General features: G+C 37.6%; 2 pseudogenes; both read left to right on the forward strand.

The window, feature by feature from the left end:
• Positions 1-11,919: 11,919 nt before the first annotated feature.
• On the forward strand, positions 11,920-12,413 carry LOC113000201 (uncharacterized; annotated as a pseudogene).
• Positions 12,414-47,276: 34,863 nt separating this feature from the next.
• Positions 47,277-48,990, forward strand: LOC121173949 (uncharacterized; annotated as a pseudogene).
• The last annotated feature ends 13,108 nt before the right edge of the window (positions 48,991-62,098 follow it).

The raw sequence follows: 62,098 nt of genomic DNA on the forward strand, positions 1-62,098 counted from the left end.
ACGAAGGAAAAACCTATTCTAACAAATCCCTAGGTCATAACACATCAACCATCCAATTTCAATTCCAAATAAAATCATGACTTTCCAGTCACAGTCTTTTCTCACATCATTCAAATGGTTGGACTGGGCACAAAATACATTAAGAGTAAAAAAGTACACAATAAAATAGGATAGAACTTATCAGTTGATGATGTTTTTTAGTCGACAATGGTCAAGGCTATTTTTGGTTGATGCCAAGGCCATTTTTTGGCTGACATATGCTAGGTTTTTTGGTCGACATCAAGCTAGGGTTTTTGCCAAAGCCATTTTATGGATATTTTTTTGTTCAAATAGGCTAGGTTTTCGGTCAATGTTAGTCATTGCTATTTTTATGCTGACATCAGCTAAGTTTTGTTTTCTGTTGATGACAGCTGAGGGTTTGTTCAACTGACGTAGGCCAAGCTTTTTCTCATCAACATTAGTAGGTGCTACTTTTTAACTGACGTCAAGCAAAAAAAATATCACAAGCCTATGTCGTCCAAAATAGTCCAAGCCGACGTTTGCCAAAAAATTGCCCCAACTGACATCCGATAAAAAATAGTCTCGATTGATGTCGATAAAAAAAATTAATTGAAAATGACTTTCGAATCGTTCAAAAGTAAGTAAAACTTGGAAATTCTGCAGCACGGGATTAACTTAGGTCGAACTCAGAAATATGATTCAATATCATTCCTATGTTCATTCGCTTATAAATAGAAATGGGGAAATTTTTTTGAATAGTTTGTATGCGACTATAAAGGAATGTGAAAGCACACAAAAAGAGGGATGAAGGAAAAAAATAGAGCAACAATACAAGTGATGTTTAATAGCATCAATCCAATTTACCAAGTCAAAAGATTGGCCTCCTAGAAGCCTTCTGACCATTAAAAGGCTTTATTCAGAGAGCTGCTCTTCCAAACAGACTTAAACACAGTTTCATTTTAATCAACATTTATGAGATTCACACTAGTTCTAATATGATAGGCTGAGGGTACAAAAAATACTTGACAATTATATATGCTACAGTAAACACTTGAGAAAGCACACTTTTCTCTGTCTAATTGAACTAGCAACAACCTTTGCCTCAACTGTTCTAATAGTGCATCTTCCAAAAGAAAAAGGCAACATTTTGTAAATATATATGTATACCATGTTATGAAAAATAAAAAATCCTTTTCCTGATGACCATATCATATCCAAAATGAGCATTTTGATGTTAAATTTTTATGTGATAAAAAATTGTACATTTAAAATAGTGGGAATTAAATTATAGAAAAAAGTGATGAATCGATGGAATTCACAAAATTTAAGGGTGTACATCAATTGGATTGGATTTATTTTGAAGAGAAAATTGTTTCAATCCTATGTTATGCTTATTGAGCCTTTTTTTTGTTTCTCAACTTGTCTTCCAACCATTTATTCAAGAGAAGAAAAAGAAAAAGAAAAGACGCCTTTTGCTTCAATTTTTCCGAGGTGATCGACAATTGAGACTATTAATTAGTAAAGTATATGTAAATGGTTAAAAGATCTTCATTGTTAATCATTGAATTACTAGTATGTGGAACACTCTTTTTCCTAGGAGTCTTTAATTGCTCAAACCTCTGCTATGTCAAGGTGAAAGCTACAAATTTTAGCCAAATAGGTACAAATTCAATAAAAGAGACATCACTTTATATTTTGTGCCTAAAGGATAACAAATATAATAATTAAGAAAAATCTCCTACTTTAATTTTTTTGAGTTTAAGGTAAACGATTGGAAGGAAAAAAAAGGAAGGAAATGTAATTTTCGATAACATAAGAAATAAATTTTTTAATTTGGTAGAAGAATAAAAAATCTTCTTATACTGTGTTCTTTACTTTTGGAAGATGAGTCAACTTGATAGCATGTTATACTTAAAGTATATTTGTCTTTTTTAACAAATACAGTTTTCCAATAAGACCCTAAACACAACCATAGGTTCCAAATAATGGCCTAAATTTGGTTAAAAATTACTAATCCATGTTTGAAACAATGTAATACATACTAAAAAAAACACTTATATATAGTATCTCACCCAAATTTCAATATAAATAATAAATAGTTAGTGAAAAAAGTGTTGCACACATTCCTTGAACCACCATAGGCACTACAAGAAAAATGCCTTATACCTACAAACACCTTTACCTACAAACATGAATTAGTGTAGGTAAACTTTAAAAATACTTTATTACCTACCCTTGTTTAATGTAGGTTAAATTCAAAGACTTATACTTACAGTTTTTAGTATAGGTAAATCTTGGAAAAATATAAAAAAAAAATTACCTATAACTATGTAGTGTAGGTAAAACCTTATAAAAACCTATTCCTACAGCTAAATTGTAGGTAAAATAAAAAAGATTTTTACTTACAAATGGATGGATAGTGTAGATAAATTAATGAAATTTTAAGATACTATTAGTATTTAATTTGAATTTCGTGTTTACTCTTATTTTAATTTCCATTGTCGGCTTCTGCACCCTCCTCTTCGCCTTCTGCTACACTGAGTTTGTCGTTGACATGCCCGTCGCCGGCGGCGCCTTTAGCTACCTCCGTGTCACCTTTGGTCCGTGCTTTCCAATGTCACCCTCGCCAGAGGCTTGACGGCGTACCTAGGCACCACAATCGGAATCTCCTCCACCAAATGGCACCTCCCTGTGCCGTCTCTTCCCAAAGGCTTCAACGAAATAGACTTCGTCGCTGTCGCCGTCATTTTGCTCATCACTCTCGTCATCTCCTACAGGTGCTTTCCACAGTTTTTACAATGAAGCTTCATTCTCTATCTTGAGACTCTTGTGTTATTAATTACAGTATAAACCTTAGGGTTTTCTCATTCCTATCTTCTACAAATTCTCCTACAAGGCTAGAAATATTTCTGAGCAAATATACCAGATTTTGATTTTGATTCTTTTAGCATGCAACTCTATATTAATGCTGCTGCATTGTAATGATCACATCTGCAACTTACTGAAATGCGGCGCAGCTTAGGCATTTGAATGCTTTTTGAATCACTGTATTTGGCGTATTTGGTTTGGCCGTTAGCTGTAACATCCCTATTTTTCGAAAATAAATTTAAAAAGCTTTTTAGTAAATAAATAAATAAATAAATAAATATAGAGCAAATAATAGGCTGAGTACCCTAGGTATAAATAGTTATGTTAAGTCAGCTGCCTCCTTTTGGCCTCATTTTCGTTTTTCCCCTTCTCCTCTCAAAACCCTTTCTTTTTCCCGCAGCCCACCAAACCAGTCTCAGAAAAACGACGATCTCGAACCCGTTCACCGTTGGATCGTCGTGAAATTTGAGTATCATGTTTGAAACAGAATTCCGAGCATTCTCACCGTTGGGAATTTTGATATCATGTCTGAACTGAGAGAAACACCCTTCGCATTGTAGCCTTTTTCTTTCCCGCAGAAACCCAGAGCTGTCTTGGTAAAACTACGATACCGGTTTCGTTAACCGTTGGATTATTGTGAAATTTGGATATGTTGTTCGAAATTCAATTCCGCACGCTTCCACCGTTGGGATTTGCGAGATAATATTCGTGGAGGGAGAAAAAGGAATCGCATGAAGACAGTATAAGTGGAGGTTTCAATCTCTTCTCCGTCTCTCTGACGTTTGGGAATTCTATCGGAGCAGTCGGAGGAATAACTGAAAGAATTTCAGGGAACCGCTAAAGATGTTGCTATCCCTGGCTGAAGACACGTGAGTCCGCTCAGAGGTAAGGGATGAGTTATTCACAGTTGGGGATTAGTGAGAACATGTGTAGGGATCCTTAGAGGATTAAATTGGGGTTTTATTTTGAGATGTTTATTAAATTGCAATTTTTCCTTTATGATTATAAATAAAATATTGATGTCCTAATGAAAATTGCTTGATAAATTGTGTTCTTGATATTTGTATATTTTGACCTATGATTTTGATATAATTGTGTAATATTAGTTAAGGGGTTTTAGTCCTAATGTTGTGATAGTGTTTTATATAAATTGTTATATTGAGGATATGAAATGATGATTCAAATTGTGAGTATGTGATGAATTGTAGAAGAATATGTTTCTTTGAGATTATAATATTGTTATTGAGATTGAGTATAAGTGTAAAGTTTAACATGTGTTAATTTGTGAGATACGTGTAAACATGTGATGGTGGATTGTCACACTATGAGAAGTGAAATTGTGAATGAGTTCTAGTTGTGGATAAGTGTCTAGTTAACACTTGATGTGAAATTACTTGTGTTGTAAGCTATGAATTGTACAATAACCCGACCAGTGTTATCTTGAGAAAAGCGTTGATGCGCAGTGTTAAAGAGAAAATGTAGGTTTCCTATTTAGGAGCCAGTGTTAAATCATAGTGCGATTGTGTTGAACGTGTTTAAAACACGAGTGTAAGGTCGTGGGTATTGTATAATTCATGAGCAGTGTCTGCATGCAAAAAATTATTTTAGGGGTTGGACCTGAATCAGGAGGGAGAGGCCCTGACGGACTCTTCGGAGTATAGGCCTTGGGGGTCACCGGGTTTGAGTGCTCCTTTAAGCCTAAGCTGATCTCATATGGTTGGAGCATTCTCGCAAAACATCGTGACCCTGACTGGTCTCCCTATGATCTTAGTGAGAGTGACCTGACAAACCCATTGTGTGGTGTGTCTTGTTATGTACTCCTAAGTGCCCCAGGGTGGTTTTTCACTGACATGGTACCACATTGCATATAGGATTGAGTCTTAGCATAACTATTGCATATGCTTGCTAATTGATGTGTTATTATATCTTGATCGAAGTGTGGGATTCTTGTGTAATGTGATTGATAATTGAAAAGTGAATTTTGAATGATGAAGTGGTGAAGTTACGTGAGCTATGTTTAAGCAAGTGGTATCTCATTTATATAATATGTATATTTAATTATCTTGTTTCTCTATTAGCTAGGAATGTGATAACTCACTCCCTGTGTGTTGTTGTGTTTGGATCCTGTGATGCTCTTGAACTTGTGTTCGGGGGAGCAGATGAATAGGTGGATGACTAAGAAGAACCTCATGCTAGAGGACACGGGAACATCACGCTCTGATAGGATGTGACATTAGGATATAGGTTCTATATTAATTGTATGAGACTTATATGATTTTCTTTGAGTCGAGATGACTTTATTATTTATTTGGACAAATTTGAATATGATGTAGAAGAAAGTGAATGTGAGCCTTTTATCCATTTGAAAAGCTTGTATTTAAAAATGTTTTAAAAATACTTTTAATTAATATTTGAATTTTTATTCCTTTATTAATATATATGTGAGGGGTAGAGGGTGTCACATTTAGTGGTATCAGAGCAGGTCGAACCTTTCGGCCAGTGTGTTATGTGCTTATCATATTCTGGTGTGCACTCTGTGTGGTTACTTATGAGTACTTTTGTTGAGCATGCTTGAATTTTTATTTGTATTTTCTCCTACATGATTAAATAAGACTTAATAATAATGCTTGTATGTGCCTTGCATCCTTAATGTTTGCTATACCATAAATTCATTGTTGAGTCATGAGTTATGAGACTGGCCATCTCTATAATTTGCGAAGTGCGGTTGGACATTATGGCAAGCCATTGGGTGATGCAAGTAGTCTTGATATTGATTGATAATGTGCTAACGAACCTCTATCATCCTGTGTGTATGTTGTTAGTTAGCTTATTTCTCCTTTGATGCGTGGATTAGTGTTGCAAGAACCTTTTGGACCATATATATATCTTGGATGAGTGTGTCTTTCTTGATGTGTAAACGCATGACTACTTAACTCCCTTATTTTGTGTGTAGTCGTGAATGTAGTTATTGAAGCTTGTGATTCCTCAATACATCCTTATTAATTGTTTAATTCTTACTTCTTAAATGTACGTTATATACTTGTTATAGGAACCTTATAATTCTAAGTATATATAGTTGTAGTATGGTGTTCTTCCTTAATTGCATAGGTAGTATGGTTGTTTGTGATTTCTTGTTTTTAGTGATGCTAATACTCTATAGTTGGATGACTCATATCAAGTTATATTTCATAAGGAATACTCTTTTGATCGTACCTTCTAATTCTAGTGCAACCTATTTTTTTTTTTGTGTTGCGTGCTTAAGTCAAATAAATTGATTTCACTTGAAAGCCTAAGTATAATTAATTCTTTGTGTTATGAGACTACATCAAACAATTGGATTCCTGATGTTTCTATCACAATCAAGTGATTGTTAATGTCTTCATATGAGTGTACATTGTGGTCATGTTTTTGTTGCTAGAATTCATTGAAATATTGTTGTTGATTCCGAATAAGTGATCATTTTTTTATTCAAAATTATTATCTCCTAATCAATCGAGTGTTCATCTTGTTATTAGTTGCTCATCTTCCAATCATGTCTAGTTAAACTATTTGATAATCTTTCTTGTTGTTACTTCTATTACGAATAAAGAGAGACTTCGTCCTTGACAATCACGTTAAGATGTTTGAGAGGAAACACTTGAGTATGCATTATCCTTGTTACCCATAGACGAAAGTCAAACTTAGTAAGTCATGTATTTGTGTTCCTTGAGGATATGCTTAGTTACCACCTAAGTGCAAGATTGAGAATCTTATAAGTGTAGTACCCATAGAAACTTGTAATCGTAGTTCGTGAGAAATATCTAGTATAGAGTTGTTTGAGAACATAGGGTAGTTGGAAAAGTTATGAAGTATAGCTAAGAGGTTTAATGTGGAACCTTAAGAAGAGTGTAAGGTAGTTAGTAAGACATTAATTGTTAAGCATAGAAGGATTCAAGAGTGAGTGTTCTTGCGTAAGGTAGGTGACCTAAAAGATTATTGATGATAGTTGTATGATTAGCGAGATAAATCTTAATTCTTTTTACCTTAATTTGGAAAAGTTTGTGGATGCTTCAAGGAATACCTTAGTACCTATTGTGGCCTCTATGTGTACCTGGTCATGACCACTATGTGTTCGTGGAATGTGTGACAGGATCTCCTACCCTGAGTGTTGTGGTTTCAATGAATAGTGTTTAGTATGTTTCCAGTTAAGTTGAATTATGGGGTATACCTTAAGGTTGTTATAGACCCTTGGGAATCATGTTCATACTAAGAATTTCGTATGCATTTTAGTTAGATGATGTTGACCCTTAGAGTATGTTATTTTTTAGGTGAGAGATAGCTTTAAATCCTTCTTGGGTAGAAGTTGTTTTGAGATTGAATGAAACCTAAGATTAAGATAAAATTTCCTTAACCAGTAGTCGAACCAAAAGTTATTTTAGCATTCCTTGAATTAACCTTAATTCTAGTTGGAGATGACTCAAGTAAGTTTAAGTTTTCGGATGAGATCCTTGTAAGGAGTAAGTCATAAGTCCATAGAAAAGTCGGTCACTGTAAACCGTTGAGTGATATCTTGGCCGCGTAGATCCTTATTGGAGTAGTAAAATAATTGAAATAATTTTAAGTTTAGAGGAGTGCTTGTAGAAGGACAAATAGTGATAAATGTTTCTTGACAACTTAAGACTTATGAAAAGATTTATCCTATATGTGATTTAGAATAGGTAACCATGGTGTTCACCATAATATTTTGGGAGACATTACCGTTAGTTTGATACATTGTGAGGATCTTTGGAGTTGAACCCGGAATAAAAGAGATGGATAAAATTCTCAAGAATCTTGTTGTGAGTTTATTTTTAAACGTTAGAACTAGATTAGTAGTTAGAGCTTGAATAGGAAACCGATGATATGACTAGTGTCCTAGTTATAGAGTTAGATATTGTAAACAACAATCAAAACCTCAAGTTCAAGTGCAAAGTTATAGGGTGACATGAGTATATATGTGTGAAGATTACCTCAAGGTGAACAAACTTACAGAAGTAGGGAGTAATCTGTATTACTTATCTAATTAGCACCCAGTTAGTATCAAGTAGACAACCTTAGAGTTGAATCGTTACAATTCTTGAACCTAAGTGAGAGTTATGAGTCAAGTATACGAAAGTAAGAAAGATCATGTTGAAGGAAGAGGCTTAGACTCAAGGGTAGGCAAATCATGTATTCTTGATAGTCAATGTGAACTAGGATTGGTAGAGTGTGAGAGTCTCGAAACTCATTATCTTTCTTGAACCGTCCGATGTTCGAAAAAGAGTCGACCATGTGATCAGTCACGTCTCCTTGTGTTTGTTTGTTCTTTTCAATTTGTCATTAGTGTCTCCTATGATATTATTCTACTCCAAATAGTATGTCATTCACATTCTATTATAGTTGAGATGTCACTCTCGTGAGAAGACTTACTTATGTAATACTATCATTGAGTAAACGAGGATCATCAGATTTAATAGTTAAGTGCAGAGGAGTCTTGTGATCGGAGTAACAGAAAAAGAGTTTCAACTAGACACACAACTTGATATTGAGAATCATATGCGTGATATCTTTTTCTCGATCTTTCGGCAAGTTTCGGGGACGAAACTTCTTTTAAGAGGGGTGGAATTGTAACATCCCTATTTTTCGTAAATAAATTTAAAAAGCCTTTTAGTAAAAAAATAAATAAATAAATAAATATAGAGCAAATAATAGGCTGAGTACCCTAGGTATAAATAGTTATGTTAAGTCAGCTGCCTCCTTTTGGCCTCATTTTCGTTTTTCCCCTTCTCCTCTCAAAACCCTTTCTTTTTCCCGCAGCCCACCAAACCAGTCTCAGAAAAACGACGATCTCGAACCCGTTCGCCGTTGGATCGTCGTGAAATTTGAGTATCATTTTTGAAACAGAATTCCGAGCGTTATCACCGTTGGGAATTTTGATATCATGTCTGAACTGAGAGAAACACCCTTCGCATTGTAGCCTTTTTCTTTCCCGCAGAAACCCAGAGCTGTCTTGGTAAAACTACGATCTCGGTTTCGTTAACCGTTGGATTATTGTGAAATTTGGATATGTTGTTCGAAATTCAATTCCGCACGCTTCCACCGTTGGGATTTGCGAGATAATATTCGTGGAGGGAGAAAAAGGAATCTCATGAAGACAGTATAAGTGGAGGTTTCAATCTCTTCTCCGTCTCTCTGACGTTTGGGAATTCTATCGGAGCAGTCGGAGGAATAACTGAAAGAATTTCAGGGAACCGCTAAAGATGTTGCTATCCCTGGCTGAAGACACGTGAGTCCGCTCAGAGGTAAGGGATGAGTTATTCACAGTTGGGGATTAGTGAGAACATGTGTAGGGATCCTTAGAGGATTAAATTGGGGTTTTATTTTGAGATGTTTATTAAATTGCAATTTTTCCTTTATGATTATAAATAAAATATTGATGTCCTAATGAAAATTGCTTGATAAATTGTGTTCTTGATATTTGTATATTTTGACCTATGATTTTGATATAATTGTGTAATATTAGTTAAGGGGTTTTAGTCCTAATGTTGTGATAGTGTTTTATATAAATTGTTATATTGAGGATATGAAATGATGATTCAAATTGTGAGTATGTGATGAATTGAAGAAGAATATGTTGCTTTGAGATTATAATATTGTTATTGAGATTGAGTATAAGTGTAAAGTTTAACATGTGTTAATTTGTGAGATACGTGTAAACATGTGATGGTGGATTGTCACACTATGAGAAGTGAAATTGTGAATGAGTTCTAGTTGTGGATAAGTGTCTAGTTAACACTTGATGTGAAATTACTTGTGTTGTAAGCTATGAATTGTACAATAACCCGACCAGTGTTATCTTGAGAAAAGCGTTGATGCGCAGTGTTAAAGAGAAAATGTAGGTTTCCTATTTAGGAGCCAGTGTTAAATCATAGTGCGATTGTGTTGAACGTGTTTAAAACACAAGTGTAAGGTCGTGGGTATTGTATAATTCATGAGCAGTGTCTGCATGCAAAAAATTATTTTAGGGGTTGGACCTGAATCAGGAGGGAGAGGCCCTGACGGACTCTTCGGAGTATAGGCCTTGGGGGTCACCGGGTTTGAGTGCTCCTTTAAGCCTATGCTGATCTCATATGGTTGGAGCATTCTCGCAAAACATCGTGACCCTGACTGGTCTCCCTATGATCTTACTTAGTGAGAGTGACCTGACAAACCCATTGTGTGGTGTGTCTTGTTATGTACTCCTAAGCGCCCCAGGGTGGTTTTTCACTGACCTGGTACCACATTGCATATAGGATTGAGTCTTAGCATAACTATTGCATATGCTTGCTAATTGATGTGTTATTATATCTTGATCGAAGTGTGGGATTCTTGTGTAATGTGATTGATAATTGAAAAGTGAATTTTGAATGATGAAGTGGTGAAGTTACGTGAGCTATGTTTAAGCAAGTGGTATCTCATTTATATAATATGTATATTTAATTATCTTGTTTCTCTATTAGCTAGGAATGTGATAACTCACTCCCTGTGTGTTGTTGTGTTTGGATCCTGTGATGATCTTGAACTTGTGTTCGGGGGAGCAGATGAATAGGTGGATGACTAAGAAGAACCTCATGCTAGAGGACACGGGAACATCACGCTCTGATAGGATGTGACATTAGGATATAGGTTCTATATTAATTGTATGAGACTTATATGATTTTCTTTGAGTCGAGATGACTTTATTATTTATTTGGACAAATTTGAATATGATGTAGAAGAAAGTGAATGTGAGCCTTTTATCCATTTGAAAAGCTTGTATTTAAAAATGTTTTAAAAATACTTTTAATTAATATTTGAATTTTTATTCCTTTATTAATATATATGTGAGGGGTAGAGGGTGTCACATTAGCCAATTCAATGCGTGGATATATATCGCACACCTACACAAACACACCTACACCGGAGATATATATCAGTTATGGCTTTGTGTTCTGTTTTTCTCAATCTTCATCTTCTGCTTTTTGTTTGTTTGACCATAGAAGCGTTAGGTGTGGCAAAGCCTTCAGTAGCTAGTTACCTTAGCCAGGAGATACTGGCAGAGCAAGAAGCTGATAGAGTGCATGGATTACTTGTACAGCCTCCGGTGAAGTTCAACAATATGGTGGTTATATCACTGTCAATGAAACTCAAGGAAGAGCACTGTTCTATTGGTTTTTCGAGGCCACTCACAAACCAGAACAAAAATCCGTTCTCTTATGGCTCAATGGAGGTACTTTTTTTTAATAACCCAGCTCTGCATGTATATATTTATATTGCAATCGTTTTTATTTAGTGTTCACTCTCATGACTAATACATGATAACTTAACGAAAGGTAAGGGTAATTTCTAGTGAATTTAGCTTTTAAATCTTATAGGCTGGTTTAGTCTTTATCTTTTGACTTTAACATGTGTTAAAAGGAATAGAGAGAGATGAATTTCATGATAATTTATGGAAATGAATGGAAGATAGTAGTTATTTCACACTTAAATTATAGGGATGCTGATTGTAATGAAGCATTTAATTTTTCTTGATGTCAAGAATCACAAACCAGAAGGTCAGGAAGTGAGTGCAGCAGGAGTAAACATTGATAATCACATGAATGAAGGCAGTGGCTGGATTAACTCAGCCTAACAATGCAAAGCCTATTGCTGATTCCAATTTTTCCAAGGCTAAACCAGAAGATTCTTTGGACTCACAATTCAAACCGCCAGAAGCTTCACAACTTGTTTTTGTCTTCACTATTTTATTCATGTTTGGTTGCTCAAATTAAATGTATTGATCTAATTTTTTAACATTGCTATTTTTCTTTGTAGGGGAAAACACACCCAACTCAACTTTTTTTGCTTTTGATGTCCACCCCAACCCAATTATGTGTGTTTAAGCTGTATTAGCAGTGTTATTTGTTATATTTTGTGAAAACTGGGAATTTCATTTTGTAATTGTTTGTTTGTGTACTGGGCTTGTTTTATTGCAGAAGCAAAGGAGACACTCTCTTGTTTTGTAACTGCCTTTTCTCTCACTTTGGTGTCTTAAAGATGAAAATGTATGTTTCTACCATTTTTGTTTGTTTTTAAAATTAATACACTAATTTCAATTGAACTTTCTCTTTTATATTGGGATATGATTGATGTTTAATAGCTTTGTCACAGCTTAGAGGGCAATGCTGGTGAACTCACAAATTTTGAGGTCCTTGATTTCTTACGAGCTAAAGGAGCTTCAAAGGATCCAACAAGAGTTATTGCCAAAGTAGCGCAGTCTGAATACAAGGTTAGATTTGATTTTTCTAATAAATGGGAATACTTGTAAGTTTTATTGGTAGATGAATGTTCTGTACATCTAGCAGGTTTATGATTATTTGGTTGACACTGCTGCCTCTGTTCAAACAAGAGAGAGCATCAATGAGTACTTGACAAGTGTTAAATAGTACGGCCTGGCAAAAGCTGAGGCTCTGAACATATTAAACATTGGGCCAGCTGCTGATTTTGAACTATACCCAGTAGTTATCAATATTTTGATTTTCCAACTTTAATAGATGTACATGTGTGATATTATAGAGTTGGAAAGCCTACACTACCCCTCTAAATCTACCCCAAAGTAACTTTTTAATAAAAATATTAATTTTTTATTTTAAAATTATTTCTTAATTAATAGTATTACAAATTGTTGCATTGATTCATTGAACTTGATTTACATCATGGAGGAGGATAAAAGCATTGCATATATAAATTTAACCTACACTTCTTTTTAAGTTGTCAATTAATTAAAAATCCCTTTTTATATAGCTTTTAAAATATTTATTATTTCCTATTAAAAATATTTATTATTAAAATTAAAAAATTAATATTTATCAAAATTTATCATTTAATAATAATAATAAAATATACTCCCAGTATATATACATATTATTTTCTATTACTTTTTTTAATGCAAAGCTATATAAAAAGGCATAGATATTGTATTAGTTGGTACTTAGTATTTATATTGCTGTCTCACTTGACCAAATTTTATATATTGTTCACCAAACAAGTAAAGTAAATTATATCTTCCACTGCTATTGTTGGTTTGTATTCAATGTTCTGTTTGTTCCAGCATATCACAAGTAAAGAAAATTATATTGCTTAAAGGTTTTTGTGGCAAGTCACTTGCTTCTTTCCCTCGAGGTGAGTTTCTTTTCGTTCCAGCATATCACAATCCTCAGCATTTTGGCAAGTATTTGTTCCATGTGATCCCAGATTGGATCATTTCATCCCTCCCCTTCAAGATGATGATAATTCATAATATGAGGATTTTTACATTGACGTTGTCTATGTTCTGTTTCTTTTTGTTCCCCATGATTGTATGTATTCCTTCACTATTGACATTGTTATTCTGTAAATTGTACAGGATGTTTCTACTCTACAGCAGTTGGAGGATTAAGATGCTATGAGAATCCAAAGAATAAGATTACTGCAGTACCTGCCGAGGAAGAGCAAATTTGGGGTGCATTCTTCAAGGTAACGAGATGACATGAGTTTAAATATAATTACCGGTGCTGCTCTCAGTTCTCTTTGCAGAATATTCTTTTCATCTGTTTAGAACAGAGAATCAGTGATCAGTCCCAACAGTAATATAAGGTTAATGTCAGTTTAGACTGCATTAGGTACAAAGGGAAAATGTGAGGTCAGAGACAATAGAATAGGAGTTCATAAAAAGCCAACACAGACAACTAAATTTCACTAAACGGAAAGTGTAGTGTCCAAAATGAATGGGTTAGACTAATTAAAATTTAAATCTTCATATCACTTTTGAAGGTAATCTTAGAGCTTAAGAAGTTAGAGTTGAATATCCATTACGTAACTAGGATTGCCAGTTGCAACTAAATTTCACCGAGGCAATGACATTGTAAGTTCCTAAGAGCAAAATTATAATCTAAGCAAGTTCGGTTAGGCTCTCAAGTGGTTGACAAGTCTCATTTAGGTGGTCTTTTTGGCCTTGGTTAACAAGAAAATCGAGTGTTAGGTACAAAAATTGGAAAGCTCCACTACACATAATAGTGGTATTATTTATTTGAACATTTGTTTATGCATTCATGGTTAGTTTGCTTATTTTGACCGTGTGGCTCTCTCCATTTATGAACTCTGAGACTTATATCTTATGAAACCAAGGCATTAATGTACCCTAGACATTAAAAATTACAAGATCATGTCATATTTTCTTTTTAGACAGAGCTTTCATACATGTAATTTTGCTAGTATAAGAAATAAATAAAACATATTAACAAATGCTAAAGATTTGGTTTATAAGAATAATTTGTTCAATAGTGACCAAATTTTGCTATCTTTATAATTTCTTAGTCACTGTCTCCAGTCTATTGATTCTCTATTCAAGATCCATTAACCCCTCAATAAATTGCCTTGATTCATTTTTCCCATTTCCATCTCGATAGTCTTCCTCCAAAGCCTCCACATCTTGGGTCAACAGTGTCTTGAGAAGGATTTCCAAATTGAAAAGTTTTCAAAGGAGAAAATTCAGGTGCAACATCAGCATCATTACCATTTGTATTTGCTTTTGATACATGAGGTCCATGATGACAAAGTAGCTTTAGACTGCTTTTTTGCCAAGTAATATTGTTTGCAATTTTTTAAAGTAATTTTCGATATGCAGTAATTTTTCAATGCAATAGCTTTGGTGCCAGACAATGCAATTACACAATCTGAAACTTCTTGATGCATTCCAAATTGCATAGCCACTCTCTATGTGGTAGGTACTTTTTTATAATACATTGTTGCAAACAAGCATCGAAATACTCATGCATATAACAACCAAAACTATTTTCATTTATCCAAATTACTCTCACATGGTAACTAAGTTACCTTTTTTGGATTAAAAGACCTAAACTTACCAACAAATTGAACATGATTAAGGGTGCCAATGAAAATTGCCCCTAGTAAAGTCCAGGGAAAATCTCACACTGTCAATTTTCAATTGATTAAGCTTGTTCCACCTAAATAGCATAGGTTCTTCATTGGTAATCAGCCAAGGCTATGGTTGCTAATTTGTTAATCTCTCCCACACCCAAGTTTGGACCAAGTAGTAAAAGGGTGACCAAAGAGATAACTACAATTCAAATTCTTCTTTACCAGTCAAACAAACTATTGTTTTCTTCGATAGACCAAAATCATTTTATATGTTGGATAAAAATGTTGGTCACAAAGCTGATTCTCTCCAGCAAGATGAACAACAATAAGAAAAACAAACTTTCTCACCAAGCCACTAGGAGAGAAGCCAATCATTGCCAAGCAAGTTGCAAGGGATGTTTCATGCTCAATTTCACTCCCACTATTGACAAAAATCCATCCATGCTAATGTTTATATAAACCCCACTCTTTTTACTCCTTGGAGATTGTTGTTGTCCTGTTCTATGTATCAATTTCTTCGACACCTTCATCATTTCCTAGCTTTGAAATGGGGTCAAGACAGGATCACCAACAGTTGCAAAACTCTCCAACACCATCACATCCTCCAAGGTGAAATTTTTCTCACCCTAGGAGCACAAAAAGGTATTTATCTAAGGACACAACTTCTTAACAACCCAAAACACATGTTTTCAACCCAAGTGCTTCATAGTAAAAAATGAAAACATGTGTTTTGGGGTTGTTGAGAAGTGGTGTCCTGAGACAAATACCTTTTTGTTACCATAAGGTGAGAAAAAAACACCTTGGAGGATGTGATGGTGTTGGAGAATTTTCCAATAGTTCATGATCCCGTCTTCACCCCATTTCAAAGCTAGGAAATGATAAAAGTGGAGAAGAAATTGATACATACAATAGGAAAACAAACTACAAGGAATAAAAAGGATGGGGTTTATACATTAGCAAGGGTGGATATTCGTCGATAATGGGAATGAAATGGAGCATGAAACATTCCTTGCAACTTGGTTAGTAGAGATTGATTTCTCTCCCAATGGCTTGGTGAGCAAGTTTGTTTTCCTTGATGTAGATAATCGGCTTTGCGACCAATATTTTAAGCCAACATACAAAATGATTTAGGTCTGTTGAAGAAAACAATAGTTAGTTTGGCAGATGATAAGAGGTAACTCTTTGGTCACCCTTTTACTACTTGGTTCATATTTTGTTATTGGAGAGATTCTCAAATTTGCAACCACAGCCTAGGTTGATCAACCATGAAAAACCTATGCTATGTGGGTGGCACAAGCTTCATCCCTTGAAAATTGCGGATAGGAGATTTGCCCTGGATTCAGCTAGGGACTACTTTCCTTAGCACCCTTATGTTCAATATGTTCGATAAATAATTTTTTTTTTGCTATATGCATGAGAGTTTCAATGCTAGTTGTCACACAAATGTGTGACACCCTCTACCCCGCACATATATTTTAATAAATGAATAAAAATTCAAATATTAATTAAAAGTATTTTTAAAATATTTTTAAATACAAGCTTTTCAAATGGGTAAAAGGCTCACATTCACTTTCTTCTACATCATATTCAAACTTGTCCAAATAAATAATAAAGTCATCTCGGCTCAAAGAAGGCCATCTAAGTTTCATACAATTAATATAGAACCTATATCCTAATGTCACATCTTATCAGAGCGTGGTGTTCCCGTGTCCTCTAGCATGAGGTTCTTCATAGTCATCCACCTATTCATCTGCTCCCTCGAACACAAAGTTCAAGATCATCACAGGATCCAAACACAAACAACAAACCGGGAGTGAGTTATCACATTTCTAACTACTAGAGAGAAACAACACAACATATAGTAGCCAAATACAATTTACTTAGCATATCTCACACTATTTCATCACTTTGTCATTCATCAATCACACTTTTCAATCATCAATCACAATACACAGGAATCACACACTCCGATCAAGACATAATAACACATCAATTTCATAATAAACAATTAGCATGCGTATGCAACAGTTATGCTAAGACTCAAGCCTATATGTAATGTGGTACCATGTCAGTAAAAAAACCTCGTCGGGCGCCTAGGAGTACATGACAAGACAAACCACACAATAGTAAGTCAAGTCACTCTCACTAGGTAATATCATAGGGAGACCAGTCAAGGTCACAGTGTTTTGCGAGAATGCTCCAACCATATGGGATCAACATAGGCTTAAAGGAGCACTCAAACCGTGTGACCCCCAAGGCCTACACTCCGAAGAGTCCGTCAAGGCCTCTCCCTCCTGATTCAGGTCCAACCCAGAAAACATTTTAGCACACAGACTCTATCTATGAACTGTACAAAACACACGACTCCTCAATTGTTCTCAAAATAATTTTAACTCGTCGCCCTTTAAGGGTCTTATCATTAACTCGTCGCCCTTAAAGGGACTTAACATTAACTCGTCGCCCAAAAAGGGACTTAGCATCAACTCGTCGCCCTAAAAGGGACTTAACATCAACTCGTCGCCCTAAAAGGGACGTAGCATTAACTCGTCGCCCTTGAAGGGACTTATGATCGTGTGATTGTACAATTCATAGTTCACAACTCAATACACATATATATCTCAATCATATACATACTCAATTTATCACATACACTTAAGCCCAATCACAATGGTATAATCTCAATTTAACATGTTATCACACCTCATGAATCATATACACTTTACCTATGAACTATGCAATACACGCATCTACTCAATTGTTTTCAAAATCATTTTAACTCGTCTGGTTCCCACAGTGGATCCCATCACAATACTCGTCGCCCTTAAAGGGTCTTACAATTGTGTGATTGCACAATTCATAGTTCACAACTCAATACACACATCTCATCTCAATACACATGTATTTCATCATTCGTCACATGTTCAATTTATCACATACTCACAGTTTGAATCATCATTTCATAACCTCAACATAACAATTTATACAAAAGATTTTATCACAACATGGAATGTAAAACCTCTGAAATAGTTCCTCACAATTGTATCAAAATCAATTAATCAAAATCATGGGTTAATACAAAGACATCAAGAGCACTCAAGTTTATCAATCAATTCTCATCAAGACATCAATTGGTACATAGAACACAATAATATTGTATTCATAATCATAAAGAAAAATTATAATTCAATAAACATCCCAAAATAAACCCAAATTTAGTTCTCTAAGGATCCCTACACATGTTCATTCTAACTCCCAATTGCGATAAACTCATCCCTTACCTTTGAGCGGACTCACGTGTCTTCAGCTAGCGATAGTAACATCTCTAGTGGTTCCCTGAGATTCCTTCAGTTATTCCTCCGACTGCTCCCATAGAATTCCCAAACGTCAGAGAGACGGAGAAGAGATTGAAACCTCCACTTGTACTGTCTTCATGCGATTCCTTTTTCTCCCTCTACGAATATATATCTCGAATATACCAACGGTGAAAGTGTGCACAATTAAATTTCGAACAGCATATCCAAATTTCTTGAAAATCCAACGGTAAACGAAACCGGAATCGTAGTTTTACTGAGACAGTTTTGGGTTTCTGCGGGAAAATAAAAGGCTACAATGCGAAGGGTTTTCCTCTAAGCTCAGACGTAATATCGAAATACCCAACGGTGAAAATGCTCAGAATTGGGTTGCAAACGTGGTGCTAAAATTTCACGACGATCCAACGGTTAATGAGCCCAAGATCGTCGTTTTTCTAAGACAGGTTTGGTGGATTGCGGGAAAAAGAAAGGGTTTTGAGAGGAGAAGGGGAAAAACAAAAATGAGGCCAAAAAGAGCCACTTGACTTAACATAACTATTTATACCTAGGGTACTCAGCCTATTATTTGCTCTATATTTATTTATTTATTTATTTTATAAAAACAAACTCTTTTTTATTTTCTATCAAACAAATAAATGAAATACCCTATTTTATTTTCTCTCAAATCATTATTTTAATTAATAATTATATCTCCTTATTTATTTATTTATAAAATCTCATCGTTTTTCTAAAAATTTATTTATTTATAAATAACAATCCTTTTTAATCTAGATTAAAAAATTTGGAATGTTACAATTCCACCCCTCTTAAAAGAAGTTTCGTCCCCGAAACTTTGCCGAAATATTGAGAAAAGATATTACACATATAGTTTTCAATATCAAGTTGTCTGCTTTGTTGAAACATTTATCGGTGACTTCGATCATAAGAGTTTTCTACACTTGACGATAAATCTGGTGATCCTCGTTCCCTCAATGATAGTTTTTCATGAGTAAAGTTGTGTCGCAAGAGTAACATCTCAACCATAATAGAATGTGAATGACATACTATTTGGAGTATAATAATATCATAGGAGACGCTAATGACAATTTGAAATGAACAAACAAACACAAGAAGACACGACTGATCACATGGTCGACTCTTTTTCGAACATCGAATGTTTCAAAAAAAATAATGAGTTTCGACTCTTTTAACTACCCTTGAATCTATCCCTCTTCCCTAAGCACAATCTTCCTTACTTAGGTATACTTGACTCATAACTCTCACTTAGGTCCAAGAATTGTAACGATTCAACTCTAAGGTTGCCTACCTGATACTAACTGGGTGCTAATTAGATAAGCAATACAGATTACTCCCTACTTCTGTAAGTTTGTTCACCTTAAGGTAATCTTCACACATATATACCCATGTCACCCTATAACTTTGTACTTGAACTTGAGGTTTCGATTGTTGTTTACAATATCTAACTCTATAACTAGGACACTAGTCATATCATCGGTTTCCTATACAAGCTCTAACTACTAAGCTAGTTCTAATGTTTAAAACTAAACTCACAACAAGATTCTTGAGAATTTTACCCATCTCTTTTATCTCGGATTCAACTCCAAAGATCCTCTCAATGTATCAAACTAATGGTAATGTCTCCCAAAATATTATGGTGAACCCCATGGTTACCTATTCTAACTCACATATAGGATAAATCTTTTCATAAGTCTTAAGTTGTCAAGAAACATTGATCACTATTTGTCCTCCTACAAGCACTCCTCTAAACTTAAAAATTATTTCAAATATTTTACTACTCCAATAAGGACCTACGCGGCTAAGATAGCACTCAACAATTTACAGTGGTCGGCTTCTTTATGAACTTATGGCTTACTCCTTATAAGGATCTCACTCAAAAACTTAAACTTACTTGAGTCATCTCCAGCAAGCATTAAGGTTAATCCAATGAGTCCTAAAATAACCTTTTGGTTCGACTACTAGTTAAGAGCATTTCATCTTAATCTTAGGTTTCCTCTCATCTCAAAACAACTTCTGCCCAAGAAGAATTTGTAGTTATCTTTCACCTAGACGTAGCATACTCTAAGGGTCATCTTCATCTAACTAAAATGCACAACAAAACTCTTAGCTTGGAACATGATGCCCAAGGGTCTATAACAACCTTATAATGCACATCATAATTCAACTTAACTGAAAACATACTAAACACTAATCATCAAAACCACAACAAGAGCTAACTCAGGGTGAGAGATCCTGTCACGCATTCCACGAACACACATGGACATCAATCATATTATGACATGATCAGGTACACATAGAGGTCACAATAGGTACTAAGATATTTCTTAAAGCATCCACAAACTTTTTCCATATTAAGGTAAAAAGAACTAATATTTATCTTGCTAATCATACAACTATCATCAATAATCTTTTAGGTCGCCTACCTTACGCAAGAACACTCACTCTTGAATCCTTCTATGCTTAACAATTAATGTCTTACTAACTACCTTACTCTCTTCTTAAGGTTCCACATTAAACCTCTTAACTATACTTCATAACTTTTCCAACTACACTATGTTCTCCAACAACTCTACACTAGATATTTCCCACGAACTACGGTTACAAGTTTCTATGGGTACTCCACTTATAAGATTCTCAATCCTGCACTTAGGTGGTAACTAAGCATATCCTCAAGGAACACAGGTACACGTCTTACTAAGTTTGACTTTCGTCTATAGGTAACAATGATCATGTCTACTCAAGTATTTCCTCTCAAAACATCTTAACGTGATTGTCAAAGGCGAAGTATCTCTTTATTCGTATTAGAAGTAACAACAAGAAAGATTATCAAGCAGTTTAACTAGACATGATTGGAAGATGAGCAGCCAATAATAAGATGAACACTTGATTGATTAGGAGACAATAATTTTAAATCAAGAAGGATCACTCATCTAGAATCAACAGTTGATACTCCAAATGAATTCTAGAAACGAAAACATAATCACAGTGTACGCACATATGGAGACATCAACTATCACTTGATTGTGACAGAAACATCAATAATCCAATTATTTGATGTAGGCTCATAACAAAACAATGAATTATACTTAAGCTTGCAAGTGAAATCGAATTACTCGACTTAAGTACGCAACACAAAGAATAGTTTACTCTAGAATCAGAAGGTATGGTCAAAAGAGTATTCTATATGAAATATATCTCAATACGAGTCCTCGAACTATAGAGTATCAACATTGCTAAGAACAAGAAATCACGAACAACCATACTATCTATGCAATTAAGGCAAAACACCATACTACTAACATACCTAGAATTATAAGGTTCTTATAATAAGTATACAACGTACATATAAGAAGTATGAATTTAATAGTTAATAAGGATGTATTAAAGAATCACAAACTTCAACTACTGCATTCACGACTACACACAAAATAAAGTGAGTTAAGTAGTCATGCGTTTACACATCAAGAAAGACATACTCATCCAAGACATATATATGGTTCAAAAGGTTTTCACAACACTAATCCACACATCAAGATAGAAATAAGTTTATTAACAACATACACGTAAGAAGATAAAGGCTCATTAAAGCATTATCCATCAGTATCAAGACTTCTTGCATCACCTAACGGATTGCCATAATGTCGAACCGCACTTCACAAATTATAGAGATGGCCAGTCTCATAACTCACGACTCAACAGTGGAATTATGGTATAGCAAACATTAAGGATGCAAGGCACATAGAACTATTTTTTTTAAGTCTCATTCGATCATGCAAACGAAAATAAATTAATAATTCAAGCATGTTCATCAAAACTAGTCATAAGTAACCATACAGAGTGCACACCAGAATATGATAAGCACATAACACATTGGCCGAAAGGTTCGACCTGCTCTGATACCACTAAATGTGACAACCTCTACCTCTCACATATATATTAATAAAGGAATAAAAATTCAAATATTAATTAAAATTATTTTTAAAACATTTTTAAATACAAGCCTTTCAAATGGGTAAAAGGCTCACATTCACTTTCTTCTACATCATATTCTAACTTGTCCAAATAAATAATAAAGTCATCTCGGCTCAAAGAAGGCCATCTAAGTTTCATACAATTAATATAAAACCTATATCCTAATGTCACATCCTATCAGAGCGTGGTGTTCCCGTGTCCTCTAGCATGAGGTTCTTCATAGTCATCCACCTATTCATCTGCTCCCTCGAACACAAAGTTCAAGATCATCACAGGATCCAAACACAAACAACAAACCGGGAGTGAGTTATCACATTTCTAACTACTAGAGAGAAACAACACAACATATAGTAGCCAAATACAATTTACTTAGCATATCTCACACTATTTCATCACTTTGTCATTCATCAATCACACTTTTCAATCATCAATCACCATACACAGGAATCACACACTCCGATCAAGACATAATAACACATCAATTTCATAATAAACAATTAGCATTAACTCGTCGCCCTTGAAGGGACTTATGATCGTGTGATTGTACAATTCATAGTTCACAACTCAATACACATATATATCTCAATCATATACATACTCAATTTATCACATACACTTAAGCCCAATCACAATGGTATAATCTCAATTTAACATGTTATCACACCTCATGAATCATATACACTTTACCTATGAACTATGCAATACACATGTCGCAACCTACCCTTCGGCGGGAGGGCGACGCGTGACTCGCGGGATGCGTGTTCCACGAAAGGAATACGCGCGGAGTCGCCACCAACGTTTATTTGTGGAAAACGTCGGAAAAACCGGAAAAGACGCGATCTACGAACTTTTAGATGAAAGGTTCGGGAGTTGTATTTACGCACGGGGAAGGTATTAGCACCCCACACGTCCGTCCCAAGGGACGACAGCCTTTAATCGAATGTGCAAACATGACTTTGATTTTTATGTTCCCTTTTTATGTCTTTATATCCTTTATACCCTTTTTATATTTTTTCTCTTTTTGTGGTCGACAAGGGTGTTTCCCTTTGCTCCTACGTATTCCTCAATTGCGATGAGGAAATCAGACCTACGTAGTTCTTTTTTATCAAGTGATTCTTTTTTACTTAAAAGGTGATCATTTTAAGGCGTTGGACCTTGAAAATGATCCATTTTACTTAGTAAGAAATTGAAATGGCAAACTTCAAAAACCTATTTTTATGGACGAGCTTGACTAGGCGAGTTGATTTTAGCCTTAGTTTCACTTTAGTTATTAGTCAATTCAATTAAGAATGAGAAATCCCAAAGAGAAAACGTCCGATTGATTTTCCGCTTTATTTTACTAAAAGACGTTTTTGATTATTATATTATTATTTTACCTCTTTTTTGATTTCCAACGTGGTTACGGCACGATCGAACGGTCGGAATTCATTTTAACCGAAGTTAACGGATAATACAATTCAAACGATCGGTGGAAATTTATTTTATTTTTAGGTTAAGCGAGAAATGACTTAAATAAAATGGCTTAAGCACGTCAAAAGGGGGTATAAAAAGTAAACGAAACGAGAATAAAAATACACGAAACACAATGTGGACCACCACGGGTACATAGAATGAATCGAAAAGCTTGGTTCGAGGTACTTACCCGTTGAAGATCGAAGAACGATGAAGAACGAATGAAGAACGTCGAAGAACGGTCGAAACCTTTGCGAAATTCCTCACCGAAACGTTACGGAAACGTTTCGGAAGCGCCTCAGCTTGGATTTTCTTCACGGAAACAATTTTTCCAAGCAAATTCGAAAGAGAGAGAAGTGCCTAAGGGGCTGAACCCCTTTCTACTTCACTTCACCCCTATTTATAGAAAATTGGGGGAGAAGCTTGCCACCCAGCTCGCCCAGGCGAACAGGGTTGCTTCCTCCAGAAGCAACAGCCTTCTGGAGGAATCTTCTGGAGGGCCCAAGTGGGCCTGGTTGCTATTTGCACCCCCATTTTTACTAAGTACACCCCCTGCCTTTTTTTGGTGATTCTTTTTTCGTAAAGTTACGGAAACTTACGAATTTCGTAACGATACTTGTTTTCTTTCTGTAATGTTACGGAACCTTGCAGATTGCATAATCATCCCATTTTTTACTTACGGAATGTTACGGAACCTTGCGGATTACATAATCATCCCTTTTTTTGACTTACAGAATGTTACGGAATCTCGCTAATTGTGCAACAATGCTTCCATTTGATTTCCGGTGTGTCACGGAACCTTACGGATTGTGCATCAATATTTTCTTTTGTTTTCCGGCATGTCCCGGAATTTCACAAATTGCCTAATGATGGGTGCCAAGCACCTCACAAGGACCAAACAAAAGTTGCATGTCATCAAGCAAAGGTCCCCGGACGAAATTAGGGTATGACAGTTGCCCCTCTTTACTTGTCTTTTATTGGAGATAAAAGGGAAGTAAAGATAAGACACTAATTTCGTTCCTCTCGGTTGACGAGAGTCGCGGGTGACCATAAAATACCTCCACATGTAAATGACTTGATGTCCTCGGGGGAACAAAAGGTGCAGAAGACGATGTCAGTCTCTGCATGCTATCAAGCGTTCTGTCTTACAGATAGCAAAAGAATGTTTATACGGATAACCACTCGGGTATTTCCGCTCATCAGCGTGACTCAAATGTCAGTATGACAGATCTTGTGAGCGCGGAAGATGACGTAAATCTCCGCGTGTCAACGGGCTTGTCGGCCGCGATTGACGAAGGGCGCAAAATGACCATAATTTGTCTCTGCGTGCCATCGGACACGACTGTGTATGAATGGCAAAAGGTGTGCGGAATGACCATAATTTGTCTCCGCATGTCATCGAGCCCGCCGCCTCTGGATGACAAAAGGGTGCAGAATGACCATAATTTTTCTCTGCGTGCCATCGGATACGACTGCGTCTGAATGGCAAAAGGTGTGCGGAATGACCATAATTTGTCTCCGCATGTCACATGACCTCAGGGTCAGTATGACAGAGATTGTGGGGCGGCCGACAAAAGCAAGGCTCTTTCTCCTACGTATCCTCCAATGAGGAACTCAGACCTACGTAGTTCTAGATAACTTGTGAGACTTGAAAAAGTCTCCACCGGAAGATGCTGACATCTCCGGAAAGGGCGCAGATGACCACATTGGCCTCTGCTCATCAATCACACTTGGGATCACTGAATGACGAGGTGCGGATAACCGTAAGGTGTCTTCGCGGGCTACCAGCTCTTGGGTCATGGTAACAAAAAGCGGTGTGGTCGACAATAGCGAGGCTTTTGCTCCTACGTATCCTCCAATGAGGAACTCAGACCTACGTAGTTCTTGATAACTTGTGAGACTTGAAAAAGTCTCGGTGTTTTCTCCACTAAAATGCAAACATACTTTAGCAAAGAGACAAATATTCCAACTGATTAGAGCAGCATATGCTTTTTTGAATGAAAAACAATGCGTCTACCAGGGAAGGAGAGTCTGCTGACGAAATTTTCTCATAACCACAAATGAGATTTTGGATGTTTAGCATTTCGTTTCTAAATGACCATTTAGAGGAAACACCGGGTTCGACAAAAATAGAAGAAAATCACTCAAAGTGTATCAATCTCGCACAGGTAAGTGTTTCATCCTAATTCCGAACCATGGATATGTCACGACTTGACTTTGCAAATTATTTCCTATCAAATCAAAAATTACATGTGTGATCATGGATCAATAGGACTTCCCTTGGGAATGGGTTCTTTTGGTGGGTTTTTCGGCTTTTGATTTTTTTTTGGTTTTTTCCTTTTCTGTTTTGGTTTAGTGCGGGGCGAAAAGTTGCTAGCGCACAAGATTTTGGTTGTCAATTAAAGGGAGAAGACAATTTTAGGTCGTGGTTTCCTTTCCTTCTTTTTGTTCATTTGGTGACAATCCTGTATTGCTCAGATATTGTCCAGTCCAAAGACCTTTCTGCATATTTCTTCTGTTTTCTTTCGATCCTTGATCAGGAGCTTTCTTTCCTTCTTCTTCTTCTTTTTTTTTTTTTTACTTTCTCCCATTCTTTGATTGGGAATTTCCTTTCTTTTCTTTTTGCTTTCTCCCACTCTTTGATTTGGAATTTTCCTTTCTTTTCTTTTTGCTTTCTCTTTGATTGGAAATTTTCCTTCTTTTTTCTTTTTTGCTTCCGAGGGTAAGGATTGACATTCTCACCCTGGGTCAAGGTTTATGGTGAGTCAGGATTTTGGCTCAAGGCTTGTAGAATGGCTAGACATGATACATGTCAGGGTTTGGTTTGGTTCAAGGATAAAAGGGATGCCCCACATTATTTCCATGACACAAATGCAAAAATGATGATTTGGAAATTTTATGCAAAACTGGTCATGCATGCACCTATGTGGACACTCAAGTGTCAAATTTTTATGGTCATGTGATGCTAGGGCTCAGGATTCATTTCCTCTATTTTAAATCAACCCAATGTTTCCAAAATATGTTCTTTTATCCATTTGTGCATTCATCCGAGTCCATTTTGGGTACTCGGGAAAATTTCACAGCATTCACCCTTCAGGTGTACACACATTTTTTTTCCAAAAACTAGCTATGATCAACGAATTTTTCTTTAAAGAAAAGTTGGAAGTCATCTCTTTTCAAAAGCATGTCGGTTTTTCAGCTAAACAACTTATTTTTCTTTTCCTTTTTCCTCTCTTTTTTCTTACTTGCTCTCTTTTTCCCTTACTTGCTCTCTTCTTTTCTTATTTGCTCTCTTTTTCCTTTTTTTTGACTTTTATTTTTTTTATTTTTTGTTTGTTTTGTTTGTTTTATCATTATTATTTTTTTTGGACGATATTCCTAAACGAAGAACTCTACACGGTTCCAGAATTTCAAACATCATTGATAGTAATGATATAAACACTAACGCAACAATCCAAACAAAAATGTATGCGCTGTACAAATGACAATCGAAACAACAAAAACAAACATTAGTCTCTCAAGTCAAAACATAACATAAAAATGATAAAAGAAATATGAAAGGAAACATGAATCTGGGGATCTCCCAGTCATGTAGCTCCACTCCCTCCCAAGAAGTCAAGCAAATCGGCCATCTCCTCGTCCTCGTGGGCCTCCTCTCCATCGCCGGGAGCTTTTGGGGGCGCCTCTCCTGCTTGGGCCTCGGGCCAATCCCCGGGCCATGCGACCTCTGCCCTGAACTGGTCTGGAGTAGGGCATGAAAAAGAAGCGAAGCCCTGGCTCTGCATGCTGAGGCTCATCTGGTACAGACAATCATGGGTCTGCACATGTGCCCGGTGGTTGGCTGCCTGCTGGCGAACCAAATGCCGTAAATACTGCTCCATGTCAAATGACCCAGCCGGGCCAGCCTGATGAGGTGGTGGTGGCGCGCCCGCGGCCTGTGGAGCATCCCCCTGAGCCTGTCTCTGGGTGCAGTACTTCTCAATAAAAGCCCGGGTGATGGGCGGCCGAATCACCTTGGTAGGTGCCACGGGGACTCCGAACGACTGGCAGAGTCCTGTGATCAGCGCGGGAAATCCCAGGGCCCTGTTGGACTTATTTGGATCCAAAGGGTGCCTGGTAGGCGCCATACCTGCAAAAATATAGATGGCATCAGCGATTAACTGAGCCACATGGATGCTCATCCGCGTCAGGATGCCGTACACCAGCTGACACTTCGGCAGGGGGAGGTCGGAATTATGGTCGGTGGGCAGGATGTTGCTGAGCAGCAAAGTCATCCATATCTGAGTCAGGGTGGTCATGTTGGTGCGCATAATTCGCACTCGCTTCCCTGCAACAGTTCGGGCAAAATCCTGCACCCGGTATACATAGCAACTGGGCGATGGCCTCCTCATCGAACCCATCAGACCGGTTCCTCCTCTGGCTATACTCGCACTCCTGGCCCTGTTCCAGCACCAACGGATATCCCAAGAGCTGGCCGATAGCATCTGCATCAAACGGGATCCACTGACCCCTCACCCAGGACCTCATGTCACGCACGCCCTCTTCTGTTGGCCAAGCATTGGCATAAAATTCGAGGACTATGTCTGGATCAAATTTGGCCATGGGGGTAACTAGTGATGCCCACTGCCGGCGACCTATCTCCTCCTGGAAATCAGTATACTCGTCGTCCCTGAGCTGGATGCGTCGCTCCCGGAGAAATGACCATCCCTTGATGGCTTCGAAGCGCTGCTGATGTACAGCGCTCCTAAAGCGGTGACTGTCATACTCGGGAGCGGAACTAGTTCCTTCGGCCGCCTTATCCTTCCTGGACCTCTTTGAGGCAAGCTTCCTCGGGGCCATTTCCTGCGAAGGCAAACATTTGGAAAGTTAGTTTTACCAAGAAATGCTACTCTTAAAACAAAAATGGCATACAACCTCCTCCAATAAACACAAACATCAATGTAAATTTAGAGCAAACTCATGCACATACTTCCTTACGAACATTCACTCGCACAAGATATTCTTCTAACTAAGAAAAATGCACCCATGCACAATCAAGGCACCTTCGTTACCTAGATTATTTATATGTACTTCCAAGGTGTATCTGCTACCTACATCACATGCACTTCCTTGGCTAAATTTACATACATGCATACTCAAAGCATCTTGGCTACCAAAAATTGCACACGTGCACATTCTGGTATTTCTAATACCTATGCATATACAAACTTTGTGATGAATCTTGGCTATCTACACAATAAGGTGCTACATTTCATGCTTTATTCAAGTGTTTTTGCTACCTAAAGCCGCATGCAAATTCAAGTATATTTTCTTTTGCTGACTAAAATTGTATTCAAATTAAAAGGTATTTTTGTAAGGTATTTGCAACATATATATATTTTTTGTGAGACATTTTGACTACCAAAAATTACATGTACATACATCCAAGTATTTTGCTACCACACCCAAAGTGTAAATTGCCAAAGGTATTTTGCTACCTATTCTAAACCTACACATTTATGATGAGCAAAATTCCTAAACATCTAGGCGTAGGGAAATTATTGTAGCGTGGCTCATAGCTGATTGCTGGCCAAAAAGGGTAACTTTACCCAATATGCACCCCCTCTTGTGTTCTTTTGCATAAAAACTTTGGTTCCTAGGCCTAGGATATATGTGGGGCAATTACTCTAGCCCTTTCGGAACTGAATGCATGTCCCAAAAAATAGAAAATATGTGCAAACCAAAATGCCCCATGGGTTGTTTCCCTACGAAAATCACGCGCTAATGCCATTGAGGCATTTCACCGAACACTTGGTGGGCGCGCGTTTAGGCACCAATAGCAAGAGAACGGGGACAATGTGGCATGTCCCATTGCTTCAAAATGCATTATAGGCCTAGGGCCATCTCATACAAACCCCCAATTCAACCCAATCAAGCAAGAAAACAAGCCAAAATTGCCCCACATATTTGAGCACATTCCCACAATTTAGAGCACCAAAAGGAGATCAAAATACACCAATGAAAAGCTAGAAAGCTTAAGGATGGAATACTTACTTGTTGGTGATGAATAAAAGCGCAAAACGGAATCGAAGAATGCGAAAAGTAGAGATCCTAGGGGTGCAAACTCGTAAATTCCGTGGGTATGGCTTTTGAAAGGGGGGAAAAGAAGTTTTTGAATGCAAAAACGTCCCCCCTTTCGTCACTTTTATATTTTGGTGCAGGGGTTGCTCGCCCAGGCGAGCTAACCTGCTCTTTTTTTTTTTTTGGAGAGGAACATTAACCATGTCCCCTCCTTCCTTATGGGTTAGCGTTTTGCCTAACTTGAAATTACTTAAGTTAGAATTAGGCGTTGATTACTTATTTTTAAAACAAACAAATAGTAAAAGAAAACTGCGAATACAAAGGATACGGGGCTGCCTTGCAGCGACGTTCTCTGCTTGTTTAGCGCAGAGAAGGGGTGACGATCAGTCGGTCGTGACCCCATCCCCACTTGCATCCGTTCCTAAGCACCTGCAAGTAATAAACAACCAGGTATGGCCAATCCTGACCGCGTCGTTGTCTTACCTTGGTTGGTTTCTGCTGTTCATGTTTTGTCCCTACCCCAGAAGGTAGCTCAAGATGATCCTGCCCCTGTTTTACCACAACAATATACATGCGTATGCGTATGCATGAATGTTTTCAAACGCAACAAATTTTAGTGAAAGTTGGTTTAGGTTCAATTTTAATTAAGCGCTTGGGGCATCCCATGAACTGAGCGGAAGGGCTCAGGTGATCACAAATTAAAACAAGGTTTGAAACCAACGTGAGGATTAAAACCTCGAATCCACGTTCATTTCTTTAAAAGATTGTAACGAGAGATACAGTAGACGGGGAATCCCTGGGGGAAATCCAGAAAACACATAAAGATAAAGAACATGCAGCGACATCCTTAATTGCCCTAGATTCTAAGCATAATATCGCTTGACGACATCAGAATTCACGGGTGAAGGTAGCTCTTCGCCATCCATGTTGGTAAGCACCAGGGCTCCTCCGGAAAAAGCCCTCTTCACAACAAAAGGCCCTTCGTAGTTTGGGGCCCATTTTCCTCGATTGTCCTTGACAGCATGTGACATTTTCTTTAGCACAAGGTATCCCTCATGGAACTTGCGCAAGCGTACCTTCTTGTCGAATGCACTCTTCATTCTTTGCTGGTACAAGCGCCCATGACTCATGGCCGTTAAGCGCTTACCCTCAATGAGGTTGAGCTGGTCATAGCGCGTTTGGGCCCACTCTGATTCCTTTAATCCGGATTCTGCCAAGATCCTTAATGACGGGACTTCTACCTCAAACGGTAACACAGCCTCCATCCCATATACCAATGAGAACGGCGTTGCCCCAGTTGACGTTCGCACTAAAGTTCGGTAACCGTGTAACACGAATGGGAGCATTTCGTGCCAATCTCTGTATGACACGGTTATCTTTTGGATAATCTTTTTGATATTCTTATTGGCCGCTTCCACGGCTCCATTCATCTTTGGCTGGTAGGGTGTGGAATTGTGATGCTGGATTTTAAACTCCTCGCACATTTCCCCCATCATCTTGTTATTCAGGTTGGTGCCGTTGTCCGTGATAATCTTCCTTGGCAAACCATATTGGCAGATGATCTCTTTCTTAATGAACCTGACCACTACACCCCTCGTGACATTGGTGTAGGAAGTCGCCTCGACCCACTTGGTGAAATAATCTATCGCTATGAGGATGAAGCGATGACCATTCGAGGCCTTGGGCTCAATGGCCCCGATGACATCTATTCCCCACATGGAGAAAGGCCAAGGGGCAGACATGACATTCAGAGGATGTGGTGGAGCATTGACATTATCTGCGAACGCTTGACATTTGTGGCATTTCCTCACATGGACACAACAATCACTTTCCATGGTAATCCAGTAATAACCTGCTCTTAGGATCTTCCTGGCCATAGCATGCCCGTTGGCGTGCGTTCCAAACGAGCCCTCATGGACTTCCTCGATCATGTGATTTGCCTCCCTGGCATCCACACACCGTAGGAGTGTCATGTCGTGATTTCTCTTATACAGTATGCTTTCGCTCATGAAGAAACCGGCTGCCAACCTTCTCAATGTCCTCTTATCATTGTTGGCAATCTCTGGCGGGTATTCTTTGCTTACGACATATCGCTTGATGTCGAAATACCAAGGCTTTCCGTCCCGTTCCTCTTCTACTTGGCAACAATGCGCGGGTTTGCCACGACACCAAAATTCAATGTAGGGTAGATCCCCGTGGGCGTTAGCTGGAACATAGACGCCAAAGTAGCAAGCGCATCCGCCATTTGATTTTCCTCGCGGGGAACATGATGGAAGGAGATCTCATCAAAGGTCTTAGCCAATTCCTTGATATAGGCTTTGTAGGGTATCAGCTTGGGAAATCTAGTTTCCCATTCCCCTCTCAGCTGATGGATTACCAATGCTGAGTCGTCGTACACCTTGAGTAGTTTGACATTGGAGTCAATCGCTGCCTGGACGGCCAGGGCACATGCTTCATATTCGGCCATGTTGTTGGTGCAGTCGAATCCTAGCCTCGCTGTGAAAGGTACACATTGTCCGGAGAGACCAATACTGCCCCAACGCCATGGCCTAGAATGTTTGACGCTCCGTCAAACCATACGGTCCATTTGTCCCGATCTTCGTCCAATTTTTCCTCAAACAAGGCCATGATGTCCTCATCCAGGAATTCAGGATGCATGGGCTGATAGTCGTTAAGAGGTTGTTGAGCCAAATAATCTGGTAAGGCGCTTCCTTTTATCGCATTTTGGGTGACGTAAACTATATCAAACTCGGATAGCAGGACTTGCCATCGGGCGATTCGTCCCGTGAGAGCTGGCTTTTCAAAGATGTACTTAACTGGGTCCATCTTGGATATCAACCAGGTAGTATGGCTCAGCATGTACTGCCTTAGGCGATGGGATGCCCATACTAAAGCACAACACGTCCTTTCGAGCAAGGAGTAATTCATTTCACAGGTCGTGAACTTCTTACTTAGGTAGTAAACAACGCGCTTTTTCTTTCCGGATTCGTCATGATGCCCCAGCATACACCCCATTGACTCGTCCAAGATTGTCATGTACAAGATGAGAGGCCTTCCAGGTATTGGTGGCATAAGCACGGGAGGATTCATAAGGCACTTCTTGATCCTTCCAAAAGCCTCTTGGCAATCCTCATTCCAGCGATCAGTTTGGTTTTTGCGTAAGAGCTTGAACAACGGCTCACAAATGGCGGTGAGCTGCGATATGAATCTGGCAATATAATTCAAGCGTCCCTGGAAGCCTCGGACTTGCCTCTCAGTACGGGGTTCTGGCATCTTAAGGATGGCCTTCACCTTTTCGGGGTCTACCTCTATCCCTTTCTGGCTCACGATGAAACCAAGCAATTTCCCTGATTTGACCCCAAAGGTACACTTGGCGGGGTTCAACCTTAATTGATATTTCTTAAGCCTTTCGAACAACTTCCGCAGGTTGACAAGGTGTTCTTCTTCGGATTTAGATTTAGCAATTATGTCGTCCACGTAGACCTCGATCTCTTGATGCATCATATCATGGAACAAAGCTACCATGGCCCGTTGATAAGTTGCCCCGGCATTCTTGAGTCCAAAGGACATCACCTTGTAACAGAACGTCCCCCACAGGGTGACGAAGGTAGTCTTTTCCATATCCTCTGGCGCCATCTTTATCTGATTGTAACCGGAGAAACCGTCCATGAAGGAAAATAAAGCGAAATTGGCAGTGTTATCCACGAGGATATCGATGTGTGGCAAAGGGAAATTGTCCTTGGGACTGGCCCGATTCAGGTCCCGATAATCCACACACATTCGTACTTTCCCATCTTTCTTAGGGACCGGTACAATGTTGGCAACCCATTCTGGGTACCGAGCGACGGCCAGAAAACCAGCGTCAAATTGCTTCTTCACTTCTTCTTTTATCTTCAAGGATGTTTCGGGCTTCATCCTTCTCAGTTTCTGCTTTACCGGGGAACACTCGGGATTTAGAGGTAATCGGTGCTGTACAATGTCAGAACTCAAACCGGGCATATCTTGGTATGACCAAGCAAAGATGTCTTGGTAGTCTCTTAGCAGGATTATTAATTCTTCACGGATAGGTGCGGTAATACCTGTGCCTATTTTTACTTCCCTTTTTCCACTGCCAATTCCCAAGTCTACTAGTTCTGTTTCTTCTTGATGAGGCCCCATTTCTTGGTCCTCATGGGCAACCATCCTTTCTAATTCTGGGGGAAGTCCCACATCCTCGTTCCCTTCATCTTCCGTTTGATTCGTTTCTTGCTCGAAGTTGATAGGCGGGTCCCAGGTATTAGTACCTTTGGGGGACTCGTCATCGGATCTGCCGTTTCAGGAAAGAAGTAAACATGCAAATGGATGAGAATGGGTAGAGACGTAGGAACAGATGAAGAAAGATCCTTGTATTATAAATTTAAAAAAACAAAATACACAAAGCCTTAACCAAAAGAAAAACTCTAAAGCCTAGGCCCAACTATAGAGCTTTTAAAACCGTAAAGGTTTACATTATGCTCGTTGCGTAAATGTCGGGGCGTTCCTCCACTCGCCAATTCCCCAGCTGGAAATCAGGAGGGCAAGGTCGTACCAAATCCAATGTACTCGGAACATCATCTTCGTATATTGCGACCACTTGACCTTCGTCTCCCAGACCCGCGCTTATAAAGCTTCTACTTATGTGGCATGGCGGGCTTCCTTCACTTTCTTGTCTCAACCGCGAGCTTTGACCACCGCCCTTCCTTCCCGCGATGCTTCTCTTTACATCTGCCTGAGTGGGATTATAGCCTAAACCATACTTCCCACGATTTCCTTTGGCATTTATCAGGCTAGTTATGCCGCCGTTGTCTTTGCCTAAACCCATTCCGGGTTCGTAACCGTTCCCCAACATAACTCGGGCCATCATTACTGCTGCATCGGACAGGCAAGCTTGCCCAGAGAAGGAGTCCACGGAGGAAATGCTTACCACCTCAAAAGACTGGAAAGAGGTTTCTAATGACTCCTCTGCGGCTTCCACATAAGGCATAGAGGATGGGCAGCTCACCAAGATGTCTTCCTCGCCTGATACGATGACCAGATGCTCTTCCACTACGAATTTCAACTTTTGGTGGAGTGTAGAGGGAACAACTCCCACTGAGTGGATCCACGGGCGCCCCAATAGACAGCTATAGGGGTGGTTAATATCCATTATTTGGAAAGTAACTTGACAGGTGTGAGGGCCTATCTGTACTGGGAGATCGATCTCTCCCCTAACCTATCGGCGGGTGCTGTCGAAGGCACGAACCACCATTGAACTCGGCTTTAAGTGGGAGGCATTGAATGGTAATTTCTCCAAAGTGCTCTTAGGCATCACGTTTAAACTGGAACCATTATCGATGAGCACTTTGGCTACGATATGGTCCATACACTTGACTGATACGTGTAAAGCTTTATTATGCCCTCTCCCCTCAGCGGGGATTTCTTCTTCGGCGAAGGCGAGATAGTTGTTGGCAGTGATATTATTGACCAGCCCTCCGAAACCTTCTACCGAGATGTCTTGGGCCACATGGGCCTCGTTCAGAACTTTTATTAGCAGAGCCCGATGAGGCTCGGAGCTCATGAGTAACTCCAACAGCGAGACCCTGGCCGGAGTTTTGTTGAGCTGTTCGATAACCTTGAATTCGCTCTGCTGAATTATACGGAGGAACTCACTGGCTTCCTCTAGCGACACCTCCTTTTTACCATCCTTTTTCTCCGGAAGACCCTTCGCCGGAATATCTTTATTCGAAGCGTGGGGTGCTTCACCATCTTGTTTCTCCACCACTTTTCCTTTCCCGTTGACGTTCGCGGGTTGGACTGGTAGGTCCGGAGGCGCAAACACACTACCGCTACGGGTCACACCACTCAGTCCCATGATATTTGTTACCTTAGCCGACAACGAGCTGACATCGGTGGCTTCTTCTTCCTTCTCCCTCGGAGGTGTATATGTCCATGGGACTGCGTGGCTATTTTGGTATGGGAAAGGAACAGGTTTAGCTGCTAAGGGGTGTCCGAGTTTTTGCGAAGCTGTGCCCTTGGTGAAGTATATCACCAAGGGTTTGGGCTTCGCAACACTGCTCCCATCCGTGGACTGCATGCATATATGCTGCTCTTCCCTTCCTTCACTGCCAACTTCCAGTCGACCTTGATCTATCATCCGCTGTAACAATTCCTCTACTCCCAAACACGTTTCCATGTCATACAACTCGCCGGAATGCAGCAAACAGGAATCCTCCTTACGCCCACTATGGGGAATCACACCTCCCTTTTGTAGGGCCTCAAAGATAAACCTCCTAGGGGTTGCCACATCCTTTAAAGGTTTAGACCTGCGCGGCCTATCGGACTCAACGGTGTTAACCGCTCCCCCTCCATGATTTGATTGCAAAATGATTTTCCTTGTTAACAATCTTCTTGGAGGAACCCTTTTCCTCTTTTTCCTTCCCCATACCACATGATGCAAGCTCCATTGGAGCTTGTAGGCCTAGGATCTTCTTCATCAATGGATTCCTTTGCTTCTTGGAAGATAAATGGCAGCGGAATGGAGAAGGAAGAGAGAGAGGAGACGCCACTTCAAGGAGAAGATGAGTCTAGAAGAAGCTCACCACCATAGGAGGCCATGGATAAGAGCTTGGAGGAAGAAGGAGATGAATGAAGGGAGAGGGAGAGAAGAGCACGAAATTTTGTGCTCAAAAGGAGCTCTGAAATCTGAAGTTAATATTCAAATGATCAAAGTTCCAAAAAAATGCACACACATGACCTCTATTTATAGCCTAAGTGTCACACAAAATTGGAGGGAAATTCAAATTTCACTTGAATTTGAAATTGAATTTGTGGAGCCAAACTTTGGAGCCAAAATTTCACTAATTATGATTAGTGAATTTTAGTTATGGTTCAGCCCACTAATCCAAGATCAATTCCAAGATTCTCCACTAAGTGTGCTTAGGTGTCATGAGGCATGAAAAGCATGAAGGACATGCACAAAGTGTGACTATATGATGTGGCAATGGGGTGTAGTAAGCAAATGCTCACCTCCCCCTCTAAAATTTAATTGGATTGGGCTTCTACCAATTCAATTAAATTTATTTCCAACCACACACATCAAATATCCACTTAGTGCATGTGAAATTACAAAACTACCCCTAATACAAAAACTAGTCTAGGTGCCCAAAAATACAAGGGCTGAAAAATCCTATATTTCTAGGGTACCCTACCTACAATATGGATCCCTAAATACAAGGACCAAATATAATGACATCCTAGTCTAATATGTACAAAGATAATTGGACCCAACCTTGGCCCATGGGCTCAGAAATCTACCCTAAGGCTCATGAGAACCCTAGGGCCTTCTCTTGCATTTTTGGCCCAATCTTCTTGGAGTGTTCTATCCAATGCCCTTGGGGGGTAGGATTGCATCATTCCCTCCCCCTTGAAAAGGATTTGACCTCAAATCCAGGGGTTCTTGAAACTCATGGATTCTTTCCTCAACACCTGTAAAAAGAATGAAAACATATGTATTAGTGATGTTGGGTATGTTAGAGTATGGTAAGGACTGAAAACCCCTTTCCTGGTCATCTTCCCATGAGAGAATATAGTTCCTCACCAACTCAATGAGTGGTGCTACAAGTATAGAAAAATATGGGACAAACTTTTTGTAAAAGTTTGTTAAGATATTGAAGCCCCAAATTTCCCTTATACTGGGTGGAGTAGGCCACTCAGGAATGACCTTTATTCTCTTAGGGTCCATGGGAAGCCCTTGATCACTATTTAAAAAGTTAAGGAAAGTAATGGAATAATACATACCTTTTTCTTTATTTTCATGTTGATTATTCCTAAAAAAAATTACGACAAACCTAAGGTGTCCCACATGAGCACCTAGGTTTGCATTGAAATAAAAAATAAGAACAAACCTACCTAATGAGTCTCTATGTACACAAATCATGAAGATGTTGGGTGCATGAGTGATTTTACAAAAGAGTGTTGCACCACTCAACACATTCATTATACCACCTATCATAGGGATTTGGTGCCTAATAATGCCTATTTTAGGCACCAACAAAGCACGAGGATTTAAGCTCTTGCGAACCAAACCCTCATCCAACAACTCCTTTACTTGAGGAATAACCTCAAGCTCAAGAGGTATGGCGGTGCTAAGGGATGTTTCCCTTGATTGGAGAAGGTAGAAAGATTGTTTAAGAAGGAGTGCTATTTTAATATCACATTTGATTGCAAAATGATTTTCCTTGTTAACAATCTTCTTGGAGGAACCCTTTTCCTCTTTTTCCTTCCCCATACCACATGATGCAAGCTCCATTGGAGCTTGTAGGCCTAGGATCTTCTTCATCAATGGATTCCTTTGCTTCTTGGAAGATAAATGGCAGCGGAATGGAGAAGGAAGAGAGAGAGGAGACGTCACTTCAAGGAGAAGATGAGTCTAGAAGAAGCTCACCACCATAGGAGGCCATGGATAAGAGCTTGGAGGAAGAAGGAGATGAATGAAGGGAGAGGGAGAGAAGAGCACGAAATTTTGTGCTCAAAAGGAGCTCTGAAATCTGAAGTTAATATTCAAATGATCAAAGTTCCAAAAAAATGCACACACATGACCTCTATTTATAGCCTAAGTGTCACACAAAATTGGAGGGAAATTCAAATTTCACTTGAATTTGAAATTGAATTTGTGGAGCCAAACTTTGGAGCCAAAATTTCACTAATTATGATTAGTGAATTTTAGTTATGGTTCAGCCCACTAATCCAAGATCAATTCCAAGATTCTCCACTAAGTGTGCTTAGGTGTCATGAGGCATGAAAAGCATGAAGGACATGCACAAAGTGTGACTATATGATGTGGCAATGGGGTGTAGTAAGCAAATGCTCACCTCCCCCTCTAAAATTTAATTGGATTGGGCTTCTACCAATTCAATTAAATTTATTTCCAACCACACACATCAAATATCCACTTAGTGCATGTGAAATTACAAAACTACCCCTAATACAAAAACTAGTCTAGGTGCCCAAAAATACAAGGGCTGAAAAATCCTATATTTCTAGGGTACCCTACCTACAATATGGATCCCTAAATACAAGGACCAAATATAATGACATCCTAGTCTAATATGTACAAAGATAATTGGACCCAACCTTGGCCCATGGGCTCGAAATCTACCCTAAGGCTCATGAGAACTCTAGGGCCTTCTCTTGCATTTTTGGCCCAATCTTCTTGGAGTCTTCTATCCAATGCCCTTGGGGGGTAGGATTGCATCACTTGTATTTAAGGGCCAAGCATTTTTCAATGGAATGCCCCGGGACACCCCCATGGTACTTGCAAGTTGCGTTAGGGTCATACCACTTTGGGAAAGGGGGTTGGAGGACCTTTCCGGGAGTTACCACGGCCAAATGGTTGGTGATGAGGGACGGCAAGAGGTCTTCGTATGTCATTGGGAGTGGGGTGAATTCTTGAAATGGCCTCGGAGGGAAGTTCCTTGCTGCGTTGGAATTACCGGCCGGGCGAGTTGTGTTCGGAGTTGGAACTTGGGGAGCTTCCCTCTGGGTGGGTGCCTTAGGCTGCACAGGTGCTGAACTAGAGGCGTTCCCGGTATGAGCCGAGAAGCTCGAGTGATGTTGCGCGTACTGATGGGTACCATGAGGTGTCTGCGGGGGTTTGACCCACGCGGATGTTGAAGAGACGGCATGGGCATCTCCTTCCTTCCTTTTTGCCCCCGTTGTCCCGATTCTTTTGGCATTCGCACTCGTGGAGGAAACGTAATCGAACTTTCCTCTTTTCAACCCTACCTCGATTCTTTCCCCGGCAAACACTAGGTCCGCGAAGCTGGACGGCATGTAACCTACTAGCTTCTCATAGTAGAACACTGGCAGAGTGTCTACAATCATGGTGATCATCTCTCTCTCAACCATGGGAGGAGCTACTTGTGCCGCTAGGTCTCTCCACCGCTGTGCGTATTCTTTAAAGGTTTCGCCCTCTTTCTTGAACATATTCTACAGCTGAGTGCGATCGGGAGCCATATCGGAATTATACTGGTATTGCCTTAGGAAGGTAGTAATCAGATCCTTCCAAGTACGGATACGGGAAGCTTCCAAATTAGTGTACTAGACTACCGCAGCTCCGGCCAAGCTATCTTGAAAAAAGTGTATTAATAACTTCTCATCCTTAGAGTGTGCGCCCATCTTGCGACAGTACATCTTGAGATGGTTTTTGGGACAAGTCGTCCCTTTATACTTGTCGAAGTCCGGCACTTTGAACTTCGGGGGGATAACAACATCGGGTACTAAGCAAAGATCCGTCATGTCTGCGAACGGATAGTCCCCAAATCCTTCCACGGCTCTCAATCTTTCCTCGAGGAGATCGAGCTTCCTCCTTTCTTCAGTTGCCGGGGGCGGTCCTTCCATGGACAAAACTATTGGTTGTGTCGCGATGTTGGGCTGAGGCAACGTGCTGGGTGCCGACCCTTCGGGGATCGGGGGATAGAACTCGACATCACTTCGAGCATAGTCTTGAGGGTCTTTGTGGACCTCGTCGGGCTGTTGAGGAGGCTCTCTTTCAAGGACGGGAGAAGCAATATGGCCCGCATCGTCTTGCAAGACGGGTGGTGAGTAGTTGGGCGGCAATCCATAAGGGTAAGCCGCTCGGTTGTATCCCAGGTGAGGGTTGCCATCGTGCCCCAGTGTGTCCCTTTCCCGTCCTACTATGTTTGAGGGAGGATGGTGCGCAGTTGCCAAGAGAGTTGGGTCTGCTTCGGCAGCCGAACTGACAGCGGCAGCGGTGGCCGCGTTTTTCTCCATGAGCTGCCTCATTCCTAACATGGCCTCCATCATGGAAGCCATCTGTTCTTTCAGAGCCGACATGTCGGCTTTCATCTGTTCCTGTGTCTCCTCTTGATCACCCATCGTTCTAGATTTGGATCTGGTGCGATAGGGATGCCTCGTGGCGTGTTTAGTTATGGTGTTTTTCCCTAAAAAACCAAATGTGAGGAGTGGGTAAAGAAAGAAAGAATGCATGCTAGAGATAAAATGCGGGAGTGATTTGATTCGCACAAGCTTTTTTGGAGTAGAAACATGGGACCAACTCATTTTATTTCAGAAAGTCGTATCTAGTCAAGGTCTGAGAGACCATACAAGTTTTCTAGTGATTTCTAATTATGTGGGCCATTAAGTCTATCATATGTTGACAATAGTGGAGAAGCCCATGAATTTCTTCGGGGGCGGAGTAGGTGTCCGCCATCGCCTTGGCCTTGGCTAACAATCGGGGAAGTTCTTGACTCCCGTTCAAGGTAAGAGCAAACCGATCCATCCACATGGTTGCCTCTTGGTGTAAAGAGTCAATCACCCTTCCTCTAGCCTCTTTTTCCACGTATACTTGGGCATACTCGTCCGCGACCCTATGCTCGTGGGCCGTGGCTAGACCTAACTCTTCTTGGTACTTGGCGATGTTAGCTAGCATGTTGGCCTCCGTCTCGCATAAATGCTGAGACAAGCTCCTTTTGGACCTTGAATAGGCAACTAACTCCTCTTTCAAGACCATGCTATGTGCTCGCGACTGGTCCCTCTCTTCCCTTCGCAGCTTGAGTTCACTGTTGCTACCCCACAGAGCTCCGCGAAATTTGTTACGGCCATACTCTTCCTTGCGAGCCCTCTTGGTCTCTTGTTCAAGGGCTCTTGCGGTAGTTGCATTCTCTTCCCGTAATCCGGCACACTCCTTCCGGATGTGTGTAGTGGCCAACTTGAACTTCTTCTTGGCAAGTTTCGCCTTTCCTAACTCGCTTTTGAGAGCTTGGACTTCTTCGTCCTCTTCCGGTGCTTCAAAACTCTCTTCACTGACGACTTTTAACTTGGTGAGCCAATCTAAATCTCGTATATGAACTTTCAGCCATTCATGGTAACCAATTACGAATGCCCCTAAGTTCTTGATCTTTCCTTAACGGGGTTTCCCATGCCTTATGGATTCTTTGTATAGCCTTAAAATTTTGCGCGCCAAAATCCCTCACAAGGACAGGAGACATGCTTTCTTCCGTCGGTGCTCCCCTCATGGGGTACCCTAGTTGTCTTATAGCGAGCGCGGGATTGTAGTTAATACAACCCCTCGTTCCTATCAGCGGAATGTTTGGGTACCCTCCACATGAGAAAAGGACTCCCTCCTTTCCTTCCTTCCATCGGGGGAACCAATTGATTGTTCTACCTCTTATCCCAGCCAAAAGCTGGCCCCAATCTATTCTTCTCTTTTCAGTACACGAGCGATGGCTCTGGAGCGGACATGGATGCCCCGTGTCTTACTGGAACAGGTGTGAAACCAACCAAACACAGAGGGCGGGCAAGCAACAGATGATCCGTGTGCTACTCTTTTCGCACCTTCGGTTAAATGTGTCAAATAAATCTACCAAGACAGCTACCACCGGACTTTCCTTGCTATGGTGGTACGCAAGGAAAGCGCCGATTGCTGCTAGGTCCACCAAACCATCTACGTTTGGAAAGAGGACGACCCCAAAAATTAGCAAAGCTAACACATCCATAAACGGGACCCAATCTCCTTGATTGGCCATACCCCTCGCCTTGTCTTCTAGGTAATTCCGTGGTAGGCCCACTATGCCGTTTCGAGTCTGTTTTATGCGGTCCAAACCTCTTGCTGAATCCTTGACCACAGTTGCAATTCTGCTCAAAGAGGGGAGACACCCGGAGGAAAGGTATGGTTTTCTTCCCCCGAGAGGACATCCTAGAATTTCCTCAAATTCTTCAATGGTTGGTACCAATTGGAAGTCTCCAAACGTGAAGCATCTCAAAGGCTGGTCGTAGTATTGGGTGAGTGATGCAATGGCTTCTATGGATATCTCTGCTATGGTCAACTCTAAGATCTTTCCGTAAATCTTGCGGAAGGCTTGCATTTGGAGAGGTTCCATCAACCGCCCTAATTCCTTGATGCTGGTGGTATCTAGGCCTTTAACCTTGACTTGGTAAAACCTCTTGCCGGTTTGATTTGTCCCCATGCTTACTAAATTGAGACAAAAAGCTGGTGCAAATCAAAACTCCGATATCTCATGGGTGGAATGGATGAATGCATGAAGGAATGCATATGACACAGACGTAATTTAAGAATGCGGGTGCCCGGGACATTGTCTCCTTCTTAGACACAACGTCTAGGGGTAGCAAAGTGCCCCAACGTATGTATTTAAAATGGTGACCCGGACCCTCCGTTGATTTGTCTATAGAGGGGATCAAGACAGAACCCATATGCGATGCATATGCAAAAGGCGCAATGCGGGAATGTACATAGTACGACAATATTCACTGAACATAAGCAAAAGGGTATATGATACTTATAAATGGCAGTGTGAAAAATGGCACGCAGCGTGTTTGCTCCGTGCCCCTATTTAAGGAACCTATAAGGGAGAGAACTAACTAGGCATTTAGTGATAACCCCCAAGGTAGTCATATCTCTCTTGATGGTTTCTATAGGTATTATCCCCTTCGAAGAACATACAACAGCAGTAGGGACTACTAGCAACAATATGTTTTCAAAGAGGAAAACTCTAGATGAGGGTTCACTATAATCAAGCAAGTCAGAGACCTAGCATGATCACAGATTCACCTCCACTCCTTATGTTCCTACGAACCCGGGTATAGGGCCCTTTTTCAACTCACAGTGTGTGCAAATAGTGTTGGTGTTTGTGTGCATTAAATGAATAAATATTTACCTCATGCATACATTTTAAAACACACTAAAAGCAACAAAGAGTTTATATACACAAGAACATAATGAAGGGAAACCAACAAAGGGGTAAGTCACGGTAAAACATTACACAAGATTAAATGGCCTAACTCTCTAAAAACTTTCCCCAGTGGAGTCGCCAACTGTCGCAACCTACCCTTCGGCGGGAGGGCGACGCGTGACTTGCGGGATGTGTGTTCCACGAAAGGAATACGCGCGGAGTCGCCACCAACGTTTATTTGAGGAAAACGTCGGAAAAACCGGAAAAGACGCGATCTACGAACTTTTAGATGAAAGGTTCGGGAGTTGTATTTACGCACGGGGAAGGTATTAGCACCCCACACGTCCGTCCCAAGGGACGGCAGCCTTTAATCGAATGTGCAAACATGACTTTGATTTTTATGTTCCCTTTTTATGTCTTTATATCCTTTATACCCTTTTTATATTTTTTCTCTTTTTGTGGTCGACAAGGGTGTTTCCCTTTGCTCATACGTATTCCTCAATTGCGATGAGGAAATCAGACCTACGTAGTTCTTTTTTACTTAAAAGGTGATCATTTTAAGGCGTTGGACCTTGAAAATGATCCATTTTACTTAGTAAGAAATTGAAATGGCAAACTTCAAAAACCTATTTTTATGGACGAGCTTGACTAGGCGAGTTGATTTTAGCCTTAGTTTCACTTTAGTTATTAGTCAATTCAATTAAGAATGAGAAATCCCAAAGAGAAAACGTCCGATTGATTTTCCGCTTTATTTTACTAAAAGACGTTTTTTATTATTATATTATTATTTTACCTCTTTTTTTATTTCCAACGTGGTTACGGCACGACCGAACGGTCGGAATTCATTTTAACCGAAGTTAGCGAATGATACAATTCAAACGATCGGTGGAAATTTATTTTATTTTTAGGTTAAGCGAGAAATGACTTAAATAAAATGGCTTAAGCACGTCAAAAGGGGGTATAAAAAGTAAACGAAACGAGAATAAAAATACACGAAACACAATGTGGACCACCACGGGTACATAGAATGAATCGAAAAGCTTGGTTCAAGGTACTTACCCGTTGAAGATCGAAGAACGATGAAGAACGAATGAAGAACGTCGAAGAACGGTCGAAACCTTTGCGAAATTCCTCACAGAAACGTTACGGAAACGTTTCGGAAGCGCCTCGGCTTGGATTTTCTTCACGGAAACAATTTTTTCAAGCAAATTCGAAAGAGAGAGAAGTGCCTAAGGGGCTGAACCCCTTTCTACTTCACTTCTCCCCCTATTTATAGAAAATTGGGGGAGAAGCTTGCCACCCAGCTCGCCCAGGCGAGCAGGGTTGCTTCCTCCAGAAGCAACAGCCTTCTGGAGGAATCTTCTGGAGGGCCCAAGTGGGCCTGGTTGCTATTTGCACCCCCATTTTTACTAAGTACACCCCCTGCCTTTTTTTTGGTGATTCTTTTTTCGTAAAGTTACGGAAACTTACGAATTTCGTAACAATATTTGTTTTCTTTCCGTAATGTTACGGAACCTTGCGGATTACATAATCATCCCTTTTTTTGACTTACGGAATGTTACGGAACCTCACTAATTGTGCAACGATGCTTCCATTTGATTTCTGGTGTGTCACGGAACCTTACGGATTGTGCATCAATATTTTCTTTTGTTTTCTGGCATGTCCCGGAATTTCACAAATTGCCTAATGATGGGTGCCAAGCACCTCACAAGGACCAAACAAAAGTTGCATGTCATCAAGCAAAGGTCCCCAGACGAAATTAGGGAATGACAACACACATCTACTCAATTGTTTTCAAAATCATTTTAACTCGTCGGGTTCCCATAGTGGATCCCATCACAATACTCGTCGCCCTTAAAGGGTCTTACAATTGTGTGATTGCATAGTCCATAGTTCACAACTCAATACACACATCTCATCTCAATACACATGTATTTCATCATTCGTCACATGTTCAATTTATCACATACTCACAGTTTGAATCATCATTTCATAACCTCAACATAACAATTTATACAAAAGATTTTATCACAACATGGAATGTAAAACCTCTGAAATAGTTCCTCACAATTGTATCAAAATCAATTAATCAAAATCATGGGTTAACACAAAGACATCAAGAGCACTCAAGTTTATCAATCAATTCTCATCAGGACATCAATTGGTACATAGAACACAATAATATTGTATTCATAATCATAAAGAAAAATTATAATTCAATAAACATCCCAAAATAAACCCAAATTTAGTTCTCTAAGGATCCCTACACATGTTCATTCTAACCCACAATTGCGATAAACTCATCCCTTACCTCTGAGCGGACTCACGTGTCTTCAGCTAGCGATAGTAACATCTCTAGCGGTTCCCTGAGATTCCTTCAGATATTCCTCCGACTGCTCCGATAGAATTCCCAAACGTCTGAGAGACGGAGAAGAGATTGAAACCTCCACTTGTACTGTCTTCATGCGATTCCTTTTTCTCCATCCACGAATATATATCTAGAAAATCCCAATGGTGCAAGTGTGCGCAATTGAATTTCAAACAACATATCCAAATTTCAAGAAAATCCAACGGTTAACGAAACCGGGATCGTAGTTTAACCGAGACAGTTTTGGGTTTGTGCGTGAAAATAAAAGGCTACAATGTGAAGGGTTTTCCTCTAAGCTCAGACATAATATCAAAGTTCCCAACAGTAAAATTGCTCAGAATTGGGTTGTGAACGTGGTGCTCAAATTTCACGACGATCCAACGGTGAATGAGGCCAAAAAGAGGCACCTGACTTAACATAACTATTTATACCTAGGGTACTCAGCCTATTATTTGCTCTATATTTATTTATTTATTTATTTATTTATTTTATAAAAACAAACTCTTTTTTATTTTCTATCAAACAAATAAATGAAATACCCTGTTTTATTTTCTCTCAAATCATTATTTTAATTAATAATTATATCTCCTTAATTATTTATTTATAAAATCTCATCATTTTTCTAAAACTTTATTTATTTATAAATAACAATCCTTTTTAATCTAGATTAAAAAAATTGGGATGTTACAAAATGTATTACACAAAAGTACCTATCACATAAAGAGTGGCTATGCAATTTAGAATGCATCAAGAAGTTTTAGATTGTGTGGCTACATTCTTTGGAACCAAAGGCATTGCATGGAAAAATTACTACATACCCATATCTAACGGGAATTTCTATTTTCTTGCAATCGTTTTTATTTAGTGTTCACTCTCATGACTAATACATGATAACTTAACGAAAGGTAAGGGTAATTTCTAGTGAATTTAGCTTTTAAATCTTATAGGCTGGTTTAGTCTTTATCTTTTGATTTTAACATGTATTTAAAGGAATAGAGAGAGATGAATTTCATGATAATTTATGGAAATGAATGGAAGATAGTAGTTATTTCACACTTAAATTATAGAGATGCTGATTGTAATCCAGCATCTAATTTTTCTTGATGTCAAGAATCAGAAACCAGAAGGTCAGGAAGTGAGTGCACCAGGAGTAAACATTGATAATCACATGAATGAAGGCAGTGGCTGGATTAAGTCAGCCTAACAATGCAAAGCCTATTGATGATTCCAGTTTTTCCAAGGCTAAACCAGAAGATTCTTTGGACCCACAATTCAAACCGCCAAAAGCTTCACAACTAGTTTCTGTCTTCACTATTTTATTCTTGTTTGGTTGCTCAAATTAAATGTATTATTCTAATTTTTTAACATTGCTATTTTTCTTTGTAGGGGAAAACACACCCAACTCAATTTTTTTTGCTTTTGATGTCCACCTCAACCCAATTATGTGTGTTTAAGTTGTATTAATAGTGTGATTTGTTATATTTTGTGAAAACTGGGAATTTCATTATGTGATTGTCTGTTTGTGTACTGGGCTGGCTTTATTGCAGAAGCAAAGGAGACACTCTCTTCTTTTGTAACTGCCTTTTCTCTCACTCTGGTGTCTTAAAGATGAAAATGTATGTGTCTACCATTTTTGTTTGTTTTCAAAATTAATACACTAATTTCAATTGAACTTTCTCTTTTATATTGGGATATGATTGATGTTTAATAGGTTTGTCACAGCTTAGAGGGCAATGCTGGTGCACTCACAAATTTTGAGGTCCTTGATTTCTTACGAGCTAAAGGAGCTTCAAAGGATCCAACAAGAGTTATTGCCAAAGTAGCACAGTCTGAATACAAGGTTAGATGTGGTTTTTCTAATAAATGGGAATACTTGTAAGTTTTATTGGTAGATGAATGTTCTGTATATCTAGCAGGTTTATGATTATTTGGTTGACACTGCTGCCTCTGTTCAAACAAGAGAGAGCATCAATGAGTTCTTGACAAGTGTTAAATAGTACGACCTGGCAAAAGCTGAGGCTCTGAACATATTAAACATTGGGCCAGCTGCTGATTTTGAACTATACCCAGTAAGTATCAATATTTTGATTTTCCAATTTATGTTACACCGAAGCATTTAGTTAGAAGTTTTTAGCTCTGCAATTTTTTAGCTATGACCACATTGTCAACAAATTATTTAAATAAATACATATGATTTGTATCTATCAAATTGATATAATGTATCAAATTTTAAAATTCAAAATTCAAATTTAAATTGAGATAGACTAATTTTAAACAATAGGGAGAAATAAAAAACTTAAAAATAAATTAGTGTGACATACTTGATACAGGAGACGTTATGTAGCTTATCATGATAGAGAGTGAGTAGTTCCTAATATTCTCTTGTTCAAGAGTGAATACTTTTATAAGGGTAAATTTATGCATCAAAATATAACATGTTGGTCCCGAGTAAAATTTTAAAGTGAAGCTTCATCATCTTTGCATTCCAACATTGAAACGGTTGGGCTGACCCATGCATTCCAAGTTTTTTATTTTAATATTATTTCTTAATTAATAGTATTACAAATTGTTGCATTGATTCATTGAACTTGATTTACATCATGGAGGAGGATAAAAGCAATGCATATATAAATTTAACCTACACTTCTTTTTAAGTTGTCAATTAATTAAAAATCCCTTTTTATATAGCTTTCAAAATATTTATTATTTCCTATTAAAAATATCTATTATTAAGATTAAAAAATTAATTTTTTCATAATTTATGATTTAATAATAATAATAAAATATACTCCCAGTATTTATACATATTATTTTCTATTACTTTTTTTTAATGCAAAGCTATATAAAAAGTCATAGATATTGTATTAGTTGGTACTTAGTATTTATATTGCTGTCTCACTTGACCAAATTTTATATATTGTTCACCAAAAAAGTAAAGTAAATTTTATCTTCCCCTGCTATTGTTGGTTAGTATTCAATGTTCTGTTTGTTCCAGCATATCACAAGTAAAGTAAATTATATTGCTTAAAGGTTTTTGTGGCAAGTCACTTGCTTCTTTCCCTCGAGGTGAGTTTCATTTTGTTCCAGCATATCACAATCCTCAGCATTTTGGCAACTATTTGTTCCAAGTGATCCCAGATTGGATCATTTCCTCCCTCCCCTTCAAGATGATGATAATTCATAATATGAGGATTTTTACATTGACGTTGTCTATGTTCAATTTCTTTTTGTTTCCCATTATTGTAAGTATTCCCTCACTATTGACGTTGTTATTCTGTAAATTGTACAGGAAGTTTCTACTCTACGGATGTTGGAGGATTGAGATGCTATGAGAATCCAAAGAATAAGATTACTGTAGTACCTGCCGAGGAAGAGTAAATCTGGGGTGCATTCTTCAGGGTAACGAGATGACATGAGTTTAAATATAATTACCGATGCTGCTCTCAGTTCTCTTTGCAGAATATTCTTTTCATCTATTTAGAACAGAGAATCAGTGATCAGTCCCAACAGTAATATAAGGTTAATGTTAGTTGAGACTGCATTAGGTACAAAGGGAAAATGTGAGGTCAGAGACAATAGAATTGGAGTTCATAAAAAGCCAACACATACAGCTAAATTTCACTAAACGAAAAGTGTAGTGTCCAAAATGAATGGGTTAGACTAATATAAACTTAAATCTTCATATCACTTTTGAAGGTAATCTTAGAGCTTAAGAAGTTAGCGTTGAATATCCATTACGTAACTAGGATTGCCAGTTGCAACTAAATTTCACCGAGGTAATGACATTGTAAGTTCCTAAGAGCAAAATTATAATCTAAGAGCAAAATTATAATCTAAGCAAGTTCGGTTAAGCTCCACTACACATAATAGTGGTATTATTTATTTGAATATTTGTTTATGCATTCATGGTTAGTTTGCTTATTTTGACCGTGTGGCTCTCTCCATTTATGAACCTTGAGACTCATATCTTATGCAACCAAGGCATTAATGTACCCAAGGCATTAAAAAATTACAAGATCATGTCATATTTTCTTTTTAGGCTGAACATTCATACATGTAATTTTGCTAGTATAAGAAATAAGTAAAACATATTAACAAATGCTAAAGATTTGGTTTATAAGAATAATTTGTTCAATAGTGACCAAATTTTGCTATCTTTATAATTTCTTAGTCACTGTCTCCAGTCTATTGATTCTCTATTCAATATCCATTAACCCCTCAATAAATTGCCTTGATTCATTTTTCCCATTTCCATCTCGATAGTCTTCCTCCAAAGCCTACATCTCTTGGGTCAACAGTGTCTTGAGAAGGATTTTCAAATTGAACAGTTTTCAAAGGAGAAAATTCAGGTGTAACATCAGCATCATTACCATTTGTATTTGCTTTTGATACATGAGGTCCATGATGACAGAGTAGCTTTAGACTGCTTTTTTGCCAAGTAATAATGTTTGCAATTTTTTAAAGTAATTTTCGATATGCAGTAATTTTTCAATGCAATAGCTTTGGTGCCAGAGAATGCAATTACACAATCTGAAACTTCATGATGCATTGCAAATTGCATAGCCACTCTCTATGTGGTAGGTACTTTTTTATAATACATTGTTGCAAACAAGCATCGAAATACTCATGCATATAACAGCCAAAACTATTTTCATTTATCCAAATTACTCTCCCATGGTAACCAAGTTTCCTTTTTGGATTAAAAGACCTAAACTTACCAACTAATTGAACATGATTAAGGGTGCCAAGGAAAATTGCCCCTAGTAGAGTCCAGGGAAAATCTCACACCGTCAATTTTCAATTGATTAAGGTTCTTCATTGGTAATCGGCCTAGGCTATGGTTGCTAATTTGTTAATCTCTCCCACACCCAAGTTTGGACCAAGTAGTAAAAGGGTGATCAAAGAGTTAACTACAATTCAAATTCCTCATTACAAGTCAAACAAACTATTGTTTTCTTCGATAGACCAAAATCATTTTATAAGTTGGATAAAATTGTTGGTCACAAAGCTGATTCTCTCCAGCAAGATGAACAACAATAAGAAAAACAAACTTTCTCACCAAGCCACTATGAGAGAAGCCAATCATTGCCAAGCAAGTTGCAAGGGATGTTTCATGCTCAATTTCACTCCCACTATTGACAAAAATCCATCCATGCTAATGTTTATATAAACCCCACTCTTTTTACTCCTTGGATATTGTTGTTGTCCTGTTCTATGTATCAATTTCTTCTCCACCTTCATCATTTCCTAGCTTTGAAATGGGGTCAAGACAGGATCGCAAACAGTTGCAAAACCCTCCAACACGATCACATTCTCCAAGGTGACATTTTTCTCACCCTAGGAGCACAAAAAGGTATTTGTCTAAGGACACAACTTCTCGGCAACCCAAAACACATGTTTTCAACCCAAGTGCTTCATAGTAAAAAATGAAAACATGTGTTTTGGGGTTGTTGAGAAGTGGTGTCCTGAGACAAATACCTTTTTGTTACCCTAAGGTCAGAAAAAAACACCTTGGAGGATGTGATGGTGTTGTAGAATTTTCCAATAGTTCATGATCCCGTCTTCACCCCATTTCAAAGCTAGGAAATGATAAAAGTGGAGAAGAAATTGATACATACAATGGGAAAACACACTACAAGGAATAAAAAGGATGGGGTTTATACATTAGCAAGGCTGAATATTCGTCGATAGTGGGAATGAAATGGAGCATGAAACATTCCTTGCAACTTGGTTGGCAGAGATTGATTTCTCTCCCAATGGCTTGGTGAGCAAGTTTGTTTTCCCTGATGTAGATAATCAGCTTTGCGGCCAATATTTTAAGCCAACATACAAAATGATTTAGGTCTGTTGAAGAAAACAGTAGTTAGTTTGGCTGATGATAAGAGGTAACTCTTTGGTCACCCTTTTACTACTTGGTTCATATTTTGTTATTGGAGAGATTCTCAAATTTGCAACCACAGCCTAGGTTGATCAACCATGAAAAACCTATGCTATGTGGGTGGCACAAGCTTAATCCCTTGAAAATTGAGGGTAGGAGATTTGCCCTGGATTCAACTAGGGACTACTTTCCTTAGCACCCTTATGTTCAATATGTTCGATAAATAAAAAGTTTTTTTTTTTTGCTATATGCATGAGAGTTTCAATGCTAGTTGTCACACAAATGTATTACTCAAAAGTACCTATCACATAAAGAGTGGCTATGCAATTTAGAATGCATCAAGAAGTTTTAGATTGTGTGGCTACATTCTTTGGAACCAAAGGCATTGCATGGAAAAATTACTACATACCCATATCTGACTGGAATTTCTATTTTCCTGCATGGCTTTTTTGAGGGAGATGTCACCACACGTTATGCAGGATGGTGGAAGCAGTCAATACTGGATCATCATCGTGATTTTGCAAAGAATATTACTCGGTGAAACAGCAGTCTATGCAATGATGTTGGTGTTTTCAACTGAATTTTCTCCTTTGAAAACTATTTTATTTGGAAATCTTTCCCAAGACACCGTTGAACCACTGATGGAGGCTTTGGAGGAAGATTATAAAGATGGAAATGAGATAAATGAATCAAGCCAGTTTATTGGAGGAGTATAGGATCTTGAAAAGAGAATCAATAGACTAGATACATTGACTTAGAAATTAAATATAACAAAATTTTGTCATTGTTGAACAAATTATTAGCTTATAAACCAAATCTTTACCATTTGTTAATATGTTTTACTTATTTCTGATACTAGCATAATTAAATGACATGATTGTTCAAAAATCAAACTACAATATGATCTTGTAGGATTTAGCAATATGTTTGTTTGTGAATGAAAGGTATGTATTTTTATAATATCTTTCGTCATCAACCTATGCTTCGACATGGTATGCGTGCACACATGCACGAGCAAAATTTATCTATTATGTTAGTTGAAATTGGAGGTGATGACTCCACAAAAGTTAAGGAATACCAAAGAAAACAACTAGCGATGATAGTTTCCTTATTTCTCTATATGCATAAGGGAAGAAAGGAAGGGGCACAGTTACAAAGAATCTGGTGATTTTCTGCATTCAAGGCCCTTGGTGAAGAGTCACATCTCATGACTCTTGGTGAAGAGTCACATGTCATGTTTGTTGCGCATCTATTCATACTTTCACTTCAAATGAGTGGACACAAAATCACATGAAAGGATACAATCTTTAAATAATTTTGAAAATTTCACATAATCACCCACCATTTTAAAAATATATATGAACCAAATGGTTTTAGATTAAACATACTCAAGTTAGTGCACAAATCACGTTCATCAATTAATCATACAACTTAATGAACAAAATATCTCTCACCTTTTTTAAGAAAACAACCGAATCCCATGATTCTGAAAATCACATGGTTTTAGATAAAACACGAATTATGAAACTCTTGGATAAATCACATGGTTTAAGAAAACAACTTAATGGTTTTAGATAAAATCACAGACAATGAAAATAAGGACTAAAATCTATATATTAAAATCGCTAAAACCTGACAAGTCTAATTAGCCTAGATATATGGATTCTGGATTTGTCTGTTATCAATACCAGTGAACTAATCAACACTAACACACATACTAACACAATACTAACAATTAAACATAAAACACGAAAGGATTAAACACACAACAATAGCTAGCTATTATGAACCTTTGGACACTGCTCCCCGGCAACGGCGCCAAATTTGATCGAGGCCGTACCCGAATCAAATAAACATTAAAATGTAGTAACTAGGAAGTGATCCTAGGTCGTTTCCCAACGAGCAGTGACAAGCCAAATGTTCATAATATACTTGCAGTAACAGTAACAGTAACGATGGGGGGGGTTGTTTGCTTTTGTAAATTAAACAGCGAATATATGTGAATTAGAAAATATCAGAATTAAAACACGTTGCTTCCCCTTGATTCACAAGCAAGTCTCTTATCCTAGGTTACGAGAGTTTATCCTTTATCAGTTTAACCACTTAATCCAACCCTAAATTAAATTACTAAGCGAAATTCAACATAAGGCATTCATTATGTGATTAAGCATCACATACACCAATTACTCATAAACGATCATTAAGCATGAACGTAAATTAAGCGCAGAGACAATTAATCAAGCACTAAGCATACATGAATTAAAAGCAACAAATTCAAAGTAATTAGTGAAGAGGAAAAACTAAACAGAATTTAACAGTAATAATAGAACCTCAAAGAGAACTGTGCTTGATCCTCAAGGGAAAACAACGCTGCGGACTTAGCCTTCCATTAATCAAATAGAGAATGAAATTTTATTGATAAAACTAAAAGTCTGAACTGGAATTGAAAAAAAACGAAAATAAAAGAGAAAGAGAAGAGAGACTAAAACTAAAAACGAAAAATAGAAGAGAGAGAGGAGAGAGAGAGAGAGTCTCCCGCGAGGGAGAGAGGGGGGGGGGGGCCTAAACTAGAACCTTGGTGCTGTTATATAGTTTTTTTCAGCCCCAAAGCTTACAAATATGTTTTAAATCCAAGCCCATAAGTAAAATCAAATCAAATCTAGATAAGATAAGATAAGATAAGATCTAGATGAAATAATATCTAGATGAGATCAAATCTAAATAATATCTAGATAAGGTAAGATCTAATTTTATAGAATAAATTAGTCTGCCCTCTTCAAGTCCAAGCCCAATTCTAGATTCAAGCCCAATGCTAGATTCAAGCCCAATGCTTCATTAATTCCTGAAATTAGATTTAAAACATCAAATTAGCTGAATGGGCCCAAATAATAAAACTGCCTAATTAATTGACAATTAAGACCAATCAATAATTAAAATGGTGCAAAAATGGTTTAGAAAATAGAAGAAAATGATGGCACATCAAAACCCCCCATACTTAGCCTTTTGCACTCCTGGGCAAAATGAAACAAAGAACAAAATCCAAGGATATCAGAGGGAGACAAACAAAAACATTCACATATTTCTCAATGAACATCAAGGAATAAAAGGAATGGGTAACATCTAACATAAGGAGATCCAAAAAGTCAAGACATTCATGAAAATCATCCAAGCAACCCAATCATGGCAAAATAGTTAATCAGCTCAAGAATGAAAAGTGATAAAGCCTCACAAGATATACACTCTATCTCTCAAGGGTCTAGACTACTATTTACCCTCAAAGCACCCATGAAAGCAAACACCACATAAACTTGGCAAGATTCTAAAATTGACAATCAACCCATAAACACAAGCACATGAGGATCAAAAGGTCTTTTAAGGTTGTAATGGGGCCAAGGACAAGGTATGGAGAAATATGGAATAAGTGGCTAAATCCCAAAGGAATAGAGGAGCAAAGGGGAATAAGTGCATATTAAGAAAAAAAATAAGAAAATAAAAAGAAGTAAAGATAAAAATTAAACATGAAGAGTAGAACCAAGAGTTTCATCATTCTTGTGCCATTTAAGATCTTATTCACTCAACTTATTGCTTTTCTTTTTTTTTTTTTTTTCGAAATTTTTTTTTTTTTTTTTTTTTTGCCTTTGAGAAACAACATTTCATTCAGCATGTCCAACATTTAACCAATATACAATGTACATCAAGTATGGCCCAAAATACATCATGAAGCATAGTCAACAAAACAAGTTGTCCAATGAAACAAAAACCCCCCACACTTATTCCCAAAACAATTCCAAAGCTCCAAAATTCCTTAAGGATATGGTAATATCATGGTTTTTCACTTAAGGCTTGTAGTGAGCTTCAAAACAAGGAAAGGGAAACAAGGCTCAAAAGGGCTATCAAAGGAATTAATTCAAGGTAAGTCCATTTGGCTAGAAGCTTATAAGAACAAAATTGCCTTAATCATTTCCAAATATGCATGTGAATTAGGACGCATCAACAAGAATCAAGCCAAGGCTATTGTGCAAGCAATCAATGGGGCAAAACACACCAAATGATTATAATGATGGATGGCTCAAATTCTCACAAAGGTAAAATCATCACTTTCAAATTGAGCTTTCAAAACTATCATGACATGTAGAGAAGAATCAAGGATTTCAAGTCACAAAATGTCAAGAACTTTTATTTTCAAAACAATTACCCATTTCTTGAACATATCCTATAATTCAAAGAAAAACATGCAAAGTCGTACGTGCACACAAAATTGACCCAAAATATTAAACTGAAAATCTGACGAAACTAACAACATTAACAAATTAACACAACTAGCAAAACTAACAAAACCAACAAAACTAACAAAACCAACGCTGCGGACTTAGCCTTCCATTAATCAAATAGAGAATGAAATTTTATTGATAAAACTAAAAGTCTGAACTGGAATTGAAAAAAAACGAAAATAAAAGAGAAAGAGAAGAGAGACTAAAACTAAAAACGAAAAATAGAAGAGAGAGAGGAGAGAGAGAGAGAGTCTCCCGCGAGGGAGAGAGGGGGGGGGGCCCTAAACTAGAACCTTGGTGCTGTTATATAGTTTTTTTCAGCCCCAAAGCTTACAAATATGTTTTAAATCCAAGCCCATAAGTAAAATCAAATCAAATCTAGATGAGATAAGATAAGATAAGATCTAGATGAAATAATATCTAGATGAGATCAAATCTAAATAATATCTAGATAAGATAAGATCTAATTTTATAGAATAAATTAGTCTGCCCTCTTCAAGTCCAAGCCCAATTCTAGATTCAAGCCCAATGCTAGATTCAAGCCCAATGCTTCATTAATTCCTGAAATTAGATTAAAAACATCAAATTAGCTGAATGGGCCCAAATAATAAAACTGCCTAATTAATTGACAATTAAGACCAATCAATAATTAAAATGGTGCAAAAAGGGTTTAGAAAATAGAAGAAAATGATGGCACATCAATGATATTGCAAGAAAGAACAAAAACCAAATTAAGAAAAGTGCAATTTTCGAAGGTATGCATATAAAACACTAACCATTAGGCTCGGCTCATCCCTAACAATATATGTAGATATTGGATGGAATATAGTGTACAAAGAATCTGGTGACTCCTTTATTTTTAGTGTACAAAGAATCTGGTGACTCATCCCTAGCAATATATGTAGACTCCACTTCAAAAATAAAGAAATACCTGATAAATTGAGTGTGATGATATTGCAAGAAAGAACAAAACCCAAATTAAGAAAAGTGCAATTTTCCAAGGTATGCATATAAAACACTAACCATTAGGCTCGACTCATCCCTAACAATATATGTAGATATTGGATGGAATATAGTGTACAAAGAATCAGGTTTGAATGGAGGACATTTTAAGAATAACCTTACTTTCTACTTGAGATTAGTAAAATTAAATGATTTCAACTAACTTTCTTAATTTATGGGAAGTAATTATTTTTGCTTATATATGAGACAGAGAGAGTATATATATATTCTACAATTCCTCCCAATTATGTGAATTTCTATTGGAAACTGCAAAAGTTTAGGTCATGGTGTTATGTTATTTTGTGTCTACATATTTCTAACCTAATAAATATAATATAGGTATCGATATAAGAGAAAAAAAATTCAAAATAATTGTCATTTTATCTTTTTAATGTAACATTAATCAACTTTTTTTACTTATATTCTTAAAATATTAATGGTAGACAAAAAAAAATCAATAAATGAATTAATGATGACCTCTAGTTTCCTGATATATTAAAAAATTATTCTAGATTCCTATTGTTAGTTAAGTGATAACGTGTCTATTAGAAATTTTAAAATATAATTTCATGGGATTTGTGAAATCACCAATCTATATTAAAAAACTAAATTACAATTTCTAATAGTTAAAACCCACCTAAATCAATTAAAGATGAGCTTTTTGAATCCTAGAACCTTGCCGTGTCTCACCTCAATGCTTTTAGAAAAAAGATCAAATATATTAATAATTGGATGGGCAATAGACCGAAGAAGTGCCATAGCACCAAGCCTTAATGAGTTCAAACAAATGCAAAAGTAAAATAAATCCGCAAAGTTACTCACTCATGGTACACCTTCATGAATCTGCCTCCCTTCCTAATATCATGTATGCACCACCGAAGACATAGACCCACCTCAATGCTTAACACAATGTTGACCTCTCGCTCCCCTTTTTCAAAGTTTCAAAACGCTTCCCACTATCCTCAAACTCAGAAGTACAAATTTAATCTTTTTAGGCTAAATTAACGTTAATTGTTTTTCCATGTAGACACACTAACCATCTTTCATCACAAGGATCTTGAAAATAAAATACCTGTTTAGCTTATTTTGAGACAGAGGGAGTAATCCATTATTAGTTAGCTTTAATTAAGACAATTAAGGTTAATTAAATTCTAGTTAACTAATTAATAATTAGAAACATTAATTATATTAGGTCTTTGTCTATTTAAATTATTTATATTAGGCCTACACTAATTAATTAGGTAATTTGGTGTTCAAAACTCTAATTTCTAAGGTTTTGACTAAACTTGTTTCTTTTTACAAAATTGTCATAAATTGGTCAACTTACAACTCCTTACTTTGACTTTGGTTGACTGTTTTTGACATTTTGTGGGCTAAGCCTAAATCAAATCACTCTTAAAACCTTTACTTCAATTTCTAATTTATGAAACCTACTACCAAATCGACTCATCATCCAAAATTAAATAGTACATAGTATAGGAAGATGTTTTATCTATACCAAATAAAAAATTAGTTTTGATGGAATTCAAAATTTCTTTACCTTCAATTTTTTATCTTTGAAACCATTACTTAAAACTAAAAAAGATAACATTGATTTGGCCAACTTTTTTTACCCTTTACATGCGCACACACACAAAAAAAATATTGTCCCTTTTATTGAATTTGTACCTATATAGCTAGCTCAATCCTGTAGCTTCCTCCTTGAGAAGGTAGGTTGGATTCATGTTACTTTTTTATGAAACCCAACCCTAAACAACTTGGTCACAAACAAATTGATTTAGATTTAGTGAATTGGTTCTGAACATCTAAATTTCTTTTAAACTTTTTAAAACTGAAGTTTTAAATAAGGACAAAATACAAATTATGAAAAATTACCTTGAAGCTAGTCACTTAGCTGGCACATCATGAAAGTGTTATGGTGATATTGCTTAACAATTAAGTACTTAATCTCAATAAGTCAACAATGACATTCGAAGAAATTGAAATACGTTATGGAGGGGATGTCCTATAGTCAATGTGTGGAGGGCAATAGAAAGAATTGGAAACCTTAATCTGATGCTAAGTGTAGAGAGTGAGAGAGAGAATGGGAACTTAGTATCTCATGAAAGACTTTGAAGTCTGAACAAGTTAGTGAATGTGTTATCACTAATATTGGAACTTTTAAATATAAAAAATATGTAAGCATATAAACAACAATAGTAATTTTAAAGACATGTCACATCAATGGGTCTATGGGTTTGGTTCATGGGTTTAAAAATTAACACCCATGACCCAACCCATACTTGAATGAGTTTGAACAAGTTGGAGTTGACCTCTAGGCAAGTGTACGTATACAAATAATTAAAAATGTATGTAGAGTATCGTTTCCACAACAACTTGTCTCAATGCCTAGAACTTTCCATTTATCCACTATTTAAATGAACAAAATTTCATTTGATTGATTTGAAATTAAAACTTGATTTTTTATCGACTAGAATAAACAATCTCTAAAAATAAAAAAAAGTTATATTTTTCATTAAATATGATTCAAATAGAGTTTGAGAACATTTATATTATTTAAACCATTATGACTCATGAAATACCCAAAACATCAATCCCATATAATAAAAGAGGTGTTCTATCCCAATTTCATAGTTCATGGTTAAGGAGACATAATTTCTTCTTGACCCCAATTTCTTGGAAAAAATATTCTGAATTTTATAACTTACCACATATCCATAGAAAGATAAATCATAAAATCTTGATACATATAAAGCAAGCCTCTTATAAAATTAATATAAAAACAAATCCCTAGGTCATAACACATCAACCATCCAATTTCAATTCCAAATAAAATCATGACTTTCCAATCACCGTCTATTCTCACATCATTCAAATGGTTGGACTGGGCACAAAATACATTAAGAGTAAAAAAGTACACAATAAAATAGGATAGAACTTGATGGAAGCTTGCTTGTGGAGCTTCTATGGAAGCTGGATCTTTGAGCTGGTCGATGCCAAGGCCATTTTTTGGATAAGAAGCTTGAAGAGGATGGTCGACATCAAGCTAGGGTTTTTGCCAAAGTCATTTTATGGATATTTTTTTGTTCAAATAGGCTAGGTTTTCGGTCAATGTTAGTCATTGCTATTTTTATGCTGACATCAGCTAAGTTTTGTTTTCTATTGATGGCAGCTGAGGGTTTGTTCAACTGACGTAGGCCAAGCTTTTTCTCATCAACATTAGTAGGTGCTACTTTTTAACTGACGTCAAGCAAAAAAATATCACAAGCCTATGTCGTCCAAAAAAGTCCAAGCCGACGTTTGCCAAAAAATTGCCCCAACTGGCATCCGATCAAAAATAGTCTCGATTGATGTCGATAAAAAAAATTAATTGAAAATGACTTTCGAATCGTTCAAAAGTAAGTAAAACTTGGAAATTCCGCAACACGGGATTAACTTAGGTCGAACTCAGAAATATGATTCAATATCATTCCTATGTTCATTCGCTTATAAATAGAAATGGGGAATTTTTTTTTAATAGTTTGTATGCGACTATAAAGGAATGTGAAAACACACAAAAAGAGGGATGAAGGAAAAAAATAGAGCAACAATACAAGTGATGTTTAATAGCATCAGTCCAATTTACCAAGTCACAAGATTGGCCTCCTAGAAGCCTTCTGACCATTAAAAGGCTTTATTCGGAGAGCTGCTCTTCCAAACAGACTTAAACACAGTTTCATTTTAATCAACATTTATGAGATTCACACTAGTTCTAATATGATAGGCTGAGGGTACAAAAAATACTTGACAATTATATATGCTATAGTAAACACTTGAGAAAGCACACTTTTCTCTGTCTAATTGAACTAGCAACAACCTTTGCCTCAACTGTTCTAATAGTGCATCTTCCAAAAGAAAAAGCCAACATTTTGTAAATATATATGTATACCATGTTATGAAAAATAAAAAATCCTTTTCCTCATGACCATATCATATCCAAAATGAGCATTTTGATGTTAAATTTTTATGTGATAAAAAATTGTACATTTAAAATAGTGGGAATTAAATTATAGAAAAAAGTGATGAATTGATGAAATTCACAAAATTTAAGGGTGTACATCAATTGGATTGGATTTATTTTGAAGAGAAAATTTATTCAAGAGAAGAAAAAGAAAAAGAAAAGACGCCTTTTGCTTCAATTTTTCCGAGGTGATCGACAATTGAGACTATTAATTAGAAAAAGAAAAGACGCCTTTTGCTTCAATTTTTCCGAGGTGATCGACAATTGAGACTATTAATTAGTAAAGTATATGTATACCTAGCAAAGTCAGATAGTAACGAAATCACAATTGAGACTATTAATTAGTAAAGTATATGCATATGGTTAAAAGATCTTCATTGTTAATCATTGAATTACTAGTATGTGGCACACTCTTTTTCCTAGGAGTCTTTAATTGCTCAAACCTCTGCTATGTCAAGGTGAAAGATAATAAATATAATAATTAAGAAAAATCTCCTACTTTAATTTTTTTGAGTTTAAGGTAAACGTTTGGAAGGAAAAAAAAGGAAGGAAATGTAATTTTCGATAACATAAGAAATAAATTTTTTAATTTGGTAGAAGAATAAAAAATCTTCTTATACTGTGTTCTTTACTTTTGGAAGATGAGTCAACTTGATAGCATGTTATACTTAAAGTATATTTGTCTTTTTTAACAAATACAGTTTTCCAATAAGACCCTAAACACAACCATAGGTTCCAAATAATGGCCTAAATTTGGTTAAAAATTACTAATCCATGTTTTAAACAATGTAATACATACTAAAAAAAACACTTATATATAGTATCTCACCCGAATTTCAATAAAAATAATAAATAGTTAGTGAAAAAAGTGTTGCACACATTCCTTGAACCACCATAGGCACTACAAGAAAAATGCCTTATACCTACAAACACCTTTACCTACAAACATGAATTAGTGTAGGTAAACTTTAAAAATACTTTATTACCTACCCTTGTTTAGTGTAGGTTAAATTCAAAGACTTATACTTACAGATTTTAGTATAGGTAAATCTTGGAAAAATATAAAAAAAAAAATTACCTATAACTATGTAGTGTAGGTAAAACCTTATAAAAACTTATTCCTACAGCTAAATTGTAGGTAAAATAAAAAAGATTTTTATTTACAAATGGATGGATAGTGTAGATAAATTAATGAAATTTTTAGATACTATTAGTATTTAATTTGAATTTCGTGTTTACTCTTATTTTAATTGCCATTGTCGGCTTCTGCACCCTCCTC

Source organism: Glycine max, chromosome 18 (genome assembly GCF_000004515.6).
Source record: "Glycine max cultivar Williams 82 chromosome 18, Glycine_max_v4.0, whole genome shotgun sequence".
Lineage (NCBI taxonomy): Eukaryota > Viridiplantae > Streptophyta > Magnoliopsida > Fabales > Fabaceae > Glycine > Glycine max.